At 49.5% G+C, this 71,643-nt stretch overlaps 1 protein-coding gene, 1 non-coding gene and 1 pseudogene across 3 annotated transcripts; all 3 read right to left on the reverse strand.

Moving 5' to 3' along the window:
- Positions 1-1,933: 1,933 nt before the first annotated feature.
- gcdhb (glutaryl-CoA dehydrogenase b) lies at positions 1,934-39,683 on the reverse strand. 2 transcript variants are annotated; one of them, XM_078429222.1, is made up of 11 exons: positions 39,336-39,683; positions 27,492-27,530; positions 26,831-26,974; positions 23,330-23,392; positions 22,087-22,257; positions 20,656-20,785; positions 15,355-15,571; positions 11,904-12,007; positions 8,322-8,447; positions 8,075-8,235; positions 1,934-3,312 (listed from the first exon to the last, which is right to left on the reverse strand). In XM_078429222.1, the coding sequence occupies exons 1-11, from the start codon at positions 39,445-39,447 to the stop codon at positions 3,239-3,241; spliced, it is 1,341 nt and encodes a 446-aa protein (XP_078285348.1). In that variant the 5' UTR covers positions 39,448-39,683; the 3' UTR covers positions 1,934-3,238. The 2 variants fall into 2 exon arrangements, with proteins under 2 accessions (XP_078285348.1, XP_078285349.1); XM_078429223.1 differs by having other exon boundaries at positions 39,654-39,674.
- A 7,146-nt stretch (positions 39,684-46,829) lies between these two features.
- trnav-cac (transfer RNA valine (anticodon CAC)) lies at positions 46,830-46,902 on the reverse strand. The gene has a single exon. It is a non-coding gene; the product is annotated as a tRNA-Val (tRNA).
- A 16,170-nt stretch (positions 46,903-63,072) lies between these two features.
- Positions 63,073-64,950, reverse strand: LOC144610683 (anoctamin-10 pseudogene; annotated as a pseudogene).
- Between the last annotated feature and the right edge of the window lie 6,693 nt (positions 64,951-71,643).

Raw genomic sequence — 71,643 nt, forward strand, 5'->3', positions numbered from 1 at the left:
TACAACTAGGCGATTTCAACGGAGTGGTTCATCTTGTTCCTATAACCACAGAGAAAGGTTTTCTTTGAAGATAGACACAATAAGCTGGAGTAACTCAGCGGGACAGGCAGCATCTCTGGAGAGAAGGAATGGGTGACGTTTCGGGTCGAGACCCTTCAGATTCTTAAGGTTTTCTTTGCCTTATAATAAATTGTTATTGAGCCAAGATTCTCAAATCTCTAGAAGGTAGGAGTCTTGTTAGTAAGGCAGTCTATTCATAAGCAGGTTGCTTTGATCAGCTGGGGGCTATAACAAAACACCCCGTGTCATGTTTAGCAATCTCCAAGTCAAACTACCATTATTCCACAAGGCAGCCTTGGTCCGTCTTAACATTTTGAGGCAGTCATTTAACAAGAGTGACTTGACAACTGTGTAAAAGATGACAACTGAGGTAAATTCCAGAGCTTCTTGCACAACAGCATTGTGGCAGCACCTTCACCAGATAGACTGAAGAATCTTAAGAAGGTTGGCTCACCACTACAGTTATTGATAGACAACATATAGTGATCTTGGTGACGTTTCAGGTCTGGACCCATCTTCAGACTGGAGAGGAGCCCTGACCTGAAATGTCACCCATTCACGTTCTCCAGAAATGTGGCCTGACCCGCTGAGTTACTTCAGCATTTTGTGTCTACCTTCGATTTTAAACCAGCATCTGCAGTTTTTCTCCTACCCAATAGTGAATTAATCAGGGTCAACAAGAACATCTTCAAACTTAATTGCAAACTAAAGTCATTCATGTTTAAGGGATTTGGGGGTGGGGAAAAGAGGAAGAGGAAGGATTAATGCAATTTCCTCAATTCTGCACCTGCTCCAAAGCTCTCCAAATCTATAATTTAATATAAACATAGCACAAAAAGTAAGGAAATTTGTGTTTGGTAGATTATTTCTTTGTTGTAACAATGCTTCTTGGCAATAAATCTTATACCGTTGGAAAGCCTGTTTATTTCCCTTTTAAATGGTGCCACATTTGTAAGGAACATGCATTTGTGGGATGAGCAGCAGAGCTGAGTATATGGGTTGCGCCCATGAAAAATTTGCCAAATCTTCTCTGCCAATGCCAAACAGCTTATTCTGCTGTTGCTATTGACTCTTGTTTTGAGCTTCTGGTACCCCCAGGTGCTGACAATCAGGTGCCTGATAGAGTAACATCTTTTGGTGGAGGCAGTGTGATGGTGTGGGGCGGCATCTCCCTCACTGGAAAAACGAGGCTTGTCATCATTGGAGGCAATCTCAATGCAGAGAGATATCGAGATGAGATTCTGCAACCAGTGGCAATCCCATATCTCCACAGTCTGGGATCGAACTCTATCCTCCAAGATGACAATGCTCGCCCCCACAGAGCAGGGTTTCTCAGAGACTACCTCCAGAATTTGGGAGTGGAGAGGATGGAATGGCCTGCCAGCAGTCCTGACCTCAACCCCATTGAACACTTGTGGGATCAGCTTGGGCGTGCTGTTCGTGCCAGAGTGACCAACACAACCACGTTGGCTGACTTGCGACAAATGCTGGTTGAAGAATGGGATGCCATCCCACAACAGTGTGTGACCAGACTGGTGACCAGCATGAGGAGGAGGTGCCAGGCTGTTGTGGCTGTGTATGGTTCTTCCACACGCTACTGAGGCTCCTGTTTATTAAATGAATAAATTGTTAAATTGCCAATATGTCTTGTTTCTTCAGACTTCAATCGTCCAATCCACCAAACAACATCGAACAAGTCAATGGCAGAATAAGCTGTTTGGCATTGACAGAGAAGATTTGGCAGATTTTTCATGGGCGCAACCCACATACTCAGATCTGCTGCTCATCCCACAAATGCATGTTCCTTACAAATGTGGCACCATTTAAAAGGGAAATAAACAGGCTTTCCAACGGTATAAGATTTATTGCCAAGAAGCATTGTTACAACAAAGAAATAATCTACCAAACACAAATTTCCTTACTTTTTGTGCTATGTTTACATTGGCAACTAATTAGGCCCACCAATCTAGGTTTGTTACCTGGGACATCAGAATCTGTTCTTTAGATTGCAAAGTGGTAATCACAATACAATCTAAAAAGTCTGCTGACATATAATAAAAATGACAGCTTCCCCAGTGAGCTACATTGGTCTCAGAGGGCACAACATAATTTAGAAGACACAAAATGCTGGAGTAAATCAGTGAGTCAGGCAGCATCTCTGGAAGACACGGATAGGTAGATATTTCAGTGTGGGACCCTTCCATCTGAAGAAGGGTCATCTCCTGGATGTGACCTAACCATGTTCTCCATAGCTGCCTGACCTGCTGAGTTGCTCCAATACTGTGTGTGTGTTTTTAATGTAAACCAGCATCTGCAGTTCCTTGCGTCTATATAATTTAGTACTTGTGCACGAGGACAACAAAGTATATATTTAAAAATCGAAGGCACGGTTCAAGTGGCTTATAATGACGATCGAAGCAGCTGGATGATATAGTGCAAAGTCTTTCTCAGAAGAGTGAAATAAAAATCACATTTTCGAGGAACATTTTGATTTGTTACATCAAATTCATGACTTACTGCAGAAACAAGTTCAGGAGACACACAAGTTTAAATAAGGATTCAGGACTGGAGTAAGTAACGAGGCATGATGAAAGGATTTTTAAACAACCGAAATCTAGAATGTCGAAGCGTTTAAAAAATGTGCCATTTGATGTGTTTTTCACTGATCTTGAATGCAAACGATATTTCCTACCAAATTGTGGGCTCAAAAGCAGGAGAATTCAAATGCTTGCTGCTTTCAGTCTTTAACTTTGAAAGAAAGTTTCATTCTGGGGAAGAGAGAAATACAGCACAAGCAGTTCTGAAAAGCATCAGCAACAGATTATCTGCCAACTGCCGGAAATGTAACCACGTTAGATTTTAAATAAATTGTCAAAGGCTTAGAAAACAAAGGCTTAGAAAACAAAGCTAAACGTGTAGTGGAAAAGCAGGATGGAAATATTTTCAATAGTAACTTTTAGAAATAATACGAATAAATAGTTGGAGAGAAAACCGTGAGTAGAGGGGAAGGTGCAGGAGAGTGGTATTAATTACCCACTCCCAAACTAGCTCTACGGGCTTCAAGATCGTACAGCAGATTAGTGTTTGGACAGCTGACAGATGCCAGCCCATCTTAACCAGAAACAAACAGACAAATTGCCACTCTTTTGAAAGAAGTCACTTATCGGAACTATCCGGATCATTTCTCTACGGTGAAAGACTGCAGGCCCGTGATCGCCTTTCCAAGAATCAGTGCGTGGATATCATGAGTCCCTGAGGAATGAAACAGTAAAGGAGAAAATGTCAGCTTTAAATACATTGCAGCCATCTCAATAATGTTGTTCCCCTGTGCTTCCGATAAGGATCCTTTCCTCCGTCCCACCGACTCTGACACACGTCCACACTTTATCCTCGACTTTATCCAGGTGTCAACTTCTCCACGTCGGCGAGACCAAGCGCAGGCTCGGCGATCGTTTCGCTGAACCCCTTCGCTCAGTCTGCCTTAACCAACCTGATCTCCCGGTGGCTCAGCACTTCAACTCCCCCTCCCATTCCCAATCTGACCTTTCTGTCCTGGGCCTTCTCCATTGTCAGAGTGAGGCCCAGCGTAAATTGGAGGAACAGCACCTCATATTTCGCCCGGGTAGTTTACACCCCAGTGGTATGAACATTGACCTCTAACTTCAGGTAGCCCTTGCTTTCCCCTCCCCCTTCCCAATTCTCCCACTAGTCTTACTGTCTTTGTCCCGCCCCCTCCCCTGACATCAGTCTGAGGAAGGGTCTCGACCCAAAATGTCACCCATTCAATAGACAATAGACAATAGGTGCAGGAGTAGGCCCTTTGAGCCAGCACCACCATTCAATTTGATCATGGCTGATCATTCTCAATCAGTACCCCGTTCCTGCCTTCTCCCCATTACTTCTCTCCCGAGATGCTGCCTGACCCGCTGAGTTACTCCAGCATTTTGTGTCTACTTTTATCCTTGACTAATGGTGGGGTTATTGATCGGTGCCCATTTCAAAAGCTTGCATAAATAAATGCAAATAAAATCTCAACTAATTGTTGCACAGCGAGTACATAGTGGATGCATGAAGCTCATGGAGAGACAGAGACAGAGAGAGTTAATAAATCTGAATTACTTTAAACTGCACCAGCTGGGCCTCACACTGCTAAATAAAGCATTTGGAAATGATTAAAGAAAGCATGTTCTTCACGTTTTGGGCAGTCACAGTGGTGCGGCAGTAAAGTTGCTGCCTCACAGCGCCAGAGACCCGGGTTCCATCCCGACTACGGGCGCCGTCTGTACGGAGTTTGTACGTTCTCCCCGTGACCTGCGTGGGTTTTCTCCGAGATCTTCGGTTTCCTCCCACACTCCAAAGACGTGCAGGCTTGTAGGTTAATTGGCTTGGTAAATGTAAAAATTGTCCCTAGTGGGTGTAGGATAGTGTTAGTGTGCGGGGATCGCTGGTCTGCGCAGACCCGGTGGGCCGGAAGGGCCTGTTTCCGCGCTGTATCCCTAAACTAAACTAAACTAACAAACACGGAGCTGCAGATGTTCCTTGTTCTTCACTTAAATGCAGCCCAGAATACTAGATATTAAGAGTGAAGGACAAATTCAAACCAGGGGCTGGCACAGTGGCACAGCTGATAAAACTGCTGCCTCACCGCGCCAGAGACCCAGGTTCAATCTTGACCTTGGGCACTGTCTGTGTGGAGTTTGCACGTTCCTCCTGTGATAGTGTGGGTTTTCTCCGGCTGCTCCGGATTCCTCCCACATCCCTACGACAGCTACTGAGCAGTGTGACCGTGAGTTTGTGGGTTAATTGGCCTCTGTAAATTGCCCCCCCTGGTGTGTGGATAGTGGATGAGAAAGTAGGATAACAGAACCAGTGTGAACGGGTGATGGATGGTCGGCATTGACCTGAAGGGCCAAAGGGCTTGTTTCTATGCTGTGTCTCTAACCCTCAAAGAACGCAAGAGTGCCACTCGACACACAGTCAGGACACAGCCGAAAGACTTGGTGACAATCCAGGAAGGGAAGGTTAGACATGATTACCAGGACTCTAAAGATGGCAGCAGGTAAGTCAATTGTCCAGTTCGGAAAACAGCAACATGACTGGAAGGGTCCACAATCAAGACGAGAAGCAGCAAACTCAGCACAAACTACTCTGATTCATCTGGTTTCCTTCTTTCACTTTCAATGCAGCAGTAATGGGTACAACTGAGTGGCTTGCTAGCACATTAAATGTATACATATATATCATCTTGTATACATATATATATGTATGTTCCCGAACAACAGGGCGGCACGGTAGCGCAGCGGTAGAGTTGCTGCTTTACAGCGAATGCAGCGCCGGAGACTCAGGTTCGATCCTGACTACGGGTGCTGCACTGTAAGGAGTTTGTACGTTCTCCCCGTGACCTGCGTGGGTTTTCTCCGAGATCTTCGGTTTCCTCCCACACTCCAAAGACGTACAGGTATGTAGGTTAATTGGCTGGGTAAATGTAAAAATTGTCCCTAGTGGGTGTAGGATAGTGTTAATGTGCGGGGATCACTGGGCGGCACGGACTTGGAGGGCCGAAAAGGCCTGTTTCCGGCTGTAGATATATGATATGATATGAACAGCCCAAACGGTACACGATAGCGCGACAATTTTAGGTGCAACTTACTCACCATTCGCCTGCGGTGTGCAGTGTCAAGTTTCGTTCAAATTGTTGCGCTATCGTGTACTGTTTAGGCTGTCTTTCGGACACATACCCCACAAAATAAACACCGCCATTTGGATCCAATACTTCCGTGTTCAATGTTGTCATTAAACCCGTGCTTCGTTGATCGAAGATTCCTGACGAGGTATGCTAAAATTTTCTTCAAGTTAAGGTTTGACCGCTCAATAATATAAAAAGTGTGTGTCTTTTTATTCCCATCAACCACTGTCACAACGGGAACCCCGTTGGGGACGGGAACATGGGTCGTGTTTTGTTCAAATTGTTGCGCTGTCGTGTCCCGTTTTGGCTGCTTTCTGCCCAACCAACTGTTCAAGAGCTTTTGGACCCAACGAGTGAGTTGCAGGCACATTAACGAGTGTGTCTCGAGTCATTTATAAACGACAACATTGGAATCTGCCATTCTGCCCATCCAGGCGATGCCATCTCTCGGGCACTTCCAATCACTCCCATTTCCCCCTCCCTCTATTCCCTCTCTCGTGCCCACATCTCACCCACCTACACTAGGGCAGTTTATAGTCACCAGTTCACCTCTCAGCGTATACTAGGGGTACAAGCTTCCGACCCACACAGTCACACAAGAACGAGTGAACCCCACGCAGACAGGACTGAGGGTCAGGATCACAGCAGCACTACCTGCTGCAGCAATGACGCCCCTGCTTAAGGCCATCACCCTTCTGTACCCCAGAACACACAGGTTTGGTTAAACATCCTCATGGTTTGCTTTAGTCGGTCATCGACCTGGTGGATGTGTGTCAGCAGGCCATGTGATGTGTGGGGAAATCAGTGTTTATCCAGAGTTCCTCCTGGATTAGTGTGAACAGCAAGAGAATCTGGGATACGGCAGGAAAATGGGCTGGGAAGGGAAGTGGATGGGGAACTGCACAAAGGGCTGGTGTGGCCTACTCCTGTCTGTTTGTGTTTATATTTTTTGAGTTCATAAGTTCTACGAGCAGAATTAGGCCATTCAGCCTAATCAAGTCTACTCCGCCATTCAATCATGGCTGATCTATCTTTCCCTCTCAACCCCATTCTCCTGCCTTCTCCCCATAGCCCCAGACTCCCGTACTAATCAAGAAATCAAGTTCCTGCCTTTTCCCCATTCAATTCAATGATCCTTATTGTGGATATTTCCCAATTCCACGTCCAGCGAACAGTCTCAGGCTGATTATTGTTACATGCAATGAATTTCAGTGAAAAGCTTTGTATTGAATGTTTAGTTTAGTTTATAAATACATCGCGGAAACAGGCCCTTCGGCCCACCGAGTCCGCGCCGACCAGCAATCCCCGCACACTAACACTATCCTACACCACTAGGGACAATTTTTACATTTACCAAGCCAATTAACCTGCAAAAACCTGCACGTCTTTGGAGTGTGGGAGGAAACCGAAGGTCTCGGAGAAAACGCACGCAGTCACGGGGAGAACGTACAAACTCCGTACAGACAGCGCCCGTAGTCGGGATGGAACGCGGGTCTCCGGCGCTGCAAGGCAGCACCATGCCGCCCGTAATCCCTGACACCCGCACAATGCTATGCTGAATACTATGCTGCAAATCAGATAATACCCCACCCCAGTAACGGACTGTTCCAGATGCTACGGTCAGGCAAACGCCCCCGCTGTCACGCTGTGAAAACGGAGAGGATGAGACGGAGCTTCTTCCCACAGGCCATCAGGACTGTCAACTTTGATAACCCCAGAGACTAAATTTTTGTCGACACTTTTTGTGCTATGTTTAGTAACTTATTAACTTTATTTATATGCTGTAACTAATTCTTTTTGTGCACAACCCGCAGGCATTGCCACTTTCATTTCACTGCACATCGAGTATGTGTATGTGACAAATAAATTTGACTTGACTTGAAATACAATCTTAGGGTCGTTTTTGAAGGAGGAACAGCTTTGGGGAGAAGAGGAACTCTCACGGAGCAGTGGGATAAGTTGTTTGGTTTGGTTTTATTTTTACAGAGGCTGGCGAGTGTCTGGAACGTGCTGGCGAGGGTGGGCGGGGTAGACACGTTAGTAGTGTTGGTGAGGCTTTTGGATATGCAGGGAATGGAGGGGTATGGATCATGTGCAGGCAGATAAGAGGTGGTCTTGGGATCATGTTGGGTAGGGTTACTGCAAAACTATTGAGTTAGATAGAGCTCTAGGGGCTAGTGGAATCAAGGGATATTGGGAGAAGGCAAGCACGTGTTACTGATTGTGGATGATCAGCCATGATCACAATGAATGGCGGTGCTGGCTCAAAATGACCTCCTCCTGCACCTATTTCCTATGTTTCTAAAACTGTGCCAAAACATGCCTCACCTTCGTAAGTGTTCACCGCCTCCAGGTTCATCACGTGCCGAATCACATGGTACTCGTCCGAAATCCCATTCCCGCCCAATATGTCGCGGGCTTGCCGGGCAATGTCCAGGGCCTTCCCGCAGGAGTTCCGCTTCAGCATCGAGATCATTTCGGGCGTGGATCTGAGGAAAGGAGTGGAAATAGCTCGTCAGCAAACCAGCGGGCTTCCACTCTGCTCGCTGTGAATCGGGCGGCGTCTGCCACTCACTTATCTTCATCCTTTAAGCGACCCAGCTGGACGCAGGCCTGCAGGCCCAGGGTGATCTCAGTCAACATGTCCGCCATCTTCTTCTGGATCAGCTGGTTACGGGCGAGAGGAACACCAAACTGAGTCCTGTCTCGGAGCAAGAAAGACCGATGAATATCATGGTTAGGGGTGGCCTGACTTTCCTTCTATGAATGGTGTGAGGAAGGTTACTACTCGAGTCACCAAACCCCTTCCCAATTCCTATTTGTAGAATAATTTGCAATTGTATTATATAAAACAGTACAGCACGGGATCAGGCCCTTTGGCCCGCAACGTCTGTGCTGAACATGATGCCAGGACCAACTCTCAAGACTAAACTTCTGGAGTTTAGAAGGATGAGAGGGGATCTTGTAGAGACGTATAAAATTATGAAAGGACTGGACAAGCTAGATGCAGGGAAAATGTTCCCAGTGTTGGGGGAGTCCAGAACCAGGGGCCACACAGTCTAAGAATAAAGGGGAGGCCATTTAAAACTGAGGCTAGAAAAAACTTTTTCACCCAGAGAGTTGTGAATTTGTGGAATTCTCTGCCACAGAAAGCAGTGGAGGCCAATTCACTGGATGAATTTAAAAGAGAGTTAGATAGAGCTCTAGGGGCTAGTGGAATCAAGGGATATGGGGAGAAGGCAGGCACGGGTTACTGATTGTGGATGATCAGCCATGATCACAATGAATGGTGGTGCTGGCTCGAAGGGCCAAATGGCCTCCTCCTGCACCTATTTTCTTTGTTTCTATATTATCTGCCTGCACATAATCCATATCCCTTCATTCTCTACATATCCATGTGCCTATCCAAAAGTCTCTTAAATACCACTATTGTACCCACTTCCTCCACCACCCCCTGCAGTGCATTCCTGGTACTCACCACCCTGTGTAAAATAAAACTTGCCGGTGCTTATCTCCCCAAAAGCCTAATCCTTCTTCCCATACATCAAGCGGCAATTTGCAGCTCACGGGATCTCCGATCCTTGGTTTTACAGATGCACCAAGGAAAACATACTGTTGGGTTAGAACACGGATTGGTTTGGGAACAGCTCTGCCCAAGACCACAAACAAATAATTGTCATCAGTTTTCTGTGTGTTCTTAGCTGTTATTGTTGACTGGTCTGCTGGGAGCAGTGCTGGTTGTGCAGTCTCACGGCAGCGGGAAGGAAGGACCTCCTATATCTCTCCTTCACGCACTTGGGGTGAAGGAGTCTGTCACTGAAGGAGCTACTCAGTGCAGTGACAGTGTCCTGCATGGGGTGGGAGTCGTTGTCCAGCAGCGATGTTAGTATGCGGTGACCATTGGTTGGCGCGGACTCGGTGAGCTGAATGGTCTGTAACTCTAAAAGCTGAAATAAAGGCTGACACGGGAGCAGGCTTGTACAACAAAATAAAAGTCTAAGTAGCAGTTATTGGACTCGAAAGTTCCCAGGTTTAATCCTAGTCTGCACAGTCAGTTTTCTCTGAAAGATACTCAAAGAGTGTTTTTGTATAAGACTAGACAAAGAGGACCCGTTGGGCCCCAAACATCTCCTGCATTGGTGCAGCACCCTCTCCTCCCCTCTCTCCTCAACCCCCCCTCCCCTCTCCCTTCTCCCCCACTCCCCCCTTCCCCTCCCCTCCTTTCAAACTTTAAAATGTGAATAACTTAAAAAATATAACACTGATTTCAATAAAACTACTTGCATTATCACTAAAGTGACAATAGTGAGTAAGGTGGGCCTAAAATTGTCACACTATCGTGTACTGTTTTGGCTGAAGTTCAGTCACAAACAAGACAACAAACGAGAGTTTTAGTATATAGACGTTGGTGAGACCGCATTTAGAATATTGTGTTCAGTTCTGGGCACCGTGTTATGGGAAAGATATTTTCAGGCTTGAAAGGGTTCAGAAAAGATTTACGAGGATGTTGCCAGGACTAGAGGGTGTGAGCTACAGGGAGAGGTTGAGCAGGCTGGGTCTCTATTCCATGGAGCGCAGGAGGATGAGGGGAGATCTTATAGAGGTGTACAAAATCATGAGAGGAATAGATCGGGTGGATGCACAAGAGTCTCTTGCCCAGAGTAGGGGAATCGAGACCAGAGGACATAGGTTCAAGGTGAAGGGGAAAAGATTTAATAGGAATCCGAGGGGTAACTTTTTCACACAGAGGGTGGCGGGTGTATGGAACAAGCTGCCAGAGGAGGTAGTTGAGGCTGGGACTATCCCATCGTTTAAGAAACAGTTGGGACAGGTACATGGATAGGACAGGTTTAGAGGGATATGGACCAAGCGCAGGCAAGTGGGACTAGTGTAGCTGGGACATGTTGGCCGGTATGGGCGAGTTGGGCCGAAGGGCCTGTTTCCACACTGTATCACTCTGTGACTCTAAGAGGGGAGTCTGCAATTCCCAACTCAATGACTGATAACATGGACACAGATTTTGGGAAGTCTCGTTGGTGGATAGTCGTAAAATACACTGTTGTGCATTGCCATCGAAGTTTAACAAAGCACTCGGATGTACAAAGTATGAAGTGGTGACCAGCGGTGTTGGATGTTGGAGGAGCCACTGTCAAGAGTAGGGCTCTTGCCCCAGTATCAGACCCTGGGCTCAAACAAAGGCTGGACCAAAGGTCCCCACAGCAACCTGCATCTCTACCTTTCAAGTGCCATAAACCCTCGTTATAATGGACCATGGCAGAAGACATGGGTGGGAAAATGGTTCGGAGAAAAAACTGCAGATGTTGGATAAAATCGAAGGTAGACACACAATGCTGGAGTAACTCAGCGGGTCAGGCAGCATCTCTGGAGAACATGGATAGGTGACGTTTCACAGAGCGCTGGAGTAACTCAGCGGCTCAGGCAGCATCTTTGGAGAACATGGATAGTTGACATTTCGGGTCGAGACCCTCATTCGGACTCTCGGTCTGGAATTCCGGTGAGTTGTTGGCCCCGGCCTGGGGGAGAGGCGAGGATCGGCAAAGTCGATGGTCTCGGCCTGCGGGAGGCCGGAGTACAGACGAGGGTCGGCGGTGGAAAAAGGACTGGCCTGGAAGCGTTTGGGGAGGAGGTACGAGTCGGGGCTGGTGTGGGCAGCCGTCAGTAGGTCGGTCTGCTATATTTAGGGCGGTCACGGTGGCGCAGCGGTAGAGTTGCTGCCTTACAGCGAATGCAGCGCCGGAGACCCGGGTTCCATCCCGACTACGGGCGCTGTCTGTACTGAGTTTGTACGTTCTCCCCGTGACCTGCGTGGGTCTTCTCCGAGATCTTCGGTTTCCTCCCACACTCCAAAGACGTGCAAGTATGCCGTTAATTGGCTTCGGTAAAACTGTAAATTGTCCCCAGTGGGTGTAGGATGGTGTTAGTGTGCGGGGATCGCTGGTCAGCGCGGATCCGGTGGGCCGAAGGGCCTGTTTCCGTGCTGAATCTCTAAACTAATCTAAAATCTGTTATAAAGAGGTCCGTTGAAATGAGGGTTTACTGTATCGGCTGTACACGGCAAATGGAAGGTGGAATTCAACAGAGATGTTCTAATTCACCTCACTGCAAGGTTTAATGGTCACATCTCCCGCCTCCTCACCTGTCCAGAGCGTATTGCCTGGCTGTTTCCAAACAGAACTCTGCCGCTCCCAGCGCACCCCAGGAAATTCCATATCGTGCGTTGTTCAGACACCCAAAAGGACCCTGGCGGGCAAAAAAAGAAACAAAGGCATTGCAATGGTTGCAGTTCAGAGCTGGGAGATATCCTGGGCTGGTCCACATGGACATTAGTGATAGGACGGCACGGTGGCGCAGCGGTAAAGTTGCTGCCTCACAGCGCCGGAGACCCGGGTTAAATCCCGACCACGGGTGCTGTCTGTACGGAGTTTGTACGTTCTCCCCGTGACTGTGTGGGTTTTCTCCGGGATCCCTGGTTTCCCGCCCACACTCCAAAGACGTGCAGGTTTGCACAATAATTGGCTTGGTAACATTGTAAACTGTCGCTAGTGAGCAGGATACAGGGGTACCTCAACATCTGATGGGGTCCCGTGCCGAGAAGCCCATCGCAAACCGAAAATATTGCACGTCGAACTGCATTGTGAAACACGCGATCACGAGGCCGGAAGCGAGCGGCGGCTCGCTACGGGTTGCTACCGTTTGCACCATAGCAAGTCGGCACGGTGGCGCAGCGGTAGAGTTGCCGCCTTACAGCGAATGCAGCGCCGGAGACTCGGGTTCGATCCTGACTATGGGCGCCGTCTGTACGGAGTTTGTACGTTCTCCCCGTGACCTGCGTGGGTTTTCTCCGAGATCTTCGGTTTCCTCCCACTCCAAAGACGTGTAGGTTAATTGGCTGGGCAAATGTAAAATTGTCCCTAGTGTGTGTAGGATAGTGTTAGTGTGTGGGGATCGCTGGGCGGCGCGGACCCGGTGGGCCGAAGGGCCTGTTACAGTATCTCTAAAAAAAAAAATTTTTTTTTAAAGTCGAAACATCGTAAGCCTGTAGTGTTAATGTGCAGGGATCGCTGGTGAGCGTGGTCCCGGTGGGCCGAAGGGCCTGTTTCCACGCTGTATCTCTAAACTAAACTAAACCAATAGCCCAGTTCCAGGTTCAACACTAGTGGAGTCAGAATAGCAGTAAACCTCAAGCTTCCCCGGCCCTTTATTTCAGGTGCTCTCCCGACGTTTAAAAAACAAAGAAAATATTCTTTCATTCCCAGAGCACCTGCCATGACTTCAGAGCTGGAGCTTCAGATACGAGGAATGTGAGTGAGGTCAAACAAAGAGGAAAAGAACCAAGAGCTTGTACCCAGGCGTACAACAGGGGTCAAAATTTTTGGATTTCTTTGAAAATTTACACACAAAATTACAAGTTTCAAGCCTCTTTTAGTGCATTTCAAAGTAAAAACAAACATTACGGAATAGTGTGAATATGTCACTGTACACTAAAAACATTTTGAAGTAAATTCGCACATTAATTGATAATCAGGCCAAAAAGGTGGTAATTGGCTTTTCTGCTGTGTTTTATATTTTAACCACATCTTAATTAATTTAGTTATATAATCTTGCACTTAAATGTAATATTTACTCATTACAGTTCCACCACTGATTTTCTGGCACTCTTGGTTCCAGAGCTTTGCTGGTTTATCCAGCTGGCCAAGGAAGTCGCTCGGCGATGGGGATAGATGTGCCGGCTCCAGCTGGGCTGGAGTTCCAGAGTCCCGGCCGCAGGTTGCAAATTCAACCCACTGATCGGCCGTGGAATTCCCGATGAGGTTGCGATTGGCTGCCTTGCCCAGCCTGGGTGCCACATTTTCGGGGAGACTTTCTCACGGAAACCCTAGCAACCTCTAGCGGAAACCTAGTGTTCATTACAAGTCTATATATAAGAAAATAACTGCAGATGCTGGTACAAATCGAAGGTATTTATTCACAAAATTCTGGAGTAACTCAGCGGGTCAGGTAGCATCTCAGGAGAGAAGGAATGGGCGACGTTTCGGGTCGAGACCCTTCTTCAGACTGATGTCAGGGGGGGCGGGACAAAGGAAGGATATAGGTTGAGACAGGAAGATAGAGGGAGATCTGGGAAGGGGGAGGGGAAGAGAGGGACAGAGGAACTATCTAAAGTTGGAGAAGTCGATGTTCATACCGCTGGGCTGCAAGCTGCCCAGGTGAAATATGAGGTGCTGTTCCTCCAATTTCCGGTGGGCCTCACTATGGCACTGGAGGAGGCCCATGACAGAAAGGTCAGACTGGGAGTGGGAGGGGAAGTTGAAGTGCTCGGCCACCGGGAGACAAGTCTATACATTACAAGTCTATTACAAGTCTATACATCGTTTATTTATTTATTTATCTTTCTATTTTTTGATCCGATTTCTCCTTTCATTTGGCAAAGTGAAAAACGCGGAAATCATGCAAAAAAAGCGTGGAAAATGGATTTTAAAAACGCGGAAATCCGCAGAAAAATTCACATGCCTGAGTTAAAGGCGTAGTGAGATCATTTTTATGTTGGATTATACCAATTGCAGCAATTAATTTGTTCCCAACAGGCCAACAATGGTTAAATGATGTCCTTCAAAATGTTGTGTATGAAAATAACTGCAGATGCTGGTACAAATCGAAGGTATTCATTTCACACAATGCTGGAGTAACTCAGCGGGTCAGGCAGCATCTCAGGAGAGAAGGAATGGGCGACGTTTCGGGTCGAGACCCTTCTTCAGACTGAAGAATGCTGGAGTAAATCAGCAGGTCAGGCAGCATCTCAGGAGAGAAGGAATGGGTGACGTTTCGGGTCGAGACCCTTCTTCAGACTGAAGAAGGGTCTCGACCCAAAACGTCACCCATCCCTTCTCTCCTGAGATGCTGCCTGACCTGCTGAGTTACTCCAGCATTTTGTGAAATAAATTCCTTGGCCAGAACACCGAGCACAATGGAGACACCTGAATGTGCACCCATTTCTCACCCCCTCCCCACACCCTGCCCTCTTCCATCTATGTCCCTTCCTCTGGCCTGACATTTTGCAATTCCTCTCTCCTTATCTCACAGTTTTGGCCTTTGTCCAATCTGCTAATTCAAAGACCCGCTCGCCTATCACGTGCCAGGCCTGGTCTCACCCCCATCTCTCCCCCTCCTACTACTACGACTACAATCAGTCTGAAGAAGGGTCCCCACCTGAAACGTCACCTATCCACGCTCCCCAGAGATGCTGCCTGACCCGCTGAGTTACTCAGTCTGAAGAAGGGTCTCGACCCGAAACGTCACCCATTCCTTCTCTCCCGAGATGCTGCCCGACCTGCTGAGTTACTCCAGCACTTTGTGAATAAATACCTTCGATTTGTACCAGCAACTGCAGTTATTTTCTTATAATACTTGTGTTACTCCAGCACTCTGTGAAACGCCACCTATCCATGTTCTCCACAGATGCTGCCTGACCCGCTAAGTTACTCCAGCACTCTGTGAAACGCCACCTATCCATGTTCTCCACAGATGCTGCCTGACCCGCTGAGTTACTCCAGCACTGCGTCTTCAACGTGTAGTGCAAGGTAACTCACCTTGAGGCCCGCCACGTTGGGAAGCAGGTTCTCCGCAGGGACCTCCACGTCCTCCATCAATATCATCCCGGTCAAGGAAGCCCGCAGTGAAAACTTGCCGTCGATCTTGGGCGTGCTCAGCCCCTTCATCCCCTTCTCCAGCAGGAACCCTCGTACCATCCCATCCTCGCACCTGGCCCAGACCACCAGGACGTCAGCCATCGGAGAGTTGGTGATCCTGGCAAGGGGAAAACAAACGTTGGCGCGGCGGTAGAGTTGCCGCCTTACAGCGAATGCAGCGCCGGAGACCCGGGTGCCATCCCGACTACGGGTGCTGCCTGTACGGAGTTTGTACGTTCTCCCCGTGACCTGCGTGGGTTTTCTCCGAGATCTTCGGTTTCCTCCCACACTCCAAAGACGTGCAGGTTTGTAGGTTAATTGGCTTGGTGTAAATGTAAACATTGTCCCTCGTGTGTGTAGGATAGTGTTAGTGTGCGGGGATCGCTGGTCGGGGATCCGGTGGGCCGAAAGGGCCTGTTTCCACACTGTGTCTCTAAACTAAACCTCAGAGTGACATGGTACAGTACAGCACAGGAACAGGCCCTTCGGCCCACAATGTCTGTTCCCAACATGATGCCAAGACCATCTTGGTCGGCACAATGGCGCAGCAGTAGGCTTGCTGCCTTACAGCGCCAGAGACAGGTGCTGTCTGTACGGAGTTTGCACGTTCTCCCTGCGATCGCGTGGGTTATCTCTGGGTGCTCCGGTTTCCTCCCACATCCCAAAGACGTGCAGCTTTGCAGGTTAGTTGGCTTCTGTAAATTGTCCCTAGTGTGTGTAGGATAGTGCTAGTGTGCGGTGATCGCTGGTCCTCATCGACTCGGTTGGCCGAAAGGCCTGTATGCATTCTATATCTCTAAACTACATCTCTTATGAATGAAACTATCATTCATTCATTATCTTCCTGCAAACGATCCATATCCCTCCGTACCCTGCTTATCCATGTACTTAGCTGAAAGTCTCCTAAACATTTAGGGTATTGTCATAGAGTGATACAGTGTGGAAACAGGCCCTTCGGCCCAACTCGTCCACACCGGCCAACAATGTCCCAGCTATCCTAGTCCCACCTGCCTGCGCTTGGTCCAGATCCCTCCAAACCTGTCCTATCCATGTCCCTGTCCAACTGTTTCTTACACGATGGGATAGTCCCAGCCTCAACTACCTCCTCTGGCAGCTTGTTCCATACACCCACCACCCTCTGTGTGAAAAAGTTACTCCTCAGATTCCTATTAAATCTTTTCCCCTTCACCTTGAACCTATGTCCTCTGGTCCTCGATTCCCCTACTCTGGGCAAGAGACTCTGTGCATCTACCCGATCTATTAGGCAATAGACAATATACAATAGGTGCAGGAGTAGGCCATTCGGCCACTCGAGCCAGCACCACCATTCCATGAGATCATGGCTGATCATTCTCAATCAGTACCCCGTTCCTGCCTTCTCCCCATACCCCCTGACTCCGCTATCCTTAAGAGCTCTATCCAGCTCTCTCTTGAATGCATTCAGAGAATTGGCCTCCACTGCCTTCTGAGGCAGTGAATTCCACAGATTTACAACTCTCTGACCGAAAACGTTTTTCCTCATCTCCGTTCTAAATGGCCTACCCCTTATTCTTAAACTGTGTGGCCCCTGGTTCTGGACTCCCCCAACATTGGGAACATGTTTCCTGCCTCTAACGTGTCCAACCTCTTAATAATCTTATGTTTCGATAAGATCCCCTCTCATCCTTCTAAATTCCAGTGTATACAAGCCTAGCCGCTCCAGTCTTTCAACATACGACAGTCCCGCCATTCCGGGAATTAACCGAGTAAACCTACGCTGCACGTCCTCAATAGTAAGAATATCCTTCCTCAAATTTGGAGACCAAAACTGCCTCTCCTCTACCTATTCCTCTCATGATTTTGTACACTTCTATAAGATCTCCCCTCATCCTCCTGCGCTCCATGGAATAGAGACCCAGCCTACTCGACCTCTCCCTGTAGCTCACACCCTCTAGGCCTGGCAACATCCTCGTATTGTGTACAGTTCTGGGCACCATGTTATAGAAAAGATGTTGTCAAGCTGGGAAGGGTGCAGAGAATGGGTAGGAAGGAACTGCAGATGCTGGTTTAAACCAAAAAAGAAGACACAGAAAGCTGGAGTAACTCAGCAGGGCAGGCAGATATCTCTGGAGTGAAGGAATGGGTGCCGTTTCGGGTCGACACACTTCTTCAGGCCTGTAGAAGGGTCTTGACCCGAACGTCACCCATTCCTTTTCTCCAGAGATGCCGCCTGTCCCTCTGATTTACTCCAACTTTTTGTCTATCGAGGGTGCCGAGATTTAAGAGGATGTTGCCAGGACTAGAGGGTGTGAGCTACACTGAGAGGTTGAGTAGGCTGGGACTTTATTTGAGGAAGGATATTCCTGGTCTCCAAATTTGAGGAAGGATATTCTTGCTATTGAGGGCGTGCAGCGTAGGTTTACTAGGTTAATTCCCGGAATGGCGGGACTGTCATATGTTGAAATACTGGAGCGACTAGGCTTGTATACACTGGAATTTAGAAGGATGAGAGGGGATCTTATCGAAACGTATAAGATTATTAAGGGGTTGGACACGTTAGAGGCAGGAAACCTGTTCCCAATGTTGGGGGAGTCCAGAACAAAGGGCCACAGTTTAAGAGAACGGAGATGAGGAAAAACTTTTTCAGTCAGAGAGTTTTGAATCTGTGAAATTCTCTGCCTCAGAAGGCAGTGGAGGCCAATTCTCTGAATGCATTGAAGAGAGAGCTAGATAGAGCTCTTAAGGATAGCGGAGTCAGGGGGTATGGGGAGAAGGCAGGAACGGGGTACTGATTGAGAATGATCAGCCATGATCACATTGAATGGCGGTGCTGGCTCAAAAGGCCGAATGGCCTCCTCCTGCACCTATTGTCTATTGTCTATTCCTTGCAGCACAGGAGGATGAGGGGAGATCTTTTAGAGGTGTACAAAATCATGAGAGGAATAGATCGGGTAGATGTGAAAGAGTTTAAGAATTTACAAAAGAAATAGGTCACAAAATGGTTGTGCTTCTTCTTGCACATTGTAAATTGCTTAGCTAAGCAGAGAGGTAAGTTGTGTCTAACCTTGAGAAGTACAACATGTACTACAAAAAAAACAACTGACCTTTAGTTGGCTTTGCTAAAAAAAAGAAGAATAAGCTGAGATGGATTTATTTTGAAAAAAAAACCTAACCTACTGATGACTGAAAAAAAAAAAGAGTTAAGCCCACCGGAAATTGGAGGAACAGCACCTCATATTTCGCCTGGGCAGCTTGCAGCCCAGCGGTATGAACATTTACTTCTCCAACTTTAGATAGTTCCTCTGTCCCTCTCTTCCCCTCCTCCTTCCCAGTTCTCCCTCTATCTTCCTGTCTCCACCTATATCCTTCCTTTGTCCCGCCCCCCTGACATCAGTCTGAAGAAGGGTCTCGACCCGAAACGTCACCCATTCCTTCTCTCCTGAGATGCTGCCTGACCTGCTGAGTTACTCCAGCATTTTGTGAATAAATACCTTCGATTTGTACCAGCATCTGCAGTTATTTTTAGTCACTGAAAGGAAGCATGCAGGTACAGCAGGCAGTGAAGAAAGCCAATGGAATGTTGGCCTTCATAACAAGAGGAGTTGAGTATAGGAGCAAAGAGGTCCTTCTGCAGTTGTATAGGGCCCTAGTGAGACCGCACCTGGAGTACTGTGTGCAGTTTTGGTCTCCAAATTTGAGGAAGGATATTCTTGCTATTGAGGGCGTGCAGCGTAGGTTTACTAGGTTAATTCCCAGAATGGCGGGACTATCATATGTTGAAAGACTGGAGCGACTAGGCTTGTATACACTGGAATTTAGAAGGATGAGAGGAGATCTCATCGAAACGTATAAGATTATTAAGGGGTTGGACAAGTTAGAGGCAGGAAACATGTTCCCAATGTTGAGGGAGTCCAGAACAAGGGTCCACAGTTTAAGAATAAGGGGTAGGCCATTTAGAACGGAGATGAGGAAAAACTTTTTCAGTCAGAGAGTTGTGAATCTGTGGAATTCTCTGCCTCAGAAGGCAGTGGAGGCCAATTCTCTGAATGCATTCAAGAGAGAGCTAGATAGAGCTCTTAAGGATAGCGGAGTCAGGGGGTATGGGGAGAAGGCAGGAACGGGGTACTGATTGAGAATGATCAGCCATGATCACATTGAATGGCGGTGCTGGCTCGAAGGGCCGAATGGCCTCCTCCTGCACCTATTGTCTATTGTCTATTGTCTACTACTGATGACTTCTTAATACCTTATATGGACATGGTCTTATTTCTTTCACTTCCTTGTATGGGCATGATGTGAGTGGTGCCACAACATTCACTGATAATTAAAAGATATAACTATACCCTTTTGTACTTTGTTTCGGAGAATGGGACACGAGGTGAGCTTGGGTGTCTGATCTCCCGCCTGGCGTAATAAAGACTTTACTGTTTTACCACTAACTTTGTTGCTTTTTTGTCTGTCTAGAGAAAACGAACTTTAACAGACGCACAGTCTCTTGCCCAGAGAAGGGGAATCGAGAACCAGAGGACATAGTTTCAAGCTGAGGGGGAAAGATTTTATACGAACCCGAGGGGTAACTTGTTCACACAAAGGTTGGTGGGTGTATGGAACAAGCTGCCGGATGAGGTAGTTGAGGCACGTACCATCTCAACATTTATGAAACATTTAGACAGGTACATGGATAGGACAGGTTTAGATGGATATGGGACAAACGCAGGCAGGTGGGACTACTGTAGATGGTACATGTTGGGCAAGTTGGGCTGAAGGGCCTGTTTCCACATTTGTATCACTCTATGACCTCCATTGTATCTGCCTTGACCATAACAGGCCCTTTAGGTAATGTAAAGTAACATGTCCATCCTTCACTCAGGGCGGCACAGCGGTAGAGTTGCTGCCTTACAGTGCTTGCAGCGCCGGAGACCCGGGTTCCATCCCGACTATGGGTGCCGTCTGTACGGAGTTTGTACGTTCTCCCCGTGACCTGCGTGGGTTTTCTCCGAGATCTTCGGTTTCCTCCCACACTCCAAAGATGTACAGGTTTGTAGGTTAATTGGCTTGGTATAAGTGTAAATTGTCCCTAGTGTGTGTAGGATGGTGTTAGTGTGCGGGGATCGCTGGTCGGTGTGGACTCGGTGGGCTGAAGGGCCTGTTTCCGCGCTGTATCTCTAAACTAGACTCTGTGCTTGTGTGTTGTGTGAAGAATGAGCTGGAGGTGGCACGTACCAGGTCTTTGACCCATTGAGCGTGTAGGTGTTGCTGCTGATGTTGAACCGGGCTCTGGTTTCCATGCCCGATGGGTCACTCCCGTGATTGGGTTCCGTTAGCCCAAAGCACCCCAGCAGTTCCCCTTTGGCTACAAGGGAACAAGAGCAGAAAGACACAACGCGTGGTTAGGACGTGAGGCAAGCAACTGCAGATGCTGGTTTACACCAACCATACACACAAAATGCTGGAGTAACTCAGCGTTAGGACAGGCAGCATCTCTGGAGAGAAGCAATGGGCGACGTTTCGGGTCAAGACCCTTCTTCAGACTGACAGTCAGGGGAATGGGAAACGAGAGATATAGACGGTGATGTAGAGAGATACAGAACACATGAATGACAGAACGATGATAAAGGAAACAGGCCATTGTTAGCTGTTTGCTAGGTGAGAACGAGAAGCTGGTGCGACTTGGGTGGGGGAGGGATGGAGAGAGAGGGAATGCAGGGGGTACTTGAAGTTAGAGAAATCAATATTCATACCACTGGGCTGTAAGCTGCCCAGGCGAAATATGAGGTGCTGTTCCTCCAATTTGCGTTTAGCCTCACTCTGACAATGGAGGAGGCCCAGGACAGAAAGGTCAGTGTGGGAGTGGGAGGGGGAGTTAAAGTGTTCGTCAACTGACCCGGGAGATCAGGTAGGTCCAGGCGGACTGAGCGAATGTGTTCAGCGAAACGATCGCCCTGTCTACGTTTGGGCAGAACCAGGGGCCACAGTTTAAGAATAAGGGGGAGGCCATTTAGGACTGAGATGGGGAAAAACATTTTCATCCGGAGTGTTGTGAATCTGTGGAATTAACGGCACAGTGGCGCAGCGGTAGAGTTGCTGCCTTACAGCGAATGCAGCGCCGGAGACTCAGGTTCAATCCTGATTACGGGCGCCGTCTGTATGGAGTTTGTACGTTTTCCCCGTGACCTGCGTGGGTTTTCTCCGAGATCTTCGGTTTCCTCCCACACTCCAAAGACGTGCAGGTTTGTAGGTTAATTGGCTGGGCAAATGTAAAAATTGTCCCTCGTGGGTGTAGGATAGTGTTAGTGTGCGGGGATCGCTGGGCGGCGCGGACCCGGTGGGCCGAAGGGCCTGTTTCTGCGCTGTATCTCTAAATCGAAAAATTGAAAAAAAAATCTAAATCTGCCACAGGAGGCAGCGGAGGCCAATTCACTGGATGTTTTCAAGAGAGAGTTGGATATAGCTCTGAGGGCTAACGAAATCAAGGGATATGGGGAGAGAGCAGGAACGGGGTACTGGTTGTGGATGATCAGCCATGATCATATTGAATGGCGGTGCTGGCTCGATGGACCGAATGGCCTCCTCCTGCACCTATGTTTCTATGGCTTCGCCGATGTACAAGTAACGGGAGTTGCTGGATGGGGCACGGATGGGAGAGTGACCCACCTAGCTTTGGAAGGAACCGCTGCTTCTGGGCTTCAGTGCCGTAGGCAGAGATGGGGTGCATGACCAGGGAGGACTGGACACTCATGACCGATCGGTAGCTGCTGTCCACGCGCTCCACCTCTCGGGCAATCAGGCCGTAGGACACGTACGAGGTCCCAGCACACCCGTAACCTGCAACAGAAACCATCCTGAGGCACTCACTTCTACAATACACAGGGTCAGGTAGACCCAAAATGCTGGAGTAACTCAGCGGGTCAGGCAGCATCGCGGGATACAGCCTGACCCGCTGAGTTACTCCAGCATTTTGGGTCTATCTAAACCAGCATCTGCAGTTTATTCCTTATACATAGGAGCAGAGTTAGTTTAGAGATACAGCGCATAGAAGGATGAGAGGAGATCTTATCGAAACGTATAAGATTATTAAGGGGTTGGACACGTTAGAGGCAGAAAACATGTTCCCAATGTTGGGGGAGTTCAGAACAAGGGGCCACAGTTTAAAAATAAGGGGTAGGACATTTAGAACGGAGATGAGGAAAAACCTTTTCAGTCAGAGAGTTGTGAATCTGTGGAATTCTCTGCCTCAGAAGGCAGTGGAGACCAATTCTCTGAATGCATTCAAGAGAGAGCTAGATAGAGCTCTTAAGGATAGCGGAGTCAGGGGGTATGGGAGAAGGCAGGAATGGGGTACTGATTGTGGATGATCAGCCATGATCACATTGAATGGCGGTGCTGGCTCGAAGGGCCGAATGGCCTACTCCTGCACCTATGGTTTATTGTCTAACCGGTCACCGGGTCCGCACCGACCAGCGATCCCCGCACACTAACACCTTCCTACACCCACTAGGGACGATTTTTACATTTACACCAAGCCAATTAACCTACAAACCTGCACGTCTTTGGAGTGTGGGAGGAAACCGAAGATCTCGGAGAAAACCCACGCAGGTCACGGGGAGAACGTACAAACTCCGTACAGTCAGCGCCCGTGGTTGCCGTGTCCAAGATGGCCACCGGGGGTGGTACCCGCCTGAGTGACGGGAGTGGCAGCCATTGAGGGGGGGGGGGGGGGTGGGTGGAGAGCAGAAGAGGCGGGACTGGAAGGAGAGGGAGGGGCAAGACCCACACAAGTGACGGGTGCGGCGGGCAATGAGGGACAGGGGAGTGGAACGGAAGAGGCGGGACCGGAAGGAGGGGGGATGGCATACAGGAGAGGCTTGGACCGAACGGGTCCACTCGGGCTAGATACCTTTAATTGTGGATCCCAGTACTCCCAACTCGCCCATCTCCTGTAGGATTTCACGGTGAAACACTGTGGAGAGAAAAGAGTGAACTATTATATATAGTCACACAACAAGAAGCATGCTTGAATATGGACTGAATGTTTGGTGTAGTTTAGTTTAGAGATACAGCGCGGAAACAGACCCTTTGGCCCACCGAGCTCGCACTGACCACTGATCCCAGCACACAAACAGTTAACAGGGGCCACAGTTTAAGAATAAGGGGAGGCCATTTAGGACTGGGATGAGGAAAAACTTTTTCACACAGAGAGTGGTGAAACTGTGGAATTCTCTGCCTCAGAAGGCAGTGGAGGCCGATTCTCTGGATGCTTTCAAGAGAGAGCTAGATAGAGCTCTTAAAGATAGCGGAATCAAGGGATATGGGGAGAAGGCAGGAACGGGGTACTGATTGTGGATGATCAGCCATAATCACAGTGAATGGTGGTGCTGGCTCGAAGGGCTGAATGGCCTCCTCCTGCACCAATTGCCTATTGTCTAACACTATCCTACACCCACTAGGGACAATTTACAATTATACCAAGCCAATTAACCTACAAATCTGTTTGTCTTTGGAGTGTGGGAGGAAACCGGAGCACCCGGAGAAAACCCACACAGGTCACGGGGAGAACGTACAAACTCCGTACGGACAGCATGTCACCTGAATACGTGATGGTAAACTAGCTCCAGACCTATGATCATTAATAGCATGCTCCTGTTCCCTTCCAAACCCACCATCTGAACTGAGGAACAGGGTCACAATTACTCCTTCCAAACCTCTGGGCAGCAAGACATTGAAGGAAATATCCACCTCTCGTTGAATCACTGTCCCTGCACTCCCTGACTGACCAGTTCCTTGACTAGTTACGCCAACATTGAGGGAGTGCAGCGTTGGTTCGCCAGGTTAATTCCCGGGATGGCGGGACTGATATATGATGAAAGAATGGGTCGAGTGGGCTTGTATTCACTCGAGTTTAGAAGGATGAGAGGGGATCTTATAGAAACATATAAGATTCTCAAAGGACTGGACAGGCTAGATGCAGGAAAAATGTTGGGGGAATCCAGAACCAGGGGTCACAGTTGAAGAATAAGGGGGAGGCCATTTAGGACTGAGATGAGAAAAAATGTTTCCACCCAGAGTTGTGAATCTGTGGAATTCTCTGCCACAGAAGGCAGTTGAGGCCAATTCACTGAATGTTTTCAAGAGGGAGTTAGATATACGCTCTTAGGGCTAACGGAATCAAGGGATATGGGGAGAAAGCAGGAACGGGGTACTGATTTAGGATGATCAGCCATGATCATATTGAATGGCGGTGCTGGTTCAAAGGGCCAAATGGCCTCCACCTGCACCTATTTTCCATGTCTAGGTAATATTCTTACAGTGGAAACAAAGACCTGCAGATACTAGTTTACACCAAAAGTGTAAAAAAGTGCTGGAATAACTCAGCAGGTCAGGCAGCATCTCCAGAGAAAAAGGAGTAGGTGACATTTCGGGTCAGGACACTTCAGACACAAACTTCGATCTTGACCCGAAACGTCACCTAACCTTTTTTTCCCCCAGAGATGCTGCCCAAGTGGCTGAGTTTCTCCAGCACATTGTGGAGTCTGAAGAAGGGTCTCAACCCAAACGGTCACCTATCCATGTTCTCCAGAGATGCTGCCTGACCCGCTGAGTTACTCCAGCACTCTGTGAAACGTCACCTATCCATGTTCTCCAGAGATGCTGCCTGACCCGCTGAGTTACTCCAGCACTCTGTGAAACGTCACCTATCCATGTTCTCCAGAGATGCTGCCTGACCCGCTGAGTTACTCCAGCAAGTTGTGTCTTATTCTTACGTGTTTGTTTGATCCTTTTGTGTCTTTGCCCTCTCCATCTTGACCAGAGTGATCGGCCTTCTCTCAATGCCAACCTTGCATATTAGAAATGTCACCCACAGTAATGGGAGTTATTTAGCACAATGGTCCAATGGTACTTTAGTTTAGTTTAGTTTAGAGATACAGCGCGGAAACAGGCCCTTTCGGCCCACCGGGTCCGCGCCGACCAGCGATCCCCGCACACCAACACTATCCTACACACACTGGGGACAATTTTTACATTTACCAAGCCAATTAACCTACAAACCTGTATGTCTTTGGAGTGTGGGAGGAAACCGAAGATCTTGGAGAAAACCAACGCAGGTCACGGGGAGAACGAACAAACTCTGTACAGACAGCACCCGTAGTCCGGAAGGAACCCGGGTCTCCGGCGCTGCATTCGCTGTAAGGCAGCAGCTTACAGCCAGCCGACAACATCTCATCTGGAACTCCTTAGCCTCTCCTCCACTCTAAAGATGCTTCTCAACACCTGCTCCTCTGTGACCTTTGGCTTGATGTCAAATTTTGTTTGGCAACATTAGTTGTGATGCTTAAATGCATTTCTTCCGATTGAGGTGTAAAGAATTACGCGAGGCATAGATAGGGTAGGCAGTCAGAACCTTTCTCCCTCCCAAGGTAGAAATGTCAAAGACTAGGGGGCTTAGCTTTCATTTGAGAGGAGCAACGTTTAAAAGGAGTTATGTGGGGCAAGTATTTATTTTTAATTTACACACAACGGTAACTTTTTCGGTCGAAACCGTTCAGACTCATCTGAAGGGTCTCGACACGAAACATCACCCATTTCTTCTCTCCAGAGATGCTGCCTGACCCGCTGAGTCACACCAGCTTTTTGTGTCTGTCTTCTAATGGAACATGTTGGTTGGTGTAGGCAAGTTGGGTTGAGGTAGGGTTGCCAACTTTCTCACGCCCAAATAAGGGACAAAAGGTGACAGCACGTGGCCCAGCCAGCGGCCATGTGCTCCCACTCCACCAATGGTGGCCGCCGGGGCCGGGAGGCTGGTTCTTACGCAACCTCCATTAGGCGACGACCGGGCCTCCGGGCCCACAGTGTCCGGGCCCACAGTGTCCGGGCCCACAGTGTCCGGGCCCACAGTGTCCGGGCCCACAGTGTCCGGGCCCACAGTGTCCGGGCCCACAGTGTCCGGGCCCACAGTGTCCGGGCCCACAGTGTCCGGGCCCACAGTGTCCGGGCCCACAGTGTCCGGGCCCACAGTGTCCGGGCCCACAGTGTCCGGGCCCACAGTGTCCGGGCCCACAGTGTCCGGGCCCACAGTGTCCGGGCCCACAGTGTCCGGGCCCACAGTGTCCGGGCCCACAGTGTCCGGGCCCACAGTGTCCGGGCCCACAGTGTCCGGGCCCACAGTGTCCGGGCCCACAGTGTCCGGGCCCACAGTGTCCGGGCCTACTGCGCCCCCCGGGCCTAATTCAGGACAAGGGCGGTCCCGAATGGGACAAACCAATTTAGCTCAAACTACGGAATGTCCCAGCCAATGCGGGCAGTTGGCAACCCAGGTTGAAGGGCCCATTTCCACGCTGTATCACGTTGTGACTCCAACAGGATAATTGACTGAGCGGGAGGGCAGAGTTGCCGGTCTGACCTTCGTTGCGGTTTGCCATGAGTATCCTAGGCATCAGCTTGGCCTGGCAGTAGGCGTGGAACGTGTCTCTGATCAGGATCTCTTCCTCCGTCAGCTGGCCCTCCAGGTTTAGGGCGTCCCGCCAGTCAAACTGCACTCTGGCCGCTGCCGGGAGAGGAAGTCAACATGAGGCAACATCCTAACAAAGCCCGCGACCAACGATCGACACAAACCCCACGGTTAATACCTTGCCCAGGAGAATAACTGCAGATGATGGTTCAAATCGAAGGTAGACACAAAATGCTGGAGTAACTCAGCGGGTCAGGCAGCATCTCTTCCTGTCTCCGACTACATTCTATCTTTGTCCCGCCCCCTCCCCCCTCCCCCCTCCCCTGACATCAGTCTGAAGAAGGGTCTCGACCCGAAACGTCACCCATTCCTTCTCTCCCAAGATGCTGCCTGACCCGCTGAGTTACTCCAGCATTTTGTGTCTCCCTTCGATTAATACCTCGCCTGTCTGCTGGTTGACTAATTTCTAATCTGCACCGTCTTAACCTGTTAAGTAACCGCTGAAATAAGTTCATGAGAACGGCTGCAGTCTTAAAACCACAGACTAAATTAAACCACAAAGTCCGTAAGACAATATTCATGCGGTGTCATAAGATTTAATTGCATGACTTACGTTTAGAAGCTTTTATCTCTTCCATTTTTTCATTTTTCTCTGCGTGAAGGAATGGAAAGATGATATAAATATTCTGTTTTAATGTTTACTTCAGTGTACAGCAAAGCAAAATGTCGCAACTCCTCTGACATCAGATGTTTAGTTTCGAGGCACAGCGTGGAAACAGGCCCTTCGGCCCACTGGGTCCAGGCCGACCGGCGATCACCCGGTCACACTAGTTCTATGATATCCCACTTCCTCATCCACTCCCTGCACACTGGGAACAATTGCACAGAGGGCCGATTAACCTACAAACCCGCAGGTCTTTGGAACAGGGGAAGAAACCCAGGCCGTCACAGGGAGAGCTTGCAAACTCCAGAGAGACAGTTCCCGAGGTCAGAATGCAACCCGAGTCTTTGGAACTGTGAGGTACTTGAACGACAGAATGAAAGAAAGAAAAATTCTATTCCAGTTCTACAAAAAAAAGCACCATACTTATTTAACATTTTCCTTGATTAAAATTTAGCAGTCATATAAAAACATTTAATACCATAGTCCTCCATCATTTAGGGAAGTTTTTCTTTCATCAGGAGTGCCAAAAGAGTTTAGTAGGAAAATGACTGCAGATGCTGGTACAAATCGAAGGTATCACAAAATGCCGGAGTAACTCAGCGGGTCAGGCAGCATCTCAGGAGAGAAGGAATGGGTGACCCGAAACTGGTCTGAAGAAGGGTCTCGACCCGAAACGTCACTCATTCCTTCTCTCCCGAGATGCTGCCTGTCCCGCTGAGTTACTCCAACATTTTGTGATACCGCCGAAAGAGTTTAGTTCAGTTTCGAGACACAGCATGGAAACAGGCCCTTCGGCCCACTGGTCACCCGTTCACACCAGTTCTATGTTATCCCAATTTCCCATCCACTCCCTGCACACTAGGGACAATTTCACAGAGGGCCGATTAACCAACAAACCTTCATTTCTTTGGCATGTGGGATGAAACCGGACCACCTGGAGAAAACCCACGTGGTCACATTTAATTGTCACGCATACCAGCAACAAAATAATCACATTTTTACCTGCTGCGGCTTTACTGACCCATTAATGCAAGCACCCACAAATAAATATCCAATAATCAATAACCAGTAATAATCGGTTACCAGAATACAATAGTGCAAAAAGCAGTCGGTAATGCAGTAATGCATGGTGGCGCAGCGGTAGAGTTGCTGCCTTACAGCGAATGCAGCACCGGAGACTCAGGTTCGATCCTGACTACGGGCGCCATCTGTACGGAGTTTGTACGTTCTCCCCGTGACCTGCGTGGGTTTTCTCCGAGATCTTCGGTTTCCTCCCACGCTCCAAAGACGTACAAGTTTGTAGGTTAATTGACTGGGTAAAATGTAAAAAATTGTCCCTAGTGTGTGTAGGTTGGTGTTAGTGTGTGGGGATCGCTGGGCGGCGCGGACTCGATGGGCCGAAGGGCCTGTTTCCGTGCTGTATCCCTAAATCTAAAAAATCTAAAACAAAGTCTATGGGAGATCGTAGTTGCCGGGATTAATGTTGTGCAGTATTACAGAGCCTGACAGTTTAGTTTAGTAGTTTAGAAATACAGTTGCTGGGAAGAAGCTGATCTTGAACCTTGTGGTCATAGTTTCCAGGCTCCTGTCCCAGCTTCCAACTGATAGCAGTGAGATGAGTGTGTGGCCAGGGTGGTGTGGGTCTTTGATAATGCTGGCTGCCTTTTTGAGGCAGCAACTCCTATACAACCCTTCAATGGTCAGTTTAGCAGTACAGAAGTGCAGAGGGAGTTTAGAGTATACACCAATCAGCCAAAACATTATGACCTGATGAGCCAAAACATTATGCCCACCTGCCCAATATGCTGTTGGTCCTCCGTGTGCAGCCCCATACGCAGCAGGGTGCGATGCACTGTGTATCGTGACACATTCCTCCCGTGACCGCCATTAACATTTTCTGTGACTTGTGCCACAGTCGACCTTCTGTCGGTTCGGACCAGACGGGATAGCCTTCGTTGCCCTCGCGCATCGATGAACCTTGGGCGCCCAACACCCTGTCTGTCGCCGGTTTGTGGTTTGTCCCTCCTCGGACCACTGTCGGTCGGGACTCACCACTGCTGACCGGGAGCACCCCACAAGCCTTGCCGTTTCACAGATGCTCTGACCCAGTCGTCTGGCCGTAACAATTTGGCCCTTGTCAAAGTTGCTCAGGTCTTTACTCCTGCCCATTTCTCCTGCATCCAACACGTCAACTTCAAGAACTGCCTGTTCACTTGCTGCCTAATATATCCCACCCCTTGACAGGTGCCATTGTAACAAGATAATCAATGTTATTCACTTTGCCTGTCAGTGGTCATAATGTTTTGGCTGATCGGTGTACTCTATTGGCTTGGTATAAATATAAATTGTCCCTCGAGTGTAGGATAGTGTTAATGTGTGAGCATCGCTAGACTCGATGGGCCGAAGGGCCTGTTTCCATGCTGTAGATCTAATTATGAACAGGTTCAGCTGTATTGTTCATGTTCATAAATTTCTCGGGGGCAGAATTAGGCCATTCGGCCCATCAAGTCTACTCCACCATTGAGTCACGGCTGATCTATCTCTCCCTCCTAACCCCATTCTCCTGTCTTCTCCCCATAACCCCTGACACCCGTACTAATCATTGTACTCGGGTTTCTAAACTTTTGAAAAGTTTCCACATCCAACAAGAACTATCTATGCTTGTCAACGGTTGGATTACTCATTTACCAAACAGGTTTTGCAAACGAACAACTACGCAGCAAAAAATGCAAATCAAGCACAACCTGTGGCTGGTCCCAGTCTGGCCAGGCAATCTCACTTTACAGACACAGACCACCGAACCACAGCTGCATTCCCTACTTCATCGCCACTTTAAAGCTGTGAGGATGAAAAATTGAAGATAGACACAAAATGCTGTCTGTACGGAGTTTGTACGTTCTCCCCGGGACCTGCCACCACCATCATCTCTTCCCCAGAGTAGGGGAATCAAGGAGCAGAGGACGTAGGTTCACAGTGAGGGGGAAAAGATTTAATAGGAACCTGTAACTTTTTCCACACAGAGGGTGGTGGGTGTATGGAACGAGCTGCCAGAGGAGGTGGTTGAGGCAGGGACTATCCCAATATTTAAGAAACAGTTGGACAGGTACATGGATAGGACAGGTTTGGAGGGATATGGACCAAGCGCAGGCAGGTGGGACTAGGGTAGCTGGGACATGTTGGCCGGTGTGGGTAAGTTGGGCCTGTTTCCACACTGTATCACTCTATGACTCTATCAGCTTCGGCAGCGTGTTCAAGCACCCACCACCATGTAAAAAAACACTTGCTCTGCACAGCCTTTAAAATTTGCCCTTCTCACCTTAAGCTATACCCTTTAGTTTTTGACATTTCCACCCTGGGAGAAAGGTTCTGACTATCTACCCTATCTAGGCCTCTCTATCTTATATACTTCCATCGGGTTTCTTCTAGAAACGTATAAAATTATAAAAGGACTGGACAAGCTAGATGCAGGAAAAATGTTCCCAATGTTGGGGGAGTCCGGAACCAGGGGCCACAGTTTAAGAAGAAAGGGGAGGCCATTTAAAACCGAGGTGAGAAAAAAAAATCTTTTTCCACCCAGAGAGTTGTGAATTTTGTGCAATTCTCTGCCACAGAGGGCAGTGGAGGCCAGTTCACTGGATGAATTTAAAAGAGAGTTAGATAGAGCTCTAGGGGCTAGTGGAATCAAGGGATATGGGGAGAAGGCAGGCACGGGTTACTGATTGTGGATGATCAGCCATGATCACAATGAATGGCGGTGCTGGCTCGAAGGGCCAAATGGCCTCCTACTGCACCTATTTGCTATGTTTTTTCTATGTTTCTAACTCGTGTCAAGCCAAGTTTATTTGTCACATACATATACACGATGTGCAGTGAAATGAAAGTTTCTTCTCACCTCAGTTTTAAATGGCCTCCCCTTTATTCTTAGACTGTGTCCCCTGGTTCTCGACTCCCCCAACATTGGGAACATTTTTCCTGCATCTAGCTTGTCCAGTCCTTTTATAATTTTATACGTCTCTATAAGATCCCCTCTCATCCTTCCAAACTCCAGTGAATACAAGCCCAGTCTTTCCAATCTTTCCTCATATGAAAGTCCCTCCATCCCAGGGATTTCAACAGCCAATGGAGGCAGGACAAGTTCTGGAGATGGAAACATATTGCACGTAGAGAGGGTATGGATGAGGTCCAGAACTCAAATCAGATTCAAATATGTAGGAAGGAACTGCAGACGCTGGTTTACACCGAAGATAGATACAAAATGCTGGAGTAACACAGCGGGACAGGCAGCATCTCTGGAGACAAGAAGGGTCTCGACCCAAAACATCACCCATTCATTCTCTCCAGAGATGCTGGAGTAACACAGCGGGACAGGCAGCATCTCTGGAGACAAGAAGGGTCTCGACCCGAAACATCACCCATTCATTCTCTCCAGAGATGCTGCCGGTCCCACTGAGTTACTCCAGCATCATGTGTCTACCTTCAGATTCAAATGTTACACTTAGATGGGTTTGATTATGTTGGTTGCTTTACCGAGGCACAAGACTTAATCCTCAACTACAACGTATCTCACAAACATCAAGCACTAGTTTCACACGGAAACATGCTGTCTCCAGTTCCCCTTTCTCATTGAGATTCATGGTTCTGACATTTCTGGAAAGTTGTTCAAGTTCTTCTATGAAAAAGGACAGTCATCTTTTAACTCCTCTGTCACGGTGGCGCAGCGGTAGAGTTGTTGCTTTACAGCGAATGCAGCTCCGGAGACTCAGGTTCGATCCTGACTACGGGTGCTGCACTGTAAGGAGTTTGTACGTTCTCCCCGTGACCTGCGTGGGTTTTCTCCGAGATCTTCGGTTTCCTCCCACACTCCAAAGACGTACAGGTATGTAGGTTAATTGGATGGGTAAATGTAAAAATTGTCCCTAGTGGGTGTAGGATAGTGTTAATGTGCGGGGATCACTGGGCGGCACGGACTTGGAGGGCCGAAAAGGTCTGTTTCCGGCTGTATATATATGATATGATATGATATATGATTTCCTCATCCCCATTATAAATTCCCCCGTCTCTGCCTGCCTTTCCCCTTTTTATACTATTAGAATCACAGAGTGATACAGTGTGGAAACAGGCCCTTCGGCCCAACTTGCCCACACCGACCAACATGTCCCAGCTACACTAGTCCCACCTGCCTGCGTTTGGCCCATTCCTTCCAAACCTGTCCTATCCATGTACCTGTCTAACTGTTTCTTAAACATTGCGATAGTCCCTGCCTCAACTACCTCCTCTGGCAGCTTGTTCCATACACCCACCACCCTCTGTGTGAAAATGTTACCCCTCAGATTCCTATTAAATCTTTTCCCCTTCACCTTGAACCTATGTCCTCTGGTCCTCGATTCCCCTACTCTGGGCAAGAGACTCTGTGCGTCTACCCGATCTATTCCTTTCATCATTTTATACACCTCTATAAGATCACCCCTCATCTTCCTGCGCTCCAAGGAATAGAGACCCAGCCTACTCAACCTCTCCCTGTAGCTCACACCCTCTAGTCCTGGCAACATCCTCGTAAATCTTCTCTGCACCCTTTCCAGCTTGACAAAATCTTTCCTATAAATCAGGTCATAGAACATACAACATGGGAACAGGCAGAAAACCATGCCAACCTTTGCTCAAGAGAACCAACAGTGTTTAAATTGTCATAATCATTGAAACAATTACAATTTTTACTTACAGCAGCACAACAGCCCGTAAACAAAAAAATCATAGATAACATAAACAAACAATCAATACATTAATAACCCCAAACTAGTGCAAAATAATTCCCCAAGTCCTTACTGTAACGAAGGGCAGTCCATTGTTCAGTTTAGTTAGTGCTGCCTAATGTTCAAGAGCTTAATGGTTGTTGGGAAGAAGCTATTCTTGAACCAGGTGATCATGGTTTTCAGGCTCCTGTACCTTCTTTTAGTTTAGTTTAGTTTAGAGACACAGCGCGCAAACAGGCCCTTTCGGCCCACTGGGTCCGCGCCGACCAGCGATCCCCGCACGCTAACACTATCCTACACCCACTAGGGACGATTTTTACATTCACCAAGCCAATTAACCTACATACATACCTGTACTTCTTTGGAGTGTGGGAGGAAACCGAAGATCTCGGAGAAAACCCACGCAGGTCACGGGGAAAACGTGCAAACTCCGTACATGCAGCGCCCGTAGTCGGGATCGAACCCGGTTGCTGCATTCGCTGTAAGGCAGCAACTCTACCGCTGCGCCACCGTGCCGCCCTGAATTCAACAGGATAAAATAGTCCATCTTCCCGATGGCAGGAGTGGTGTGGGTCTCCGATGATGCTGGCTGCCTTTTTGAGGCAGCGGCTCCTGTAGATCAATTCGATGGTGGGGAGGTCAGTACCCGTGATGGACCGACCGGGCAGTGCCCACCACGTTTTGTGATCTCCGTCACTGCTGGGCGTTTGAGATGCTGAACCAGGCCGTAATTCAACCAGACTGTAATCTCTCTACCCTACACCTGCAGAAGTTTAAGAGAGTATTCTCCGACATATCGATTCTCCTCAATCTTCTAAGAAAGTAGAGGTGTTGATGGGCTGTATGACTGCATCAAGATTCAAGATCAATTTATTGTCACATGTACTAATTAATGTACAGCGAAATGTGAGTTACTGTACAGCCACACTGAGTGAAAAGCAACAAGACACACAGCCACATACAGTAACATTTACCATAAACACCCACCACAGCGGATTCCACATTCCTCACTGTGATGGAAGGTAATAAAGTCCAATCACCTTCCTCTTTGTTCACCCGCGGTCGGGGCTGTTGAACCGTCTGCAGTCGCCGCTGCCGACTGTCCGATGTCCGAGCCCTCGCGTCGGGACGATCGAAACTCCCTGCGTTGGGGCGGTTGAAACTCTCTCCGCGGCGTGGAGCTCCCGAGTCGGCCTCTTCTCACCAGAGACTGCGGGCTTCATGGTGTTAGAGTCCACAGGCCCCGCGGTTGGAGCTCTCCACAGTCGATCCCCGGCAAAGGATGGCAGCTCCACGATGTTAAAGTCCGCGCCGTGCCCACGGCTTGAAGTGCCGGGCCGGTCTCCAGGAAAGGCCGCCAACTCCACGATGTTAGGCCGCAGTGGGGACGGAGATACGATACGGAGACAAATCACATCTCCATCAACATGCTGGGTCCAGGACAGATCTTCAGAGGTCTGCATGTCCAGGAACTTAAACGTTGACTCTCGCCAGCACCAAAAATACGTTATGTTTCTTGCAAGTTTACGCATAATCTATGTTGCTTTCTTGACCCGTCCCTTGGTCATCCCTCTGCGGAGTTCTGAAATGCTCCCACTCCTCAGGGCGGCACTGTGGCGCAGCGGTAGAGTTGCCGCCTTACAGCGAATGCAGCGCAGGAGACCCGGGTTGCATCCCGACTGCGGGCGCTTTCTGTACGGAGTTTGTACGTTCTCCCCGTGACCCGCGTGGGTTTTCTCCGAGATCTTTGGTTTCCTCCCACACTCCAAAAACGTGGCTGGTAGGTTAATTGGTTTGGTAATGAAAATATTGTCCCTAGTGGGTGTAGGATAGTGTTAATGTGCGGGGATCGCTGATGCTACCTGACCCACTGAATTCCTCTTGCATAGAGTCAAACAGCATACAAACATGCCCTTCGTCAAAACCTGCCCATGCCAACCATGTTACCTCAGATGCGGAAGGGTCTCGACCCGAAACGTCACCAATTCCTTTTCTCCAGAGGCTGTCTGACCCGCTGAGTTACTCCAGTTTATTTTTCCCCCTTCTACATAGTTCCACCTGCCTGTGTTTGATCCACACCCCGTTCTCATCCATGTACCCGTCCAAATATAATGAAACAAGGAACTGCAGATGTTGTTGTTTTTTTTAAAAAGACACAAAGTGCTGGAGTAACTCAGCAGGTCAGGCAGCATCTCTGAGAACATGGATCGATGATGTTTCAGTGCCAGATCTTTTAAAATTATAAAAGGACTGGACAAGTTAGATGCAGGAAAAATGTTCCCAATGTTGGGGGAGTCCAGAACCAGGGGCCACACAGTCTAAGAAATAAAGGGGAGGCCATTCAAAACTGAGGTGAGAAGGAACTTTTTCACCCAGAGAGTTGTGAAATTCTCTGCCACAGAAGGCAGTGGAGGCCAATTCACTGGATGAATTTAAAAGAGAGTTAGATAGAGCTCTGGGGGTTATGACTCCCTATTTAAAAGAGAGTTAGATAAGGGTATGGGGAGAAAGCAGGCACAGGTTACTGATTGTGGATGATCAGCCATGATCACAATGAATGGTGGTGCTGGCTCGAAGGGCCGAATGGCCTCCTCCTGCACCTAATTTCTATGTTTCTAAATGTAGAAGCAAGGAATTATAGATGCTGGTTTACAAAACAAGTACAAAATGCTGGAGTAACTCAGCGGGACAGGCAGCATCTCTGGAGAGAAGGGATGGGTGACAATAGACAATAGGTGCAGGAGGAGGCCATTCGGCCCTTCGAGCCAGCACCGCCATTCAATGTGATCATGGCTGATCATTCTCAATCAGTACCCCGTTCCTGCCTTCTCCCCATACCCCCTAACTCCGCTATCCTTAAGAGCTCTATCTAGCTCTCTCTTGAATGCATTCAGAGAATTGGCCTCCACTGCCTTCTGAGGCAGAGAATTCCACAGATTCACAACTCTCTGACTGAAAAAGCTTTTCCTCATCTCCGTTCTAAATGGCCTACCCCTTATTCTTAAACTGTGGCCCCTTGTTCTGGACTCTCCCAACATTGGGAACATGTTTCCTGCCTCTGACGTGTCCAACCCCTTAATAATCTTATACGTTTCGATAAGATCTCCTCTCATCCTTCTAAATTCCAGTGTATACAAGCCTAGACATTTTTGGGATCTCTGGAGAACATTGGTAGGTGACTGCAGTAGGTTGAAGAAAAGTCCCAATTCAAAACATCAGCATGTTCTCCAAATATACAGCCTCCAAAGCAACACTTTGTATTTGTTTTGGAAACCATCATCTACAGATCCTTGCTTGCGCATTTAAAAGATCTGGCCTGAAATGTCACCTCCCCTTGCTCTCAGAAATACTGCCTGACCTGCTGAGTTGGTAGCAATGTGTACTGTGTGGTAGCAGGATTCACAGATACTTGTAGAATCTGACAGGGACCGCAACGAGAACGTACCTGGTACGAATAACGATGTGGCATTAAAATTTGCTCGCTATTGGCAAGAGGTTGTGCTGACACGAATAAAATAAAACCTGCTGAGTCACTCCTGCACTTCGTATTTGTTTTGTAAACATCTAGACACTTGCTTCTACATTTAAAAGAAACTAGACAAAGTGGACCTGTTGGGCCCAAACCTCTCCTGCATTGGTCCTGCATTGGTCCTGCATTGGTGCAGCACCCTCTCCTCCCCCCCTCCCCCCCCCTCCTTCTACTCTCTGCCCTCTCCCCTCCCCCTCCCCACTCCATCCCCCTCAACCCCACATCCTCTCTCCTTCCCCCCTCTTTCCCTCCCTCCCCCCTCTCTAGGAGATGGACTTAAACTTTAAAATGCGAATAACTTTTAAAATATGACACCGATTTCAACGGAACTTCTTCCATTAGCACCAAAGGGACGACGGTGAGTAAGGTGGGGCTAGAATTGTGGGGATGGAGTGGGGAGGGGGAGGGGAGAGGGCAGAGAGTAGAAGGAGGGGGGGGGGGAGGGGGGAGTCTTTCCATTTAAATAAAATAGATCTTCTGCCAATTAATGTAGTAAAAGCAATCAATCGACGGGCTTATTCATAGGATCTAGCAACAGAATTAGGCCATTCGGCCCATCAAGTCCACACCACCATTCAATCATGGCTGATCTATCTCTCCCTCCTAACCCCATTCTCCTGCCTTCTCCCCATAACCCTGGACATGCTTACTGCCCAAGAATCTGTCAATCTCCACCTTAAAAATATCCATTGACTTGGCCTCCACAGCCGTCTGTGGCAATGAATTCCACAGATTCACCACCCTCTTAATATTTTTTATTTTTGAAAAGCATATGTACAAATAGAAATTAAAAAAACACATTTGTTACAAAGTTCTTACATAGCTTCAATTTTTAAATTTTTGGAGAAAGTAAAAATAAAATTTAAAAAAACTATAAACTTGGGGAGAGAGAGTAAAAGGGTTAAAAAAACGGATCTAACAATAAAAATTAAAGGGAGTAGATCCGGGAGACAATAACCACAGTTGTACATCCAACCCCTAACTCAAGTTTCAACTTTTAATTTAAATTTTTTATTTTAGTCCTGTGCCAAACACATTTACTTTTCTAAAAATTCAATAAATGGAGACCATATTTTAAAAAATAGCTCAAGTTTTTCGATTAAGGCAAACCTTATTTTTTCCAAATGCAGGGTCTCTGTCATTTCCGTAGTCCACCACCCTCTGACTAAACTTATTGTCACGTGCACCGAGGTACAGTGAAAAGCTTTTGTGCCTATCTTCAGCATCTCCGAGAACATCTTCGGGCAGATCTTTGAAATGTAGAAGCAAGAATCTGTGGAAGGTGGACACAAAATGCTGGAGTAATTCAGCAGCATCTCTGGAGAGACGGAATGGGTGATAATTTGGGTCGAGACCCTTCTTCAGACCACAAGAATCTGTGAATGCTGGTTGACTTGTCTTCAACCTACTGCAGCATTTCTGGAGAAAAGGAATAGGTGACATTTTGTCTAGTGTTAGCTAACTGCGTGGGGGCGGCTGTCTAATAATAGGGCAGCTCATAATCATACTTTATTAGCCAAGTATGTTTTGCAACATACGAGGAATTTCAGAAGGTCATGAGTAATAAGAACAGAATGAGGCCCATCAAGTGTACACCAACCCCATTCTCCTGCCTTCTCAATAGACAATAGGTGCAGGAGTAGGCCATTCGGCCCTTCGAGCCAGCACCGCCATTCAATGTGTTCATGGCTGATCATTCACAATCAGTACCCTGTTCCTGCCTTCTCCCCATACCCCCTGACTCTGCTATCCTTAAGAGCTCTATCTAGCTCTCTCTTGAAAGCATCCAGAGAATTGGCCTCCACTGCCTTCTGAGGCAGAGAATTCCACAGATTTAGAACTCTCTGACTGAAACAGTTTTTCCTCATCTCCGTTCTAAATGGCCTACCCCTTATTCTTAAACTGTGGCCCCTGGTTCTGGACTCCCCCAACATTGGGAACATGTTTCCTGCCTCTAACATGTCCAATCCCTTCATAATCTTATATGTTTCAATACATTCCCCTCTCATCCTTCTAAATTCCAGTGTATACAAGCCTAGTCGCTCCAGTCTTTCAACATACGACAGTCCTGCCATTCCGGGAATTAACCTAGTAAACCTACGCTGCATGCCCTCACATCCTTCCTCAAATTTGTAGACCAAAACTGCACACAGTACTCCAGGTGCGGTCTCACTAGGGCCCTGTACAACTGCAGAAGGACCTCTTTGCTCCTATACTCAACTCATCTTGTTATGAAGGCCAACATGCCATTGGCTTTCTTCACTGCCTGCTGTACCTGCATGCTTCCTTTCAGTGACTGATGCACACCCAGATCTCGTTGTATTTCGTATAATCTTCCATGTCTCAATAAGATCCCCTCTCGTCCTTCTAAATGCCAGCGTAGTCGCTCCAGTCTTTCTCTCCCGACACCAACCAGCACTAATCACCTTGATCGGGGTATCGTAAACACACAGTGCAAGGACACAGTGCGAGGACTATAAATAGGAGGCCGCCACCATGGCTAGGGCCGCTCACCTCTCAGTGCCTCCGCCGTCCCGTGTGTCCTGAGGCAGCCGCCGGCCGCAGCAGCAGCAGCCGCCAGCCTGGCGGGCAGCAGGAGCCCGCGACCCGCTCTCACCAGGGCCATGGCCGATGCTGGAGAGGGGGGCTTACGCCTGGCCCCACACACACACCAAACAAACAAACAAACAAACAAACAAACAAACAAACAAACAACGGGGGCTGGAGAGGCTGGGGGCTGGAGCGGGGGACGGTGGGCAGCAGTAGCAGTAGCAACAGTAGTTATAGTAGTAGTAATAGTGACAACAACAACAACAGCAGCAGCGCGTTAACCTGCGACCCCAATGTAGCCGATCATTATGTAGCCGATCAATGTAGCGAACGCCCCCTCCCGCAGCCAATCAGCGCCGCCCTCTCATCCCGGCCCACCCGGCAACAGGCGGGGAGGGGGGGGGGGGGGGGGCCGAGAGACGCCGCCTTCCATTGGCCGGCGCCTCCGCAGCTTCGCGGTGCGCACCCCTTATTCCCCTCACTGTTGCACCTTGCGGTGGAAAGACGACGCCGCAGAATGGACCGGGGGCGGGCGCAAGATGCCGGAGCGACCCCCAGCGGGTCAAGGCGGCATCTCAGGGGGGAGATAGAGAAGAGGACCTGGCTGAAGGGTCACCCATTCCTTCTCTCTCTCTCCCAGACCTTGACCAGCTGAGTTACTCCAAACATCTTGTGTCCAACCTTGTATATTGTGGTATCTTGTGGTACAAAAATTGACCCTAGTGGGTATAGGATAGTGTTAAAAAATTGACCCTAGTGGATATAGGATAGTGTTAAAAATTGTCCCTAGTAGGGTATGGGATAGTGTTAAAAAATTGACCCTAGTGGGGTATAGGATACTTCCAGTGTTGCCCCTGGTGGACCTCGGGAGTGATGGCCACAAGATACAAGTAGTGTAGGAAAATAACTGCAGATGCTGGTACAAATCGAAGGCAGGTTTACTTACAAAATGCTGGAGTAACTCAGCGGGTCAGGCAGCATCTAGGAGAGAGGGAATGGGTGACGTTTCGGGTCAGTCTGAAGAAGGGTCTCGACCCGAAACATCACCCATTCCATCTCTCCTAGATGCTGCCTGACCTGCTGAGTTACTCCAGCATTTTGTGATACCTTCGATTTCTACCAGCATCTGCAGTTATTTTCCTACACTACTTGTATCTTGACCAAAGACTCCACCAGGGACAACACTGGAAGTATCCTACACCCCACTAGGGATAATTTTTTAACACTATCCTATACCCACTAGGGTCAATTTTTCAACACTATTGTACACCCACTCGGGACAATTTTTTAACACTATCCTACACCCACTAGGGATAATTTCTTCACACTATCTTACACCCACTAGGGATAGTTTTTTAACACTATCCTATACCCACTAGGGACAATATTTTAACACTATCCTAAGAATAAAGGGGAGGCCATTTAAAACTGAGGTGAGAAGAAACTTTTTCACCCAGAGTTGTAAATTTGTGGAATTCTCTGCCACAGAAGGCAGTGGAAGCCAATTTGCTGGATGAATTTAAAACAGAGTTAGATAGAGCTCTAGGGGCTAGCGGAATCAAGGGATATGGGGAGAAGGCAGGCACGGGTTACTGATTGTAGATGATGAGCCATGATCACAATGAATGGCGGTGCTGGCTCGAAGGGCCTATTTTCTATGTTTCTATATGTTTCTATGTTATACCCCTAGGGACCATTTAACACTATCCTATACCCACTAGGGACAATTAAAAAAAAACATTTACCAAGATATATTAACCTACAAACCTGCACGTCTTTGGAGTGGGAGGAAACCAAAGATCTCGGAGAAAACCCACGCAGGTCACGGGGAGAACGTACAAACTCTGTACAGACAGCACCCGTAGTCGGGATGGAACCCGGGTCTCCGGCGCTGTGAGGCAGCAACTCTACCGCTGCGCCATCGTGACCGCCCTCATTGTTCTCTCTGCTTCACTAACGTAGACCAGCCCTGGACCAACATGGGGCTTGATCCTGACAACTTGTCTTACATGGAGTGATACAGCCATGGAAACAGGACCTTCGGCCCAACTTGCCCACAGCCAGCTTCACTAGTCCCACCTGCCTTCCTTTGGCCCACATCCCTCCAAACCCTGCCCCTTCCAAATACCTAAGCTAGACACAAAATTCTTCAGATTCAAGACTCTGAAGAAGGGTCTCGACCCAAAACGTCACCCATTCCTTCTCTCCAGAGATGCTGCCTGTCCCGCTGAGTTACTCCAGCATTTTGTGTCTGTCTTCGATTTAAACCAGCATCTGCAGTTCTTTCCAACACTTGTAATCTGAGATCCCTCTGCTCTACAACACTCCCCAGAGCCCTGCCATTCACTGTGAAGGTCCTGCCCTGGTTTGACTTCCCAAATTCAACTAATCACAGTAATCAGCATTAAACTCCATTATCCATTTCTCAGGCTACTTGAGGACGTTTTAGTTCCCTGATAACAGCTCTTGAATAAACTGATCACAAGCGTGCTGCCATTTTTAACAACCATCTTCACTATCACCTAGTTTAGTAATGATAGGCTTTAATTTAGTGTGGGAAAATAACAGCAGATGCTGGTTCAAATCGAAGGTAGACACAAAATGCTGGAATAACTCAGCGGGTCAGGCAGCATCTCAGGAGAGAAGGAATGGGCGACGTTTCGGGTTGAGACCCGAAATGTCACCCATTCCTTCCCTCCTGAGATTCTGCCTGACCCGCTGAGTCTGAAGAAGAGTCTCGACCCGAAACGTCTCCCCATTCCTTCTCTCCTGAGATGCTGCCTGACCCGCTGAGTTACTCCAGCATTTTGTGTCTACCTTTAATTTAGTGTCATCTGCAAATTGAATTAAATTGAATTGAATTGAATACATTTTATTAGCCAAGTATGTACACATACAAGGAATGTGCCTTGGTGCTTTGCTCGCAAGTAACAACACGACATACAGTAAACAATTAAGAATAAAACATAAAACATTAAGTATAAAACATTATAATTCAAACATGTGAAGAATGAAATAAAATATCAGAGCAAAAGGAGGCTACAGACTTTTGGTTGTCGAGTAGAGCTACTAATTTACTAATTACGCCTTGTTCATTCTCATCAAAGCATTGATACATTTCTTATAGCTTATATAGAGAGATTTGAAGGAGCTCGACATCGATGTGGAGTCCTGGGAGACCTTGCAGCTGACCGCACGAGGGGGAAATGTACCCTGAACCAACATCTTAAAACGGGGGAAGATTCACTGATGAACGCAGCGGCAGACAAGCGGGCACGCAGAAAGGAGCGCAGCAACTTCAACAGACCAGAGACCACATGTACATGTGACCTTTGTGACAGAGACTGTCACTGCTGCATTGGTCTCTTCAGCCACAATAGACAATAGGTGCAGGAGGAGGCCATTCGGCCCTTCGAGCCAGCACCGCCATTCAATGTGAGATCATGGCTGATCATTCTCAATAAGTACCCCGTTCCTGCCTTCTCCCCATACCCCCTGACTCCGCTATCCTTAAGAGCTCTATCTAGCTCTCTCTTGAATGCATTCAGAGAATTGGCCTCCAATGCCTTCTGAGGCAGAGAATTCCAGATTCACAACTCTCTGGGTGAAAAAGTTTTTCCTCATCTCCGTTCTAAATGGCCTTAAACTGGCCTTAAATGGCCTATTCTTAAACTGTGGCCCCACAAGCAACGCTGCTCTAGCCTAGGTGTGGAGCAAGCAGCCAACTAGGATGGTCAGCCAAGACCGAGGGGGCCTAAGATATAGAGAGGACACACCTTTGGGATGTTAACTGGGAATGAAACACACAGAATGAATGCATTTATGTGGATTTGCTTCCCGTCAGGAAGGACAGAAGCTTGAAAGCGCGCACCACCAGACTCAGGAACAGCTACTTCCCATCTGTTATCAGGCTTCTGAACGGCCCTTCCACAAGCTAGGGTACTGTCCGATTCACCGCTACCCCATTGCGGACATTGGACTTTGTCTGTGGAACTGCTGCTCGACAATGCTGAGAACTATATTCTACACTCTGTATCTTCCCCTTTGCTCTAACTATTGTACTTGAGTGAGGCTTGATTGTATTTATGTGTGGTATTATCTGAACTGTTTGGATAGCATGCAAAACATAGCATACTGCACCTCAGTACGCATGACAATAATAAACCTAAAGGACATCCCATTCATTATTGCAAATATAAATATTATATATTTGTCTACAGAATGACAGATTTGGTGTCTTCGAGAAGAGTAAACTGTTGCAAAGTATATAATAGTTCCTCTGTCCCTCTCTTCCCCTCCTCCTTCCCAGATCTCCCTCTATCTTCCTGTCTCCACCTATATCCTTCCTTTGTCCCGCCCCCCTGACATCAGTCTGAAGAAGGGTCTCGACCCGAAACGTCACCCATTCCTTCTCTCCCGAGATGCTGCCTGACCTGCTGAGTTACTCCAGCATTTTGTGAATAAAAACCTTCGATTTGTACCACCATCTGCAGTTATCTTCTTATAATAAAATGCCACTGTCACAATACGCATTATAAAGACTTTGAATTCTACCACCATTCTTGATCATAATCATAATCATAATAATCATACTTTATTAGCCAAGTATGTCAGGGGTTGTGGGGAAAGGCAGGAGAATGGGGTTAGGAGTGAGAGATAGATCAGCCATGATTGGATGGCAGGGTGGACTTGATGGGCTGAATGGCCTCATTCTGCTCCTATCACTTCTGACATGACCGCTCCCTGCAGTTCATCGAGTGATTTGAAGTGTAAGAAAATAACTGCAGATGCTGGTACAAATCAAAGGTATTTATTTCACAAAATGCTGGAGTAACTCAGCGGGTCAGGCAGCATCTCAGGAGAGAAGGAATGGATGACGTTTCGGGTCGAGACCCTTCTTCAGACTGATGTCAGGGGGGCGGGACAAAGGAAGGATATAGGTGGAGACAGGAAGATAGAGGGAGAACTGGGAAGGGGGAGGGGAAGGGAGGGACAGAGGAACTATCTAAAGTTGGAGAAGTCAATGTTCGTACCGCTGGGCTGCAAGCTGCCCAGGCGAAATATGAGGTGCTGTTCCTCCAATTTCCGGTGGGCCTCACTATGGCACTGGATGAGGCCCATGACAGAAAGGTCAGACTGGGAGTGGGAGGGGGAGTTGAAGTGCTCAGCCACCGGGAGATCAGGTTGGTTAAAGCGGACTGAGCGAAGGTGTTGAGCGGAACGATCGCCGAACCTGCGTTTGGTTTCGCCGATGTAGAGAAGTTGACATCTGGAGCAACGGATGCAATAGATGAGGTTGGAGGAGGTGCAGGTGAACCTCTGTCTCACCTGGAAAGACTGTTTGGGTCCTTGGATGGAGTTGAGGGGGGAGGGTAAAGGGATAGGTGTTGCATCTCTTGTGGTTGCAGGGGAAAGTGCCCGGGGATGGGGTGGTTTGGGTGGGAAGGGAGTAGTTTAAAGTAAATCAGTGGACGTTCAGTGCGGTAGTTCCTCTTCGGCGGATCATTCTGTCATCACCAGCTGTCCAGTGCTTCCCTGCCATCGTAGATCAGCGGTGGAGATTCTCTGGCGGTGCCGGGTCCAGTGCCCACCACCGCCGCTGCGCCCGGCCCCAGTGCATGCGGCGCCGTGATGGTTGCCTGCAACGCGCCGCCGCCCTTGCCGAGGGACTGCAGCAGTGACCCCACCTCGGGGCACAGAGCGTGAATCTCCCAGCCGACCACGTCAGCCACGGCCCTGCACATCACGGAAACATCCCGCAGCTGATCGACGCTGCCCCTCCCACCGGCTCCACCAACAGCCGCTTGAATCTTGCTCAGGGCAACCTCCAGGAAACCCGACGGTGCCGGGCAACTTTCCCTCTCGAGCGTGGCCTGCAGAACCTGCTGGTACATCAGCAGTGCCTCATCTGCAAGCAAAGACAAGCAAGGTGTAATGGCAACTTCAGTCTTTTCCAGTAAACTCTATTCTAATTCTATTCTATTCTATTGTAATTGCCGTCATTATACAGGGAGTCATAGTGATCTTAATGCTAGTCTCAACAGAGAGATCTTCAACAACAAAAAAATCCCAGTTTAATTAGTTGTTTATTGAAGTAGTTGTACAAACAAAGAGATGAACATACCAGGCTGTACTTATTTTGCATTCAAGTCGTAGCTGGCTGCTCGGTTCCCCCCGCCTGCTCACAGCTCCCGTTGCAGGTCTGAACTGTATACTCTCCCTCCCTGAATCTAACACCTCCCAGTCCTTGTATCCACAGATATCCCACCTTGTTCTGATTCCTCCCAGTCCCTTATGCCCATATATGTATTCATCTAACGACAGCCCCCAAGTGTCCAAAATGTCCAAGATGTATCTAGACAAAATAACAGGATGTATCTAGACAAAATGAAGTACTCAGCCACCGGGAGATCAGGTTGGTTAAGGCGGACTGAGCGAAGGTGTTGAATGAAACGATCGCCGAGCCTGTGCTTGGTTTTGCCGATGTAAAGAAGTTGACATCTAGAGCAGCGGATGCAATAGATGAGGTTGGAGGAGGTGCAGATGAACCTTTGTCTCACCTGGAACGACTGTTTGGGTCTTTGGATGGAGTTGTGGGGGGAGGTAAAGGGACAGGTGTTGCATCTCCTGCGGTTGCAGGAGAAAGTGCCCAGGGATGGGGTGGTTTGGGTGGGAAGGGAGTGGTTTGAAGTAAATCAGTGGACGTTCAGTGCAGCAGTTCCTCTTAGGCTGCCTGACCTGCTGAGTTACTCCAGCATTTTGTGAATAAATAGACAAAATAATATCTATATACCAAAACTCTGCAACTATTTACAATATATATTAATGATTTAGATGATGGAATTAAAAGTAATACTAGCAAAGTTGCAGATGACACAAAGCTGGGTGGCAGTGTGAGCTGCGAGGAGGATGCTATGAGGCTGCAGGGTGACTTGGATAGGTTGTGTGAGTGGGCGGATGCATGGCAGACACAGGACAATGTGGATAAATGTGAGGTTATCCACTTTGGGGGTGTAGATTGGTTGGTGCGGGTTGGGCAAGGTAGATGCAGGAAATATGTTCCCAATGTTGGGGGAGTCCACAACCAGGGGTCACAGTTTAAGAATAAGGGGTCGGCCATTTAGGACTAAGATGAGGAAAAACGTTTTCACCCAGAGAGTTGTGAATCTGTGGAATTCTCTGACACAGAAGGCAGTGGAGGCCAATTCACTGGATGTTTTCATGAGAGTTAGATTTAGGGCTAAGCGAATCAAGGCATATGGGGAAAAATCAGGAACGGGGTACTGATTTTGGATGATCAACCATGATCATATTGAATGGCGGTGCTGGATTGAAGGGCCGAATGGCCTACACCTGCACCTATTTTCTATGTTTCGATGTTTAGTCAGGATCGAACCCGGGTCTCTGACGCTGTGAGGCAGCAACTCTTGCACTGCACCACCGTGCCGTCCAAAATGATGTTCCAACCCAGGATCGAACTGGGAACCTTCCGCATGTGAAGTGAACATGATAACCACTACACTACAGAAACCACTGCACTACAGGGACCGCCACACATAGTTACGTCACAAAGTGACCTAACCAAAGACCTATAAATGCAGGTAGATGCACAGAGCCTCTTGCCCAGAGTAGGTGAATCGAGGACCAGAGGACGTGGGTTTAAGGTGAAGAGAAAAACCGATTTAATAGGAATCAAAGGGGTAACCTTTTACCCACAAAGGGTGGTGGGTGCATGGAACAAGCTGCCAGAGGAGGTAGTTGAGGCAGGGACTATCCCAACGTTTAAGAAACAAGTACATGGATAGGACAGATTCGGAAGGATATGGACCAAACACAGGCAGGTGGGACTAGTATAGCTGGGACATGTTGGCCGGTGTGGGCAAGTTGGGCCTAAGGGCCTGTTTCCACGCTGTATCTAGAGTTGCCAACTGTCCCGTATTACCCGGGACATCCTGTATATTGGACTAAATTGGTTTGTCCCGCACGGGACCGACCTTGTCTCGTATTAGGCCCAGGGGGGCACTGTAGGCCCAGACACTGTAGGCCCGGACACTGTAGGCCCGGACACTGTAGGCCTGGGGGCCGCTGTAGGCCCGGACAGTGTAGGCCCGGACACTGTAGGCCCGGACAATGTAGGCCCAGACACTGTAGGCCCGGACAGTGTAGGCCTGGACAGTGTAGGCCCGGACACTGTAGGCCCGGACACTGTAGGCCAGGACAGCGTAGGCTCGGAGGCCCAGGCGCCAACTAAAGGAGGTTGCGTAGCAACCCGCCTCCCGGCCCGGGCGGCCGCCATTGGTGGAGCGGGAGCATGTGGCCGCTGGCTGGGTGAGGTCACGTGGGGCACGGGGCGGTGACGTCACCTTTTGTCCCTTGTTTGGGAGTGAGAAAGTTGGCAACCCTTGCTGTATCACTCTATGACTCTAAGTCACATTGTGATACTCGATGGGATAAGGAGACAAGGTCACCCATTAGGCAAAGAACCTACCTAGTAGTTTACCCGGCAGTGGCACAGATGACTTGTTGTTCACATTTTCAACTAATAGAAGTTCCTGAGTGTAAAACAAAATGTAAATCAATGCACAACTTTCCTTCTATGTTTCACCGAAAACTGAAGTGGAACAAAACAGTATTGTCAGAAGTCGACAGTGGTCTCAGTGGTTCCTGAACTGGGGAGTGGGCTTTCACCAGCGACCGACTTTACATAGTGTAGGAAGGAACTGCAGATGCTGGTTTACACCGAAGATGGACACAAAAAGCTGGAGTAACGCAGCGGGTCGGGCAGCATCTCTGGAGAAAGGGAATAGGTAACATTTCGGGTCGAGACCCTTCTTCAGACTTAAATTCAGGTGGGAGGGAAAATGGAGGTATGTAAAGGCTGAGAACATAACAGAGCTGGCACCGATGACCAAGAAAACGTGGAGCCCACAATGGTCCATTGTTGGCTGTGGAAGAGATGAAAACGAAACGCCATATGGATGGAAACAGAGGAACTAATTTTAGTTTAGTTTATTGTCACGTGTACCGAGGTACAGTGAAAAGCTTTTGTTGCGAGCTAACCAGTCAGCGGAAAGACAATACATGATTACAATCGAGCCATTTACAGTGTACAGATACATGAGAAGGGAATAACATTAAGTGCAAGGTAAAGCCAGCAAAGTCTGATCAAAGATAGTCCGAGGGTCACCAAGGCTAGCAGGACGACCAGGGTGGGCGAGGGGTGGAGAGAGAGGGGATGCAAGGGTTACTTGAAATTAGAGAAATCAATATTCATGCCGCTGGGTTGTGAGCTCATTGTTGCGAAGATGGACTCCGTTTTTGGCGAGGGGTGCAACTGGGGTCTTTCCCATGCCAGAGGACAATCCAGGGACTGGCCCAAGCTCAGGTCCTCATTCCCCATCACACTGTCACCAATGTCACCAGCTCAATAATATCTCCCACAGTGGGCGGTCACGGTGGCGCAGCGGTAGAGTTGCCGCCTTACAGCGAATGCAGCGCCGGAGACTCGGGTTCGATCCCGACCACGGACGCTGTCTGTACGGAGTTTGTACGTTCTCCCCGTGACCTGCGTGGGTTTTCTCCGAGACCTTCGGTTTCCTCCCACACTCCAAAGGCGTGCAGGTTTGTAGGTTAATTGGCTGGGCAAATGTAAAAATTGTCCCCAGTGTGTGTAGGATAGTGTTAGTGTGCGGGGATCGCTGGTCGGCGTGGACCCGGTGGGCCGAAGGGCCTTTTCCGTGCTGTATCTCTAAACTCAACTCAACTAAACTAGACATAGAAGATTGCAGGTTAATTGGCTTGATATAAATAGGGGAGATCTCATAGAAACGTTTCAGTGCCCGGCGCGGCTTGGCCGCTGGACTTAACATCGCCAGCGCGGCTCGGCCGCGGGACGTTTCAGTGCCCGGTGCGGCTCGGCCGCTGGACTTAACATCGCCCGGTGCGGCCACGGGACGTTTCGGTGCCCGGGGCGGCTCGGCCACGGGGCCTTCCATCCTCTTGTGGGGGCTGTGCGTGTCGGTTGCCTCGGTAGGGGTCGAGCTGCCTGTCCGTGGGTGCGGGGGGAAGAGAGGGGAAGTTTTGTTGCCTCCATCACAGTGAGGAGGTGTTTGGAGTCACTGTGATGGATGTTTGTGTTGGGGTCGGGTGTTCTGTGTTCTTTTCTTTTTTGCTGTGTCTTGTGACTGCTGAAATTTCGTTCGGTGTTTGTGCCGAATGACAATAAAGTGTTGTTATGTTATGTTATGTTATGTTAAAATAGGTGCTGGGGAAGGCCATTCGGCCCTTTGAGCCAGCACCACCATTTATTGTGATCATGGCTGATTGTTCCCAATCAATAACCCATGCCTGCCTTCTCCCCATATCCCTTGATTCCACTAGCCCCTAGAGCTCTATCTAAATCTCTCTTAAATCCATCCAGTAATTTGGCTTCCACTGCCCTCTGTGGCAGAGAATTCCACAAATTCACAACTCTCTGGGTGAAAAAGTTCCTACTCACCTCAGTTTTAAATGACCTCCCCTTTATTCTAAGACTGTGGCCCCTGGTTCTGGACTCGCCCTACATTGGGAAAATTTTTCCTGCATCCAGCTTGTCCAGTCCTTTTATAATTTTATATGTTTCTATAAGATCCCCTCTCATCCTTCTAAACTCCAGTGAATACAAGCCTAGTCTTTTCAATCTTTCCTCATATGACAGTCCCGCCATCCCAGGGATCAATCTCGTGAACCTACGCTGCACTGCCTCAATTACAAGGATGTCCTTCCTCAAATTAGGAGACCAAACCTGTACACAATACTCCAGATGTGGACTGCAGAAGAACCTCTTTACTCCTATACTGAAATCCTCTTTTTATGAAGGCCAACATTCCATTAGCTTTCTTCACTGCCTGCTGTACCTGCACGCCAACTTTCAGTGACTGGTGTATAAGGACACCCAGGTCTCGCTGCACCTTCCTCTTACCTAACCTAACTCCATTGAGATAATAATCTGCCTCCTTGTTTCTGCCGCCAAAGTGGGTAACCTCACATTTATCTATATTATACTGCATCTGCCATGCATCTGCCCACTCACTCAACCTGTCCAGGTCACCCTGCAACCTCCTAACATCCTCTTCACAGTTTACACTGCCACCCAGCTTTGTGTCATCTGCAAACTTGCTAGTGTTGCTTCTAATTCCCTCTTCCAAATCATTAATATATGTGGTAAACAGTTGCGGCCCCAACACCGAGCCTTGCGGCACTCCACTCGCCACTGCCTGCCATTCTGAAAAGGACCCGTTTACTCCTACTCTTTGCTTCCTGTCTGCCAACCAATTTTCTATCCATATCAACACCTTACCCCCAATACCATGTGCTCTAATTTTAGTCACCAATCTCCCGTGCGGGTCTCATTGAAACCTACCAAACATTGAAAGGCCTGGATAGAGTGGATGTGGAGAGGATGTTTCCACTAGTGGGAGAGTCTCAGACCAGAGGGCACAGCCTCGAAATAAAAGCATATACCTTGAGAATGAAGATGAGAAGTTGTGTGCCCTGAGGGTGGTGAATCTGTGGAAATAATTGGCACAGGCGGCTGTGGAAGCTAAGTCATTGGGTATTTTAAAAGCGGAGGTTGACAGATTCTTGACTAATAAGAGTGTCAAAGGTTACGGGGCGAAGGCAGGAGAATAGGGTTGAGATGGAAAAATAGATCAGCCATGATCAAATGGTAGAACAGACTCAATGGGCCGAATGGCCTAATTCTACTCCTCTGTCATGGTCTATCTCATCCCCTCCCTTCACGCCAGGGGCGAAATACTGAGGCCAATTAGCCTCTTTCCTGTCAGGGTCCTTTACATTTACCCCAGGCAAGGATGTTTGTGCCTGCAATTATTTTCCAATTATTTTCCAAGGACTTTATTTCTTGGATAAAAGGACGAGGAGGATGAGATATACAAAATTATGAGAGGAATAGATCTGGTAAATGTCTTTTACCCAGAGTAGGGGAATTAAGAACCATAGGTTTAAGGTGAGGGGGAAAGATTTAACAGGCACCTGAGGGGTAACCTTTTTACACAAAGGGTGGTGGGGGTATGGAACGAGCTGCCGGAGGAGGTAGTTGAGGCTGGGACTATCGCAACGTTTAAGAAGCATTAAGATACATGGATAGGACAGGTTTAGAGGGGTATGGGCCAAATGCAGGCAGGTGGGACTAGTGTAGAAGGGACATTCTCGTTTTAGTTTAGAGATAAGGCATGGAAACAGGCCCTTCGGCCCACCGGGTCCGCGCCGACCAGCGATCCCCGCACACTAACACTATCCTACACACACTAGGGACAATTTTTACATTTACCAAGCCAATTAACCTACACACCTGTACGTCTTTGGAGTGTGGGAGGAAACTGAAGGTCTTGGAGAAAACCCACGCAGGTCACGGGGAGAATGTACAAACTTTGTACAGACGGCGCTCGTAGTCGAGATCCGGCGCTGCATTCGCTGTAAGGCAGCAACTCTACCGCTGCGCCCTAGTTCGGCTGAAGGACCAGTTTCCATGTTGTGTGACTCATAGAGTCACAGTCATAGAGTGATACAGCGTGGAAACAAGCCCTTCGGCCCAACTTGCCCACGCCGGCCAACATGTCCCAACTACACTAGACCCACCTGCCCGCGTTTGGCCCATTGACTCTCTGATGTTTGTAAGGAAGGAGAGAGCCCTGCCCCAGAGGGAGGCTTGGGTCCAGTGAGGCTCACCTGAAGGGTTTCATTGAGACGGTTGAGGCCTTCAAGTTGAGCGGCCAAACTGTGCAACATTCGCCAGCACTCTGGGACAACGTCATACCGCTGGCTAATCAGGCACTTCAACGCTGCTAACCTAAACCAACGGGAACATGTGTTAGGAGAAGATCATAATATCATTAGTGATACGTAGAAACATAGAAAACAGGTGCATGAGGAGGCCATTTGGCCCTTCGAGCCTGCACCGTCATTCATTGTGATCATGGCTGATCATCCACAATCAGTAACCCGTGCCTGCCTTCTCCCCATATCCCTTGATTCCACTAGCCCCTAGAGCTCTATCTAACTCTCTCTTAAATCCATCCACTGAATCGGCCTCCACTGCCCTCTGTGGCAGAGAATTCCACAAATTCACAACTCTCTGGGTGAAAAAGTTCCTTCTCACCTCAGTTTTAAAAGGCCTCCCCTTTATTCTAAGACTGTGTGGCCCCTGGTTCTGGACTCGCCCAACATTGAGAACCTGATAGGAGCAGAATTTGGCCATTCAGCCCATCAAGTCTACTCCCCCATTCAATCATGGCTGATCTATCTCTCCCTCCTAATCCCATTCTCCTGCAACGCAGAAACAGGCCCTTCGGCCCACCGAGTCCGTACCGACCAGTAATCCCTGCACACTAACACTATCCTACACACACTACGATCAATTTACATTTATTCCAAGCCAATTAACCTACAAACCTGTACATCTTTGGAGTGTGGGAGGAAACCGAAGGTCTCAGAGAAAACCCAGGCACTCAAGGGGAGAACGTACAAACTGCGTACAGACGGCGCCCGTAGTCAGGATGGAACCCGGGTTTCTGGCGCTGTGAGGCAGCAACTCTACCGCTGCGCCACCCACTGTCACGTTCCCAGGTTGTAACCTGGCTAAAAGCAGCAGGCTTTAGAACGCACAGGACAAACTACACTCCCCTCCCCCACAATCTCCCCATCCCCCACCATCACTAGGGCAGCACGGTGGCGCAACAGTAGAGTTGCCGCCTTACAGCGAATGCAGCGCCGGAGACCCGGTTTCCATCCCGACTACGGGTGCCATCTGTACGGAGTTTGTACGTTCTCCCCGTGACCTGCGTGGGTTTTCCCCGAGATCTTCGGTTTCCTCCCACACTCCAAAGACGTGCATGTTTGTAGATGTAGATGTTTGTAGATTGGCTTGGTAAATGTAAAAATTGTCCCTAGTGGGTGTAGGATAGTGTTAGTGTGCAGGGATCGCTGGGCGGCGCAGACCCGGTGGACCGAAGGGCCTGTTTCCACGCTGTATCTCTAAACTAAACTAAATTACCTATTCACAAAATGCTGGAGTAACTCAGCAGGTCAGGCTGCATCTCAGGAGAGAAGGAATGGGTGACGTTTCGGGTCGAGACCCTTCTTCAGACTGAATGCATTCAAGAGAGAGGTAGATAGAGCTCTTAAGGATAGCAGAGTCAGGGGGTATGGGGAGAAGGCAGGAACCGGGTACTGATTGAGAATGATCAGCCATGATCACATTGAATGGTGGTGCTGGCTCGAAGGGCCGAATGGCCTACTCAGACTGAAGAAGGGTCTCGACCCGAAACGTCACCCATTCCTTCTCTCCTGAGATGCTGCCTGACCTGCTGAGTTACTCCAGCATTTTGTGAATAAATACCCTCGATTTGTACCAGCATCTGCAGTTATTTTCTTACACTTTGTAAACTAAATTACCAATGGCGCTGAAGGTTACTGACCAAGTGTAAGAATGGGCTTAACTTTTGGCTCTAATGTTGAGGCCAACTGCCCTCAGCTGTGCCACTGTGCCCGCCCTACCCGCGCCACGAGAAGGGTGGAGGCACAGACCTGTAGGTTCTCAGAATCTCTTCCTTCAGAAAACTCTTCCCAATGTCGTCGTCCAGTTCCAGCATCACCGTATGGAGGCTCGTTCCACTGAATGGTTTTCCCACTGAACCAATGGGAATATTCCAAGGCATGAATTGCACCAAAACATCCAAAAACTTCGCAATAAAAAATATAATCATGGGCTATTGCTGGTGAGACCACCCCTGGAGTAGGTGTGTAGTTCTGGTCAGCCAGCTAGAACAAATTTAATTTTATAGATACAGCATGGAAACAGGCCCTTCGGCCCACTAAATTACTCCCAACCATCGATCACACACTCGCCCCCCCTGCAGGACCTATACATCAGGAGGTGCAGATTCCTTCCAACACATCATTCTGGTGAACCTCCTCTGCAGCCATTTCCAAAGTCTCCTCATCCATCCTGTAATGAGGCGACCAGAACTGCACGCAATATTCCAAATGGAGCCTAACCATCGTCCTGTGAAAGATGCTGACGGAATATCAATATCCCTTTTCGGGTCCAGATTGGAAGGGCGGTGGGTGGAAGAGGTGGGGGCTGGGACATGAAATCCAGACTCTGCAATCCTCCATTCCAGTCTTTTCATTCTCTGGCTCACGTCTCGATGGTTTCAAGCTCAGAGGACAGCCTCTGCCCAGGACAGGAAGGCCCTGCGGAGAGTAGTGCGTTCGGCTGAACGCACCATGGGAACTACACTCGCCCCCCTGCAGGACCTATATATCAGGAGGTGCAGATCCAGAGGCAGCAACATTATGGGGGACCCCTACCACCCCAGCAACGGACTGTTCCAGCTGCTACAGTCAGGCAAACGCCTCCGCTGTCACGCTGTGAAAACGGAGAGGATGAGACGGAGTTTCTTCCCACAGGCCATCAGGACTGTTAACTCTCATATCACCAGGGACTCATTTAATTTAATTTACTGTATTAACTTATTTTTTTGTTAAGAAATTTTTTTTAATTCTGTTTTGTAGTTTAGCACAATCCGCAGGCGTTGCCACTTTCATTTCACTGCACACCTTGTATATGTATGTGAGAAATAAACTTGACTTGACACGAGTTAGAAACAGAAAAAACATTAAAAATAGGTGCAGGAGGAGGCCATTTGGCCCTTCGAGCCAGCACCGCCATTCATTGTGCTCATGGCTGATCATCCACAATCAGTAACCCGTGCCTGCCTTCTCCCCATATCCTTTGATTCCACTAGCCCCTAGAGCTCTACCTAACTCTCTCTTAAATTCATCCAGTGAATTGGCCCCCACTGCCCTCTGTGGCAGAGAATTCCACAAATTCACAAGTCTCTGGGTGAAAAAGTTTTTTCTCGCCTCAGGTTTAAAAGGCCTCCCCTTTGTTCTAAGAATGTGCCCCCCGATTCTGCACTCGCCCAACATTGGGAACATGATAGGAGCAGAAATAGGCCATTCAGCCCATCAAGTCTACTCCCCCATTCAATCATGGCTGATCTATCTCTCCCTCCTAACCCCATTCTCCTGCAGCGCAGAAACAGGCCCTTCGGCCCACCGAGTCCGTACCGACCAGTAATCCCTACACACTAACACTATCCTACACACACTACGATCAATTTACATTTATTCCAAGCCAATTAACCTACAAACCTGTACATCTTTGGAGTGTGGGAGGAAACCGAAGGTCTCAGAGAAAAACCAGGCGGTCACGGGGAGAACGTACAAACTCTGTACAGACAGCACCCGTAGTCAGGATGGAACCCGGGTCTCTGGCGCTGTGAGGCAGCAACTCTACCGCTGCGCCACCCACGGTCTCATTCCCAGGTTGTAACCTGGCTAAAAGCTGCAGGCTTTAGAACGCACAGGACAAACTACACTCCCCTCCCCCACAATCTCCCCATCCCCAATTTTTTCTCGACTCAGTTTTAAATGGCATCCTCTTTATTCTTAGACTGTGTGGCCCCTGGTTCTGGACTCCCCCAACATTGGGACCATTTTTCCTGCATCTAGCTTGTCCAGTCCTTTCATAATTTTATACGTCTCTGTAAGATCCCCTCTCATCCTCCTAAACTCCAGTGAATTCTATGTTATCCTACTTTCTCTTCCACACGAGGGGCAATTTACAGAGGGTAAATTAACCTACAAACCTGTGCGTGTGTGGGAGACAACCGGAGTACCCACGCCTTCACGGGGTGAACGTACAAACTCCGTACAGACAGCACCCGTGGTCAGGATGGAACCCGGGTCTCCGGCGCTGTGAGGCAGCAACTCTACCGCTGCGCCACTGTGTTGCGCGGATTAGTTCTGTTCGCCCAGTCACAGCAAGAAAGCCGTCAAGTTTAGTCTAGAGATACAACATTGAAACCAGCCCTTCGGCCTTCTGAGTCCACACCGACCATTCATACTAGTTCTATGTTATCCCACTTTCTCGCCTACACTCTACACACCAGGGGCCATTTACAGAGGGTCCATTAGCCCACAAACCCACACGTCTTTGGAATGTGGGAGGAAACCGGAGCACCCGGAGGGAACCCATTTTTACTTCATTTATCCTACTGCCCTCCAAACTCTTCCCATCCAGGGCGGCACGGTAGCGCAACGGTAGAGTTGCTGCTTTACAGCGAATGCAGCGCCGGAGACTCAGGTTCGATCCTGACTACGGGTGCTGCACTTTAAGGAGTTTGTACGTTCTCCCCGTGACCTGCGTGGGTTTTCTCCGAGATCTTCGGTTTCCTCCCACACTCCAAAGACGTACAGGTATGTAGGTTAATTGGCTGGGTAAATGTTTTTAAAAAATTGTCCCTAGTGGGTGAAGGATAGTGTTAATGTACGGGGATCGCTGGGCGGCACGGACTTGGTGGGCCGAAAAGGCCTGTTTCCAGCTGTATATATATGATATGATATGATATATATATATCTCCACATGTCTTTAAAAACGCCATAATTGTACCTATATTACTATAGTTCAGTTTAGTTTTAGTTTAGAGATACAGCGCGGAAACAGGCCCTTTCGGCCCACCGGGTCCGCGCCGACCAGCGATCCCCGCACATTAACACCATCCTACACCCACTCGGGACAATCTTTACATTTACCAGGCCAATTAACCTACAAACCTGCACGTCTTTGGAGTGTGGGAGGAAACCGAAGATCTCGGAGAAAACCCACGCAGGTCACGGGGAGAACGTGCAAACTCCGCGCAGACAGCACCCGTAGTCGGGATGGAACCCGGGTCTCCGGCGCAGCATTCGCTGTAAGGCAGCAACTCTACCGCTGCGCCACCGTGACCGCCCTGATGTGGAGCAACGCTGGTTGGCGTGGAAGGGCCTGTTCGCATGCTGCATCTCTAAACTAAATTACGAGGCTTTCCAGTGGTGATTCTCTGGTAGAGTGCACCTCCCAATGCCTTGCTCCCTGTCCTCGTCAGACCACTCTGGGCTCTGCTATCCCTCACTAGCTCTTTTAGTTTAGTTTAGTTTAGAGGTACAGTGTGGAAACAGGCCCTTCATCACAATGAGTCTGTGCCAACCAGCGATCCCCATACACTTTGCTCAGTCCGCCTGGACCTACCTGATCTCCCGGTTGCTAAACACTTCATCTCCCCCTCCCACTCCCACACTGACCTTTCTGTCCTGGGCCTCCTCCATTGTCAGAGTGAGGCCCAGCACAAATTGGAGGAACAGCACCTCATATTTCGCTTGGGCAGGGGGGTATGAACATTGCTTTCTCTAACTTCGAGTAACCCCTGCCTTCCCTCTCTCCCCATCCCTCCCCCATCCAAGTCGCACCAGCTTCTCGTTCTCACCTAGCAAACAGCTAACAATGGCCTGTGTCCTTTATCATTGTTACTTTTTGGCATATCTTTCATTCATTTGTTCTGTATCTCTCTCCATCACCGTCTATATCTCTCGTTTCCCATTCCCCTGACTGTAAGTCCGAAGAAGGGTCTCGACCCGAAACGTCGCCCATTCCTTCTCTCCAGAGATGCTGCCTGTCCTAACGCTGAGTTACTCCAGCATTTTGTGTGTGTGGTTGGTGTAAACCAGCATCTGCAGTTGCTTGCCTCACGGCCTAACCGCGCGTTGTGTCTCTCTGCTCTTGTTCCCTTGTAGCCAAAGGGGAACTGCTGGGGTGCTTTGGGCTAACGGAACCCAATCACGGGAGTGACCCATCGAGCATGGAAACCAGAGCCCGGTTCAACATCAGCAGCAACACCTACACGCTCAATGGGTCAAAGACCTGGTACGTGCCACCTCCAGCTCATTCTTCACACAACACACAAGCACAGAGTCTAGTTTAGAGATACAGCGCGGAAACAGGCCCTTCAGCCCACCGAGTCCACACCGACCAGCGATCCCCGCACACTAACAACATCCTACACACACTAGGAACAATTTACACTTATACCAAGCAAATTAACATACAAACCTGTACGTCTTTGGAGTGTGGGAGGTTAGGTAACCCATGTAGGTCACGGGGCAAATGTACAAACTCCACGCAGAGGGCACCTGTAGGCAGGATTGAACCCGGGTCTCCACCGCTGCAAGGCAGCAACTCTACAGCTGCGCCATCGTGCCGCCCATCTTTCGATATGCAGGGACCAGGGGTATGGGGTTGGCCCGGGAGTGAGGAGCCGGGGTAAAAGGTGGGCCGTGGTTTTATGCAATGGAGAAGCAGGCATGGTGATCTGAGTTTGTTTCTCAATGTATGTGTTTAGTAGGGACATCCCCGTATATTGGGTTAAATTGGTTTGTCCTGTATGGGACTGCCCTTGTCCCGTAATAGGCACTGGGGGGTGCTGGAGGCCCGTACACTGTAGGTCCAGGGGCCTCTGTAGGACACTGTAGGTGCGGGGGCCTCTGTAGGCCCGTACACTGTAGGCCTGGGGAGAGATAGATCAGCCGTGGAGGGAGAGATAGATTAGGAGGGAGAGATAGATCAGCCGTGTCATCATAGCCCAGATGTCCAGATGTGATCATGGCTGATCATTCTCACTGTAGGCCTGGGGGCCCCTGTCAGCCCGGACATTATAGGCCCGGAGGCCCAGGCGAAGCCTAACAGTGGTTTCGTAGCAACCCGCCTCCCGGCCCGGGCGGCTGCCCTTGTGGAGCGGGAGCACGTGGCTGCTGGCTGGGTGAGGTCACGTGGGGCGCGGGGCGGTGACGTCACCTTTTGTCCCTTATTTGGGAGCGAGAAAGTTGGCAACCCCTAGTGCTAAGTGTGGTGGGGCAGTGAGCTGGGATGCAGCAGTGATTGGGAAAGTTGGTGACATTCATGAACCCAGAGACAGATTGGAGTGTATAGGAAGGAACTGCAGATGCTGGTTTAAACTGAAGATAGACACAAAATGCTGGAGTAACTCAGCGGGACAGGCAGCATCTCTGGAGAGAAGGAATGGGTGACGTTTCAGGTCGAGACCCTTCCAGCTTGGAGTCACAGAGTCACACAATATAGAAACAGGCTCTTTGGCCCATGTTACCCATGCCAACCAAGATGCCCCATCTAAGCTGCACATTAGGGACAATTTTCAGAAGCCAATTAACCCACAAATCCGCACGTCTTTGTGATGTGAGAGGAGGACTTGGAGGAAACCCTAGGGCAGTCACGGTGGCGCAACGGTAGAGTTGCTGCCTTACAGCGAATGCAGCGTCGGAGACCCGGGTTCCATCCCGACTACGGGCGCCGTCTGTACGGAGTTTGTACGTTCTCCCCGTGACCTGCGTGGGTTTTCTCCGAGATCTTCGGTTTCCCCCCACATTCCAAAGGCGTACAGGTATGTAGGTTAATTGGCTTGGTAAATGTAAAAATTGTTCCTGGTGGGTGTAGGATAGTGTTAGTGTGCGGGGATCGCAGGTCGGCGCGGACCCGGTGGGTCGACAGGGCCTGTTTCCGCGCTGTATCTCTAAACTAAACACATGGTCACATAGGAAGGTGCCAACGGCGCACGGATAGCACCAGGGGGCAGCATCGAGCACGGGTCTCTGGCGCAGCTCCTGGTGTCAGTAGGTTTGGCGTGTCCAGATCCCTGGAGTGGATCTCAAACCTGCAACCTTCGGATTTGGAGGCAAAGAAGTGTTGTATTCCTATAAAATCACAAGGTGGCGTAGTGGTAGACAATAGACAATAGACAATAGGTGCAGGAGGAGGCCATTCGGCCCTTCGAGCCAGCACCACCATTCAATGTGATCATGGCTGATCATTCTCAATCAGTACCCCGTTCCTGCCTTCTCCCCATACCCCCTGACTCCGCTATCCTTAAGAGCTCTATCTAGCTCTCTCTTGAATGCATTCAGGGAATTGGCCTCCACTGCCTTCTGAGGCAGAGAATTCCACAGATTTACAACTCTCTGACTGAAAAGGTTTTTCCTCATCTCCGTTCTAAATGGCCTACCCCTTATTCTTAAACTGTGGCCCCTGGTTCTGGACTCCCCCAACATTGGGAACATGTTTCCTGCCTCTAACGTGTCCAACCCCTTAATAATCTTATACGTTTCGATAAGATCCCCTCTCATCCTGCTAAATTCCAGTGTATACAAGCCTAGTCGCTCCAGTCTTTCAACATACGACAGTCCCGCCATTCCGGGAATTAACCTAGTAAACCTACGCTGCACGCCCTCAATAGCAAGAATATCCTTCCTCAAATTTGGAGACCAAAACTGCACACAGTACTCCAGGTGCGGTCTCACTAGGGCCCTGTACAACTGCAGAAGGACCTCTTTGCTCCTATACTCAACTCCTCTTGTTATGAACGCCAACATTTCATTGGCTTTCTTCACTGCCTGTAGTACCTGCATACTTCCTTTCAGTGACTGATGCACTAGGACACCCAGATCTCGTTGTACGTCCCCTTTTCCTAACGACACCATTCAGATAATACTCTGCCTTCCTATTCTTACCACCAAAGTGGATATCCTCACACTTATCCACATTAAACTGCATCTGCCAAGCATCCGCCCGCTCACACAACCTGTCCAAGTCACCCTGCAACCTCATAGCATCTTCCTCACAGTTCACACTACCACCCAGCTTTGTATCATCTGCAAATTTGCTAATGGTACTTTTAATCCCTTCATCCAAGTCATTAATGTATATTGTAAATAGCTGCGGTCCCAGCACCGAGCCTTGCGGTACCCCACTAGTCACTGCGGTCCCAGCACCGAGCCTTGCGGTACCCTATGGTCACGTGTGGCGGCGCCTAACGGCTGCGGCTCGCTGGCAGTCTGTTTGTCTTCTTTCCTTTTTTTTGTTGTGTGTGGGATGGTTTTTGTTTTTGTTTTTTGGCTGTGTATGTGTGGGGGGGGGGGGGGGGGGGGGGGGGGTGGGGTGGGGGTGGTGGGGGAAACTTTTCCTTTTTAGGTCTCTTCCTCACAGCGCGGGGCGCGGCTCGGCCGCGGGCCTTCCATCGCCCGCGGGGCCTTCAATCGCCCGGTGCGGCTCGGCCGCTGGACTTTACACCGCTGGTGCGACTCGGCCACGGGACCTAACATCGCCCGGCGCGGCCGCGGGACGGTTCAGCGCCAGGTGCGGCTCGGCCGCGGGGCCTTCCATCGCCCGGTGCAGCTCGGCCGCGGGACTTAGCAGCGCACGGTACGGCCGCGGGGCCTTCCATCGCCCGGCTCGGTCACGGGACGTTTCAGCACCCGGTGCGGCTCGGTCGCGGGGCCTTCAATCGCCCGGCTCGGCCGCGGGACTTTTCAGCGCCCGGTGCGGCTCGGTCGCGGGGCCTTCAATCGCCCGGCTCGGCCGCGGGACTTTTCAGCGCCCGGTGCGGCTCGGCCGCGGGGACTCCCATCCCCTTGCGGGGACTGTGCGGGTCGGTCGGGGACGAGCTGTCTGTCCGTGGGCGTGGGGAAGAGAGTGGAAGTTTTGTTGCCTCCATCACAGTGAGGGGGCGTTTGGAGTCACTGTGATGGATGTTTGTGTTGGGGTCATGTGTCTTGTGTTCTTTTTTGTTGTTGTGTGTGACTGCAATGTAATTTCGTTCGGTACCTCGGTACCGAATGACAAATAAAGCTCTGTATTCCTGTATTCCCACTAGTTACTGCCTGCCATTCTGAAAGGGACCCATTTATCCCCACTCTTTGCTTTCTGTCTGTCAACCAATTTTCTATCCATGGTAGAGTTGCTGCCTCACAGCGCTGGAGACCCGGGTTCCATCCCGACTATGGGTGCTGTCTGTACGGAGTTTGTACGTTCTAGCCGTGACCTGTTTGGGTTTTCTTCGGGTGCTCCAGTTTCCTCCCACACTCCAAAGACGTGCAGGTTTGTAGGTTAATTGGCCCTCTGTAAATTGTTCCCAGTGTGCAGGATAGAACTGGTGAACGGGTCGGCATGGGCACGTTGGGCCCAAGAGCCTGTTTCCATACTGTGTCTCTAAATTAAAAACTAAGGAGAGCGGAGAGTACAAGGAGGAGCGGGGAACACTGGGACAAAAGAAAAGGTGTAAGATGGGGCCTTTAAAATGTAGTAAAGGCCAACTTTGAAGGATGTTGAGTGGGAAGGAACTGCAGATGCTAGTTTATGCCGAAGATCGACACAAAATGCTGGAATAGCTCAGCAGTTCACTGGAGTAACTCAGCGGGACAGGCAGCAACTCAGGAGAGAAGGAATGGGCGACGTTTCAAGTTGGGACCCTTCTTCAGACGAGTTCTGATCAGACCTATTCCCTCTCTCCAGAGATGCTGCCTGACCCGCTGAGTTACTCCAGCAATTCTTTGCCTATCTTTGAAGGATGATGTTCAGGAGAAATGTAGAAATATTTTCTATTCTGTTTGTAGTTTAGCACAATCCGCAGGCATTGCCACTTTCATTTCTCTGCACATCTTGTATATGTATGTGACAAATAAACTTGACTTGACACGAGTTAGAAACATAGAAAAAACATAGAAAATAGGTGCAGGAGGAGGCCATTCGGCCCTTCGAGCCAGCACCGCCATTCATTGTGATCATGGGTGATCATCCCCAATCAGTAACCCGTGCCTGCCTTCTCCCCATATCCCTTGATTCCGCTAGCCCCTAGAGTATCGAACTCTCTTTTAAATTCAGATGCGGGCCAGATGCTGGACTAAAATGCTGAACTAAAAGAGGATTGCTTTAATGATTCTGAGGGTTGTTTAGATACTTCTGAAGGGCCGCTCATCGGCACGACTCGTTGTTGAACATGGCCCTTCTGCACTCCAGCTCGATCTTGTTGAGCTTGATCTCCATGTCGGCCGGGATCTCCGGGACAGCCATGCGGAGCACCCGTTGCATGCCGAAGAACCCGTGCTCCAGGGCCACCGCCAGGAGGAAGTAGTGGAGGTCGGGAAGGTCGGAGAAGAGGTTCCGGAACTCCGGCGACATGCTGATCAGGCCACAGTTGGTGATGATGGCCAGGGTGGTGAGGTACTCGAAGGCCACTCGCCAGGCGCCGATGTTGGACGAGGGGACGGGGAACTGGCGCTGGAGGACCTTGCCGAACTTCATGCTCTCCAGCTTGATGCCCAGCAGGTTGTTGAGGAAGCTGAAGGAGCCGGCCAGCGGGTACACGCTGGAGAAGAGCGAGACGTAGCCAAACTTGATGAACAGCTCCAGGTAGTCCTCCAGCATGCCGTCCTTGGAGTCCCGCAGGTTGGCCTCGGCTTCGATCAGCTGCAGGCCCGGGTTGGCCGCCGGCAGGCCCTTGCTCAGCCTCAAGAGCCGGAAGGAGGTCACAGAGTAGGGCAGCAGGTTGTCAAAGAGCTGCCCCACCACCTGGTGGACCAGGAGCTGGGCTGAGAGGATGTCCGCCAGCAGCTTCAAGTCCTTCAGGTAGAAAGCCACGTAGTAGTGCATGCCGAAGTTGTTGATCAGGTAGAAGATGAGGACCTTGGCGATCAGGTGGTTCTCGTAGGTGGACTGCAGTCGGTGGTTCTCCAACTCCGTCACCACCTTGGCCAGGAAGAGGTAGACCCTGTTGAGAACTTCCACCGTGATGCTGTAGACCAGGATGGGCATGTAGGTCAACAGCAGGCTGTGCACGGACAGCTCCTTGGCATCCATCTCCCTGGCCCTCTTGTCGGCCTTGATGAACATCACGATCAGGGCCACGCTGACTCCCAGGCTCCCCACCAGGAACGGGACCGATCTGAACGCCATCTTGATGCTCCGCTGGCGGTCCAGGGCGGCCGGCTCGCGGACCGGGCCCGCGCCCAGCCGGTCCTCGTAGGCGGCCCGCACAGTGTCGAAGCTCTCCATCTGCCTCAGGGTGCCCCACTTGAACGTCAGCTCGGAGCTGCGACGCTTCCAGCCCTCCAGGAAGACGGTGGACCACAGCATGTTGTACAGGGCGCAGACGAGACAGCCGCCGTAGTCCTTCAGCTTGGTGACGTAGAAGAACAGCTCCAGCAGCGTTCGGAAGGCCAGGCCCCAGGTGAAGTAGCCCAGGAAGCTAAAGTACAGCGCCACCGACTCGCCAAAGTAGTTCCTCAGGGCCTGCACCGGCTGGTCAATCAGGTAGCTGCGGTTCCTCCACAGGGTCTTCAGCTTCTCCAGCTCCTCGCGGTTGTGCATGGGGTAGAGTTTGGTCAACAGCTTGGTCTTCCACAGGACCTCGAAGATGGGCTTGCCCGGTTGGAGCCTGGGCCTCAGGTCCCCTGGGATTTGCTCGTCCTCCCGGGCCTTCAGGTTGTCCAGCTGCTGCTTGATGATGTACAGCATCTCGGCCGTGGTCAGGAGCTCGGTCTCCGTCTCGCGGAAGCTGGCGCGGTCGGCGAAGCTGAAAGGCCGCAGGCTGCCGTCCTGGTAGGTCTTGACCAGGGCGGCCTCCTCGGCCCCGTGCAGCAGCCTCTCCAGCGTGGCCCCCACCAGCAGCACCGTCCCCTTGGCCTCCGACCGCTCCACCATCTTCACCTTCAGCTCCGCCCCGCCCGAGGAACTCGGAGCCTCGATCCGGCCCATCAGCCACTCCACCGTCTCCTGCTGGACCCTGGGGGCAAGGTCGAGGACAACCAGGGCCAAGGGGAAGGCCGAGCTACTCTGAGAGTCATCGTCCATCGGACACCTTAGTTACTGCTGCCAGCCCCGGAGATCTTGGTGCTTCCGACCGATACTCTGATAAAGAGAAGTCCACCAAGGCAAGCCAACCTACTGCATGAACTGAGATCTTTTTATACCTAGCTTTAGTGTACATTGCTGTTCGGTTGAATTTTCATTTCCTTGGGATTTGAGTGGATTCTGGAGGATTAAGGCTTCACGAGCCATCAACTAGTCTTGTTTGTGATGTCGTTGGCCATGTCATCGGTTGCCATTGTGTTTACTTTCCTTCTGGGGCAGTGTTTGGCTTTAGTGAAGGTCGACACAAAATGCTGGAGTAACTCACGCGGCACCCCAGAAGGAATGGGTGGCCTTTCGAGTCGAGACCCTTCTTCAGACTCTATTTATGTTCAGTTTAGTTCTACCGGTACAGCGCGGAAACAGGCCCTTCGGCCCACCGGGTCCGCGCCGACCAGCGATCCCCGCACACTAACACTATCCTACACACACTAAGGACAATTTAGATTTATACCTAACTAATTATCCTACAAACCTGTACGTCGTTGGAGTGTGGGAGGAAACTAGAGATCTTGGAGAAAGCCCACGCAGGTCACGGGGAGAACGTACAAACTCCGTACAGACAGCGCCCGTAGTCGGGATGGAACCCGGGTCTCTGACGCTGTAAGGCAGCAACTCTACCGCTGCGCCACCGTGCCAGGGAGTTAACATGGCATTTCCCATCTTCCCCCTTTCAAATATTTTGCCCTTTCCCTTTCCTCATAAGGTTGCAAGTGATTGGAGCAGAATTAGGCCATTCGGCCCATCAGGTCTACTCCGCCATTCAATCATAGCTGATCCTATCTCTCCCTCCTAACCCCATTCTCCTGCCTTCTCCCCATAACCCCTGACTTTCCTGAGATGATTTGAGATGAAAGGCCTGGATAGAGTGGATGTGGAGAGGATGTTTCCACTAGTAGGAGAGTCTAGGACCAGAGGGCACAGCCTCAGAATTAAAGGACATTCTTTTTGGAAGGAGATGAGGAGGAATTTCTTTAGTCAGAGGGTGGTGAATCTGTGGAATTCAAAATGTAACATTCAATCTGGACACCTATCCCATCTCCCCCAGAAGCTGCAGGGGTTGTGTTTAGGAAGGAACAACAGATGCTTGTTTACAGACACAAAATGCTGGAGTAACTCAGCGGGACAGGCAGCATCTCTGGAGAGAAGGAATGGGTGACGTTTCGGGTCGAGACCCTTCTTCAGTCACCCATTCCTTCTCTCCAGAGATGCTGCCTGTCCCGCTGAGTTACTCCGGCATTTTGTGTTTACCAGAATGATGCCTGGAGTGGAGGTTGTTGGCTACAGGGAGAGGTTGGACAGACAAAATGTGTCGGAAGGAACTGCAGATGCTGGTTTAAACCAAAGAATTGGATTGTTTCCCCTGCAACGCCGGAGGTTGAGGGGAGTCCTGATGGAAGTGTATAAAATTATGAGAGGCACAGTTAGGGTAGACAGTCAGAACCTTTTCCCCAGACTGGAAATGTCAAATACAAGAGGCCATAGCTTTAAGCCAAGAGGGGTAAAGGTTAAAGGAGATGAGCGGGGCAAGTTTTTTTTACACAGAGGGTGGTGGGTATAGGGTTGCCATCTGTCCCATATTAGCTGGGACATACCGTATATTGGGCTAAATTGGTTTGTCCCGTGTTAGGCCCAGGGGGCGCAGTAGGCCCGGACACTGTAGGCCCAGACGCTCTAGGCCCGGACACTGTAGGCCCAGACGCTGTAGGCCCGGACGCTGTAGGCCCGGACACTGTAGGCCCGGACGCTGTAGGCCCGGACGCTGTAGGCCCGGACGCTGTAGGCCCGGACGCTCTAGGCCCGGACACTGTAGGCCCGGACGCTCTAGGCCCGGACACTGTAGGCCCGGACACTGTAGGCCCGGACACTGTAGGCCCGGACGCTGTAGGCCCGGACACTGTAGGCCCGGACACTGTAGGCCCGGACGCTGTAGGCCCGGACACTGTAGGCCCGGACACTGTAGGCTCGGACACTGTAGGCCCGGACACTGTAGGCCCGGATACTGTAGGCCCGGGGGCCGCTGTAGGCCCGGGGGCCGCTGTAGGCCCAGACACTGTAGGCTAACGGAGTGAGTTCGGGGAGCGGGGCCGAGTGTGTTCGCCTATCGGAGGTTGCGTAGCAACCCGCCAAATGGCCCAGGGGGGCGCCATTGGTGGAGTGGGAGCACGTGGCCGTTGGCTGGATGAGGGATATGGATTCTTATTTACTATCAGGACACCCAGGTCCTGGGTGTCCTGGTAGTAAATAAGAATCCATATCCCTCCACTCCCTACATATCCATGTGCCTTTCCTACATCCTCTTAAATGCCACTATCGTATCTGCCTCCACCACCACCGCCTGGCAGTGCGCTCCAGGTACTCACCTTGGGTTACCAACGTTGACGTCACCGCCCCATGTGACCTCATCTCAGCCTTTTGGTAATAAACTTCTTTACTTTCTCTTGTCAATATGGACAATGAACAGTGGACAAGGTGGGCCAAAGGGCCTGCTTCCATGCTGTACGTCTCCCAGTCTGAAGAAGGGTCTCGACCCGAATCGTCACCTATCCCTTCTCTCCAGAGATGTTGCCTGTCCCACTGAGTTACTCCAGTATTTTGTGTCTACCTTCTACGATTCTATTCTCAGTCAGCCCACGTGGAAAACATAAGAACATAGACAATAAGTGCAGGAGGAGGCCATTCGGCCCTTCAAGCCAGCACCGCCATTCAATATGATCACGGCTGATCATTCTCAATCAGTACCCCGTTCCTGCTTTCCCCCCTTAACCCTTGATTCCGTTAGCCACTAAGAGCTAAATCTAACTCTCTCATGAAAACATCCAGTGAATTGGTCTCCACTGCCCTCTGTGGCAGAGAATTCCACAGATTCACAACTCTCTGGGTGAAAAAGTTTTTCCTCATCTCAGTCCTAATTGGCCTACACATTATTCTTAAACTGTGGCCCCTGGTTCTGGGCTCCCCCAACATCAGGATCATTTTTCCTGCATCTAGCCTGTCCAATCCCTTAAGAATTTTAGATGTTTCTATAAGATGGGTCCCTTTCAGAATGGCAGGCAGTGACTCGTGGGGTACCGCAAGGCTCGGTGCTGGGACCGCAGCTATTTACAATATACATCATTAACTTGGATGAAGGCATTAAAAGTACCATTAGCAAATTTGCAGATGATACAAAGCTGGGTGGCAGTGTGAACTGTGAGGAAGATGCTATGAGGTTGCAGGGTGACTTGGACAGGTTGTGTGAGTGGGCGGATGCATGGCAGATGCAGTTTAATGTGGATAAGTGTGAGATTATCCACTTTGGTGGTAAGAATAGGAAGGCAGAGTATTATCTGAATGGTGTCAAGTTAGGAACAGGGGACGTACAACGAGATCTGGGTGTCCTAGTGCATCAGTCACTGAAAGGATGCATGCAGGTACAGCAGGCAATGAAGAAAGCCAATGGAATGTTGGCCTTCATAACAAGAGGAGTTGAGTATAGGAGCAAAGAGGTCCTTCTGCAGTTGTACAGGGCCCTAGTGAGACCGCACCTGGAGTACTGTGTGCAGTTTTGGTCTCCAGATTTGGGGAAGGATATTCTTGCTATTGAGGGCGTGCAGCATAGGTTTACCAGGTTAATTCCCGGAATGGCGGGACTGTCATATGTTGAAAGACTGGAATGACTAGGTTTGTATACACTGGAATTTAGAAGGATGAGAGGGGATCTTATCGAAACGTATAAGATTATTAAGGGGTTGGACACGTTAGAGGCAGGAAACATGTTCCCAATGTTGGGGGAGTCCAGAACAAGGGGCCACAGTTGAAGAATAAGGGGTAGGCCATTTAGAACGGAGATGAGGAAAAACGTTTTCAGTCAGAGAGTTGTGAATCTGTGGAATTCTCTGCCTCAGAAGGCAGTGGAGGCCAATTCTCTGAATGCATTCAAGAGAGAGCTGGATAGAGCTCTTAAGTATAGTGGAGTCAGGGGGTATGGGGAGAAGGCAGGAACGGGGTACCGATTGAGAATGATCAGCCATGATCCCATTGAATGGTGGTGCTGGCTCGAAGGGCCGAATGGCCTCCTCCGGCACCTATTGTCTATTGTCTAAGATGCCCTCTCATCCTTCTAAATTCCAGTGAATACAAACCCAGTCGACCCATTCTTTCATCTTATGTCTTAGGAAATAGGAGTGTACCTTCTCCTGTGACTTACCCACTCTCTGGCAGTGAAACGCTGCAGCCTCCTTTGAAAGGAAGACGGTTTGGTAAAGTCTGACGGTGTTGTGCTGGGGGAAAGATTGCCAGCATTCCTCTGGACCCTCGAAGTAGTAGAGCACAAAGTACTTGACAATAGGAAGGATTTTCCATGGGGTGAGTGGTGACGATAGGAGCACCTGTAGAAGGAAAAGACACAAAGTGCTGGAGTAACTCAGCGGGTCAGGCAGCATCTCTGGAGAACATGGATAGGTGACGTTTCACAGAGTGCTGGAGTAACTCAGCGGGTCAGGCAGCATCTCTGGAGAACATGGATAGGTGACGTTTCACAGAGTGCTGGAGTAACTCAGCGGGTCAGGCAGCATCTCTGGAGAACGTGGATAGGTGACGTTTCACAGAGTGCTGGAGTAACTCAGCGGGTCAGGCAGCATCTCTGGAGAACATGGATAGGCGACGTTTTGGGTTGGGACTCTTCTTCAGATTCCAGACCAATTACTGTAAATCTTACACCTCTCACCTTCAACCCTAATTGCCCCTCTAGTTACCCAGTTTAAAACAAAACTGCCCCTCAGGCTTCTATTGAATCTTTCCCCCTTCATTGAAAACCTCTGGTCTTATCATATCATATCATATATATACAGCCGGAAACAGGCCTTTTCGGCCCTCCAAGTCCGTGCCGCCCAGTGATCCCCGCACATTAACACTATCCCACACCCACTAGGGACAATTTTTACATTTACCCAGCCAATTAACCTACATACCTGTACGTCTTTGGAGTGTGGGAGGAAACCGAAGATCTCGGAGAAAACCCTCCCCTCATGATTTTGTACACCTCTACAAAAATCACCCCTCAGCCCCCTGCACTCCAGGGAAGAAAGTCCTAGCCTGCCCAACCTCTCTCTACAGCACAGGCCTTCGAGACCTGGAAACAGTGTTGTAAATCCTCTCTGCGCCCTTTGTGGTTTAAAGGCATCTTTCCAAAGGTAGGGTGATTAACAACTAAACATGGGCGGTAGAGTTGCTGCCTCACAGTGCCAGAGTCCCGGGTTCCATCCCGACTACGGGTGTTGTCTGTACGGAGTTTGTACGTTCTCCCCGTGACCTGCGTGGGTTTTCTCCGGGTGCTCCGGTCTCCTCCCACACTCCAAAGACAGACAGGTTTGCCAGCGAATTGGCTTGGTTGAGATTAGTTTTGGTTTAGAGATACCGTGTGGAAACAGGCCCTTCGGCCCATCGAGTCCGCACCGACCAAACCGCATGTCAAAAACCTTGGCGTGATATTTGACTCTGCATTAAAATTTGATAAGCAAGTCAACGCTGTGGTAAAAGCCAGCTTCTTCCAACTTCGAACCATAGCTAAAATCAAACCTTTCCTCCAATTCGACGACACAGAAAAAATCATTCACGCTTTCATTTCCTCCCGCCTAGACTACTGCAACTCCCTATACACTGGGATCAGCCAATCTTCCCTGTCCCGCCTGCAACTGGTCCAAAACGCCGCAGCGAGACTCCTGACGGGTACCCGTAAAAGGGACCACATCACCCCGATTCTGGCCTCTCTCCACTGGCTCCCTGTACGGTACAGAATCAACTTCAAGCTCCTCCTATTCACGTATAAAGCCCTAAATGGACACTCCCCCCCCTACATCAAAAATCTTCTAACCCCCCTCTCTAACTCCAGGTCCCTCAGGTCGGCCGACATGGGGCTACTCACTATCCCGCGGTCTAGGCTTAAGCTCAGGGGTGACCGCGCTTTTGCGGTTGCAGCTCCTAGACTGTGGAACAGCATCCCTCTCCCCATCAGAACTGCCCCCTCCATCGACTCCTTTAAGTCCAGGCTCAAAACCTATTTCTACTCCCTAGCGTTTGAGGCTCATTGAGGAGGCGCTGTGAACTGTTTGCGTGCTACTGTATGTTTCATTTTTTTTCCTTAGTACCTAATCAGATGTACAGCATTTTGGTCAACGTGGGTTGTTTTTAAATGTGCTATACAAATAAAATTGACTTGACTTGACTTGACTTGACTTGACCAGCGATCCCCGCACAATAGCGTTATTCTACACTAGGGACCATTTTTACATTTATACCTACAATTCAATTAACCTACAAACCTGAGGTATACACAAAATGCTGGAGTAACTCAAGAGGGGCAGGCAGCATCTCAGGCGAGAAGGAATGGTGACGTTTCGAGTCGAGACCATTCTGGGGCTCGACCTGAAACTTCACCCATTCATTCCTTCTCTCCCGAGATGCTGCCTGACCCGCTGCGTTACTCCAGCATTTTGTGTCTACCTTCGATTTGAACCAGCATCTACAGTTATTTTCCTACACAACCTACAAACCTGCACGTCTTTGGAGTGAGGGAGGAAACCGAAGATCTCGGAGAAAGCCCACGCAGGTCACGGGGAGAACGTACAAACTCCGTACAGACAGCACCTGTGGTCA

This window comes from Rhinoraja longicauda, chromosome 37 (assembly GCF_053455715.1).
Source record: "Rhinoraja longicauda isolate Sanriku21f chromosome 37, sRhiLon1.1, whole genome shotgun sequence".
Classification (NCBI taxonomy): domain Eukaryota; kingdom Metazoa; phylum Chordata; class Chondrichthyes; order Rajiformes; family Arhynchobatidae; genus Rhinoraja; species Rhinoraja longicauda.

What these genes read in the sequence shown, in the direction of transcription:
- gcdhb (XM_078429222.1), bottom strand. Translation starts at nt 39,447, where the DNA reads ATGGCCCTGGTGAGAGCGGGTCGCGGGCTCCTGCTGCCCGCCAGGCTG. An exon ending in CATGGCAAACCGCAACGAAG is followed by an intron (nt 23,393 to 26,830) that starts GTCAGACCGGCA and finishes TTCTCTCCACAG; the next exon opens with TGTTTCACCGTGAAATCCTA. An exon ending in CGCTTAAAGGATGAAGATAA is followed by an intron (nt 8,236 to 8,321) that starts GTGAGTGGCAGA and finishes TCCTTTCCTCAG; the next exon opens with ATCCACGCCCGAAATGATCT.